Source organism: Syzygium oleosum, unplaced genomic scaffold (assembly GCF_021117445.2).
Source record: "Syzygium oleosum isolate NSW1041296 unplaced genomic scaffold, Sole_v2.1 Sole_v2.16, whole genome shotgun sequence".
Classification (NCBI taxonomy): domain Eukaryota; kingdom Viridiplantae; phylum Streptophyta; class Magnoliopsida; order Myrtales; family Myrtaceae; genus Syzygium; species Syzygium oleosum.
In genome coordinates this window covers 6,265,420-6,336,432 of record NW_026607500.1, presented here as the reverse complement: position 1 = coordinate 6,336,432, position 71,013 = coordinate 6,265,420, and the positions used below count along the sequence as shown (strand labels likewise).

The 71,013-nt window shown below is 39.7% G+C and overlaps 4 protein-coding genes across 4 annotated transcripts; all 4 read left to right on the top strand.

The window, feature by feature from the left end:
- Positions 1–8,544: 8,544 nt before the first annotated feature.
- Positions 8,545–12,847, top strand: LOC115684385 (disease resistance protein RUN1-like; the record flags this gene model as incomplete). Its single annotated transcript, XM_030609118.2, has 4 exons — positions 8,545–8,655; positions 9,765–10,866; positions 11,216–11,584; positions 11,675–12,847. Coding segments are annotated over exons 2-4 (2,475 nt in total), but the record flags the coding sequence as incomplete, so codon positions are not given.
- A 569-nt stretch (positions 12,848–13,416) lies between these two features.
- On the top strand, positions 13,417–16,495 carry LOC115684373 (disease resistance protein L6-like). The gene is made up of 4 exons (XM_030609109.2): positions 13,417–13,438; positions 14,030–14,708; positions 14,805–15,900; positions 16,129–16,495. Exons 1-4 carry the CDS (start codon positions 13,417–13,419, stop codon positions 16,363–16,365), a joined length of 2,034 nt encoding a protein of 677 aa, XP_030464969.2. The 3' UTR covers positions 16,366–16,495.
- A 20,405-nt stretch (positions 16,496–36,900) lies between these two features.
- On the top strand, positions 36,901–49,106 carry LOC115684383 (probable inactive receptor kinase At1g48480). Its single transcript, XM_030609117.2, has 3 exons — positions 36,901–38,155; positions 38,682–38,725; positions 48,420–49,106. Exons 1-3 carry the CDS (start codon positions 36,999–37,001, stop codon positions 48,602–48,604), a joined length of 1,386 nt encoding a protein of 461 aa, XP_030464977.2. The 5' UTR covers positions 36,901–36,998; the 3' UTR covers positions 48,605–49,106.
- A 27-nt stretch (positions 49,107–49,133) lies between these two features.
- On the top strand, positions 49,134–54,860 carry LOC115684382 (disease resistance protein L6-like). The gene is made up of 5 exons (XM_056318673.1): positions 49,134–49,746; positions 50,355–51,042; positions 51,136–52,228; positions 52,469–52,783; positions 52,878–54,860. Exons 1-5 carry the CDS (start codon positions 49,725–49,727, stop codon positions 54,753–54,755), a joined length of 3,996 nt encoding a protein of 1,331 aa, XP_056174648.1. The 5' UTR covers positions 49,134–49,724; the 3' UTR covers positions 54,756–54,860.
- Positions 54,861–71,013: the final 16,153 nt, after the last annotated feature.

Below are 71,013 nucleotides of genomic sequence, written 5' to 3'. Positions count from 1 at the left end.
CTATGTTCACTGAAGGTTTATTACGACATGTGTTTGGTTCAGTTTTCCGAAGAAGTTTTGGGCCTCCAAAGCTCCTCGGGGAAAAATATGAGTTGTTTGGCAATTTTTTTGGCACCCCTAAACCTTCGTTAACTTATAATGTATCCACTTTTGTCAGACTATATATTACGAGTCCTCCAAAAAGAATGCTTATTCCAATCCTTTTGCAATAGCACTGGCTCCTGATACGTGATAGTTGCCTTACATTTACCACATTTTATGATTATTCCCAATACAATGCTTCTTCCAATCTGCCTGATAATTTACCAAAAAAAATTTCAAACATATTTGATGTGTTTTGTGCCCTTTCTGTCATTAGTCAAACTTTGGTCAACCTTGGGACAACTGTTTGATTTAGAAAAGATAAGGCAAAATTTGAGGTGCCAACATGTTTTACACAAACTACAGTTGAGGTCTCTCCCTTCTAATCGCATGGCTCGGAGAAAATCACAAGTTTTCCTGCCCTCAAGAATATGACCCTTAACTGTTCTATAAATATTTTTCTCCAAAATTTCGAAAACAAATAACATTTTTATATTACAAATTATGCAATAAATTATACTTTACTCTTCATAACAATACAAAGATCGTAAGTGCTTCACAATTATTGCGGTACATGTTAGAGCTGTGTTAGAAAAACATATTCCACATCGGAGATTTGATTTGGTGTTGAGAAATTAATATGTATTAATTTGCCCATAACTCATTGATTTAAACTTTTGTATGAATGTAGGTCTAACTAAATATATTGATAGTCTCGGATTTGGGCTCCCTCTCAATGATCTCCTCTAGTGAAGGTGGTTTCTGCTGCTCATCCCAACAACAATAATGAAAAGAAAATTTCATATTGCAAAAAAAAAAAAACAATTTGTGAAAGATGGCTCATTCTCTCAATGATCTCCTAAGGCAAAGGTGACTTCTAGTGCTCGTCCCTACTAATTCGTTTCGTCCGACCTGAACTAGTATGATCTTTCACGTCCATATTCAATTACAAATTTGGGCTTGGCATGTCTCTGGACCTAGGCTTCGAAAGCTCCAAAAACCTAGTCCAACTCGTAACATATTGTAAAAACCCTCAAAGTATGCACATTTCAATATTAAAAAATAGGTTATTCATTCCTTAAAACCCCATGAAAATCCTCAAACGTGTTCTCTTTCTCTCCTGCATATATTTCTTTCTACTGAAATTAACAAATAAGAAATATCTCTAAAAAAATAATCTGGCTAGGCGCAAACTGGACCAGATGGAACCGAAATTCTTTTAGTACAAAGGCCTGTGCCGACCCCTACATGAAGCTACCTCATGCCAAGGAAGCAATTGGGGTTAAAGAAGTTATGATGCACTGTCGGTCCACCATCTCTGTTTCTCTTCCTTCTAATTCTGTATGGCAAATATGCCAAATAATTGGCCTCATCTTTCTTTTCGATTGTTGTTTTTGTGGAAGTCACTTTGATTGCTTTTGATTGTAGAATCGCAGCTTTTATTTCCATGAAAGGGTCCTCCTGAATAAAAAATATATATTATGGAACTTTCGCTACCCCAATCATCCAGTAAACCCATTGATTTTAGGAATTTACACTTTTGAAAAAGGTGTGGGAAAAGCCATGTGAGATCAATGGGAAGCAGAGCGGGAAAGTAGGAAAAATATGTGCCGGAGACTCCTAAAGTCCCCTGTCAGCGTCCAAGACACTTCCTGCTAGTGATATCGTCAACCATGAGGGAAAGAGCAAGAAGAAGACCCGAAACACACGTCAAACTGCCTTATTTTGGATACCGGCATTGGTGATGATATTCACATATCCGTACCCCTTTATCTTATCACCGAGTAATACCTTAATCTCTCCAGGCGTTTTGATGAATTTACAAGTACAAGATAGACAATTAACAATTTATGCCAGCCCGTAATGTAAATAGCTATGTTCATACACGTGCATGCGATCACAAAACGATTATTAATGAAATTTTTTTGTTAATGAAGTTTGAGTAAAATTGAAGACCCTCGTGAGCTATATAAGCATCGAATTTCAAGTAAGCATAACAAATTATATAGCTCATAAGCATACTGATATTTCATTGGATGCTCTGAATAATGTATTTTGCCTTCTAAAAACAGGAAACACAAAAAAGTTAGATCCACGGGAAAAATCGAAAGGATACAAAACAGAAAAAAGGCACAAAGTGGCTTAGTTGAACTCAATCGAAAGGAAACAGACAATTAAGAATGCTTATTCCAGTCCTTTTACGACAGCACTAGCTCTTGTTAAGCGACAGTCGCCGTACGTTTACAACTTGTGAAGACTATTCCCACATAATGCCTCTTCCAATCTACATAATACTTTCCCATTAAATTTTTCAAATACCCCTTCTGTCATTGGTCAAAATTTGGTCAATTTTTGGTGAACTCTAAGGCAATTGTTTGATTTTAGAAAACGAAAGGCAAAGTTTAAGGTGTCGACATGTTTTGCACAAATCCTTCCTACGGTTGACGTTTCTTCCTTCTAATCGCATGGCCAGGACAAAGTCACGATTTTTCTTGCCCTCAAGATTATATGACAGTTTTTCGATTTTTCAATAAATCATACTTGTACATTAGAAGTTACGAAATAAAAGTGCTCCACAATTATTGAAGTACAAGTGTGAGCCGTGTTAAAAAGAAATCTCACACTAGAGATTTGATATGGTGTGAGGAAGTTAATATATGTTAGCTCGTCAATAACTCATTGACATAAATTCTTGAGCGAAGGCAGATCCAATTTAATATATTGATGAGTTTGGATTTGTAAACCCTCTTAATAATCTCCTCAGGCAAAAGTATTGCGCTTTTGCTACATGTCCCTATAACAATAATGAAAAGCAGAATTCGCATTCCACAAAGAAAAAACCAAATTGTGAAAAGCGGCTCAATCGTTTCATCCTTGCTGATCTAGTTCCGTCCTTCCTGCCAATATTCAATTGGAAATTTGGGCTTGGGCAACTCATTATTATGTTTTGAAAACCCTAAAACCCCTTGAAAATCCTTGAAGGCATTCATCTTCGCTCTTGTATATACCGAAATTAACAAATAAGGAAAATCTCTGAAATTTTTGTTTTTTTAACAGATCTGGCTAGGCTCAAACTGGGCAAGATCGAACCAAAAATTATGGGTACAAAGGCCTGTGACAGCCCCTCCAGGGAAGCTATCTCATGCCAGAGAAACAAGTGGAGTTTGAGGTTTTTTAAAGCACTTCTGGTCCACTATCGCTGTTTATTTCCACTGAAAAAAAATATATATTATGGAACTTTCGTGACACAATCAATCAATGAACCGATTGATTGTGGGAATTTATACTTTTGAAAAAGTCGTGAGAAAAGCTATGCGAGATCAATGGGAAGCAAAGGGTAAAAGTAGAAAAAGAAACCGTGTGGTAGACTCATGAAGTGCGCTGTCAGCGTCCAAGACACTTTCCTTCATAGTGATATCGTTGACCAGGAGAGGAAGGGCAAGAAGACGAGCTGGAGCTAATGAGACTGAAGAGCCGTAGAGAAAGAAGCTGATTCCTGCTGCCATAGCACGGCATAATGACGGGAATCCTGGGTAAGCTGTGGCTATGTTTCCGTAACAGTAAAGACCATGTGAGATCAATGGGAAGTAGAAAAGAAACCACGTGGAAGACTTGTAAATTCCGCTGTCGGTGTCCAAGACGCTCCTAAAGTCCACCATTCCGGTTTTCTTCCTCCTGATTATGCACGGCAAATACGCCAAATGAACCACTTTCTTATTCGACCAAAAAAAAAAACAAACTACTTTCTTCGTTCATTTTGTTACTGTGTGAAGTCAACTTTGGCCGGTTGGTTTACTCCAAACGAAAGGGTCCCCTAAAACAGTAACATTGTGGAAATTTTGGCGGACACAATCATTCAATCAACCTATCGATTCTAGGTATTAAAAATTCCCAAAATGGTTGTGGAAAAACTGTGTGAGATTATTGGGGAGTAGAGCGGGTTACCGATTATATATCTTTTACATAATACTTCTTTAGAGGATGTACTTTCCCTTTCGTCATCCTAAACTCTCCAAGTCGTATGATTCGTAATATTTCACAAAAGAGTGTACTCTGCCTGAGTTAATAGTAAATTTCTTGTCTTATTGTATGTAAATTACCTAATGGATTCAATTATTTTTACAGAAAGTAATTATCCTCATTAATAGTAATTTACTTGTAAAATATGCTTTCGTAACTTTTCTTTGGAGGACGTACTTTTCCTTTTGTAATTGTAAGTTTTGTGGGTCTTATGATTTGTATTATTCCACAAAAATATTATCTACAAAAGTTAGTAATGAATTTCAATTATCCTATTGTTTGCAAAATATCTAATTGATCATACTTTCTATTATATATGGTAAAATTTTGCAACCTATGATTCAGTAATTTTCCTTGTAACTTTTCTTAATCAAGTGTAGGTTTGATCATCTTTAGATCTGTAACTTTCATTTAATATCAGTAAGTTACGATTTAAAACCAATTTTGCAGGTAACCAGCTGCATTTTTTAAAGTAGATTCTGACGGACCATTTTATGAACTTTCATGTGTATGCGGGTTTTTGGCCCAAAAAAAAGTATATATGTGTGTGTGTGTTTTGTGTGAGGGTGCACGTGCAATGCTCATTGATACTAATTTTTTTACGGAAAAATTGTCCAAAAAGTTTTAAACTTATTGTAAGATAATCAATTTAATCCTAAATTGTAACGACCAGAGGACCCACCTTAGTACGATATTGTCCGCTTTGGGCCGGAGTCCTCACGGATTTAAAACGCGTACAGGATAGAGGCGCAGCCTCCCCTGCCATCCCTCATCCCGCGCCCGTCGCCTTGGGTCTGGGTCGTCATATTCTCCCTCCCTTACGGGCCCTCGCTGTGGCCCCACATGCGATTGGGAGTTGGCTCTGATACCACTTGTAACGACCCGAGGACCCACTTTAGCACGATATTGTCCGCTTTGGGTCGGAGCCCTCACGGATTTGAAACGCATCGTACTAGGTTAAGGTTCCTCAAGCCTTATAAGTAAGGCTAAGGCTCTCTCCCTAGGCAATGTGGGACAAGAGACATGCGTTTAGCCTCGCCCTGCGCACGTCCAGGGTAGAGGCACAACCTCCCTTGCCATCCCTCATCCTGCGCCCGTCGCCTTGGGTCTGGGTCATCACATAAATCTTTCAATTTTGTCAACACAGTCCTAAACATTTTAACAACTTGTTAATTCAGTCATAAACCATTCAATTGTGCAAATTTAATCCTAAACCTTTTGACAATATGCAAATTTAGTCCCAAAACTTTTAACGAATTGCCAAAATAGTCCTTCTGGCTAATTTTGGCCAGAAATCGTTGATGTGACAGTCCAATCGGGATTAGTCGTCCAACGTGGTGCGGCTGGTGCTAACGTGAATAATTTTTTTTATTTAAAAAAAATTCTATTTTTTATTATTTTATCGATTATTTTATTTTTTATTCTTTTCTTTTCTTTTCTTCTTCGTTGTGTTAGCAAGGCCTTCGGCTACTAGTCGTGGCCGGTGGGTGTCACCAGCCGGCGACCACCGTCGACCCCTGGGCGAGGGTCATGGCTCTCATCGAATTTGGGCGATGGCTCATGAGCCCTTGTTGCGGCCCTCGCCCGCCCTCACTGTGGGCCTGGGCATGGGCCGCGACTCCCTCGCCTCAACATATTTGGAGAGGGCGTTGCGAGCCCTCACCCAAGGGTCAGCTGTGGTTGCCGGTGGCCTTGTTGACTCAATGAAGAAGAAACGGAAAAAAAAAAGGAAGATAATAAAAATAAAATAAAAAATTTATCTACGTCCCGTAGGATGGCCGGCACTAACTGGACCGGCACTAACTGGACCGTCACATTAGTGATTTCCGATCAAAATTAGCCAAAATGACAACTTTGGCAATTCGTTAAAAGGTTTAGGACTATAGTAGCGAGTAATCAAAATATTTATGATTTAATTGATAAATTGAAAGATTTAGACCTGAATTGTTACCGTACGATAAGTTTAGAATTTTTTTAAATAATTTTCTCAATTTTTTGCTATTCCACGCGAAGCCAATCATAAACAAATATTTTTTTTAATGGTTCTGATTCCAGGCCGTACAATAGGTTTCGCATAAGATACTGGCTGCACTGTAAGCTTTCCATTGCGCGTTCATGTACCAATAGGAGTATCGCGACATGCGGTCAAAAAGATGAAAGCAACACTTCAGAGCTATTATGTCATCCAGCTGGATTGAGTTTTCAATTATTTCCAATATTTAATTAGGTCATTAGTGGAATGCCGAAAGATATTAGTGGAAACAACGTTCCGTACTAATTAGGTCATTAGTACTATGGATGTTCCGTCCAATTCCTTCACTACATATGCTTAGTAAATTTCAATACAGAAAAGTATTAACCAAAAAGAGGGGATAAAGAATGAAGAAAGCTGTTGTGCTTGGGTGGTGAAGCCAGAGCCAAACCAAACGTGTGCATTGCAATTTGCATTCATTGCATAAGAAGTAATGCGGATGAACAACCTGTGCCGAACGATCGGCAATAAGAACAACAGCAGTAAATTGTCATCGGAGAAAAATGCGACCACGAAGAAGCCGCAACTTGTGGGCTATGCACGTACCCTTAAATTATTATCATTGTGAAGTGCGCGACACGACACATTCCCTTTCTTTATAGGAGAGGTTCTTTTTTTTTAATCAATTCCTCATTATTTTGTAATGTATCCTTACAGGTAGAGCAAGAAGGTCCATGTTCTCTATTTTTCTGTTTTCAAATTGGTTTTGAGAGGCGAAGCGAAAAAATTGTAATTAAAGAGCGCAGCATATTTAAGATTTAAGTATATAATAAAAAGAGAAATGATTGGATGATAGTTTTAATTTACTGTGAGAAAAACAGTTTGTTATGAACCACAAAAAAAATAACAAATAATTATAAATTGTTGTGGGATCTACTTCTTCGAGAATTTATGACTCACAACATGCTATTAATCTCATAGTGGCCCAAAAACTGTTATGCTAGCAAAACCCTAATAAAAACTTGCCGCATCTTTACGTAAATAAGATTTTATATTTCGGCTTTCTTATATCTCTTGTGTCATTATGATTTCATATGAATATTACTTGAATCTTCGCTTGCTACTGTACGAGATTAATTCATTTATTGACAGAAAGAAGAAGCAAAAAAAAATTTCTGGGTTGTTAACCAAATATGGGTGGGTTGTTCCTCTTCTTCTCTTTAGAACTGGACTAGTGCTTTGCTTTATTTTTTTCCTTTGTTTCTTCTGTTTTTGGTAGGCTGCACTCTGTAGCCTTTGGTGCTCTTCAAAACATCTGAAGTTACTATTACCATTTTATTTTTTTTATTTTTTTTTGGTAAAGATACTATTACCATTTTATTTATTTTTATGTTGTGTGTAAAACTTTTCAAGAATATAAATGTTAATGCGTAAAATCAGATATAACTTATTCATAATTTTATGATTTCTAAGTTAGTAAAAAAGGTAGGTGGGACCACCCTCAATATTATCATTAGAATTGAATTTTGTCTGCTATAACAACCGAGCGCACTAGTTTGACGATCAGAACATTGATTTTCGAGAGAAAAGGATCTGTGCTCGTCGTGTTAGATTGCTTTTTGCATTTGCTCTTTTGGCTGACTGCTTTTTGTTAATGAGAACGCTGTAAGCCTTTCCAGAAGACAGTGGTGAAGCTACCGGAATCTTTTCTTTTTTGACAAGGATGAGATGAGTCGTAAAAGTGGATAAAGCTTGCGCATCCAAAATGAACCGTCGGATAAAAAGAGGGAAAAAAGGGCGTCCGTTGAATGTGCTTGCCAAAGTAAAATCACTAGGACCCAGAAGTGTGAATGCAGAAGTAGGGAGTGGTCAGCCTTTCCAGACACAGGTGAAGTTCCCCGAAACTTCCTTCCTTAAGATCGGTGGTCCCGAGAAACTTTGCCTTATTTAGCGAAAAAAAAAAAACAAGAGAAACTTCGTCTTGAGATCCACTATGTAACATATTTCTACTTTCCAGTAACTTTTGGCTTCATAGAGCTTAGAAATCAGCTTTTGCAGAACCGGTGCGCCTCTGGTGTATTATTTTCTCTGCGACTTGTGGCGATGGAAGGGTGTGATTATGAAGTGTTCTTGAGCTTCAGAGGACCGGACACGCGCATGGGCATCACCGATCATCTCTACACCCGTCTCAAAGAAGCAGGAGTCCGTACGTATAGAGACGACGAAGATCTCCGCATCGGTGAAGAGATCAGCCCGGATCTCCTCGGAGCTATCGAGCAATCAAAGATCTCCGTACCCATCTTCTCTAAAAGTTATGCTTCCAGTAAATGGTGTCTTAAGGAGTTGGCCCAAATGGTGGAGTGTAGGAAACGGAAGGGACAGATAATCATGCCCATTTTCTACTATATCGAACCATCCGAGGTTCGATACCAAACCGGAGGTTACGGTGAGGCCTTCCTTTCTCACTTCCTTTCTCACGAAAACAAGAAGCGAGTGGACGATGAGACCATCCCCAAGTGGAGAGCTGCTCTCAACGAGGTTGGAGGGTTAAAGGGGTGGTACATAGACAACGTGGCTAACAGGTACTTAATTATCTTCCGCCCTTGATGAACGCCAAGTACAAGAGACCATGAGTGCAAATGCTTTTTTGTTGTAGTTGGAAAATTGTAGCTACGCTGGTTCCCTTTGTTTCAGTAACGGGTCAACATTCCAATTTGATCTCTTGTTTATTGTTCTTGACACTTAAGACGTGTGCTATCTGATAATCGTAAAGCTTTTTTGAGAAGGAGAAGCTTGTTTACACATCAGAAATACTCGTCAACATCATCAGCCTTTTTTCTTCTTAGGAAAATGAGAAAGTGACAGTCCATTAGGTTTAGACATGTGACCGGAGAATGATTTATTTGTACTTTTGGAGCAGTCAAATCAATTTTGGATTATGGGACACGAGTGACTTAATTGGATCACGTGCAAGATAATGTTCCTTGTTCGATGCAAACAAGAGTCGTAGACAATGAGAGGGTGATTAGGTTTCCTTTTGGAAAATGAGAAGGTGACTAAAATATTAAGGTTCAAAAATATCAATTTTCAAATATCACAAATCTTTTTACAGAACTAACAAAAAATTAATACGGCGTAACTATGGATGTAATTTCCTTCATATTGAAATAACTCCATATTTTTCTTTTGCGCCACTAGAAAAAAGTCCTAAGTCTAGGCGGTGATCAAAATATGTCATCCATAGTTTACATGGAAGTAGTGAAAGATGTTTGCAAATGAAAGCCAGTATATGATAGAAAGCTAATTGCACTACTTATTGTTGCCGGTTGCCCATCATTCGGTAAAAAGTGTTGGGAGATCAAAATGCACTGTTCATCTATAGGAATAACGGTGCCGTTATATTAGCATGACCCTACTTCTTATTAGCAAGATATAATGATCACCTTTTATACTTTGACGGTTGCGTAACTATTCGATTTCTGCACAAGGTTTGAGCATCTGCCTAGCATGTCCATAAATTTATTCTTCCTGCTGATTGCAAAAGTGGTATGTTCCATTTGCGGTTGCACTTCTTGTTAAACCCTGTGGCTTCCACAGACTGCTATCAATTCCTGATGTCATAGATCTCAGCTTGTCGATTCTAACTTACTTTCTACTTTGCCTTGGCCTTTCTCGTCATTTATATCGTCAGGCACGAAGGAGAACTGGTTAAACAGGTTGTTACCAAGGTTTTAAGTGAGCTGAAAAAGGCTTATTTGGTGGTTAGTGACTTCTTGGTTGGCATTGACGACAGTGTGAAAGAAGTTTTGGGGATTATAGGCACTGGCACTGATAAAGTAAGGACCGTGGGAATCCACGGAATGGGTGGCATCGGAAAGACGACTCTTGCCAAAGTAGTCTACAACCAGCTTTCTCGGGACTTTGCTAGCTGTTGTTTCCTTCCCGATGTTAGACATACTTCAAACTCGAAAGGAATTGTGTATTTGCAGAACCGACTAATTTCATATCTCTCAAAAGGGACATGCTCAAGTATTGATAGCAAGGACGAGGGACTGAGGACTATCAAAGAGAGATTTTCTAGTAAGAAAATTCTTATTCTTCTTGATGATATCGATGACGAGAGTCAACTAACTGCACTTTTGGGGTGGCAAGGTTGCTTTGGCCCTGGAAGCCAGATACTTATAACCACAAGGAATGCACTTGTTCTCCGTGCATTCCAAGTAAAATTGATTTATCGCATTGGCGTAATGGATTTTGATAGATCCCTTCAGCTATTCAGCATGCATGCTTTCAGAAGAGATAACCCTCCAATTGAAAAATTAAAACAATCTAGAGAAATTGTGGAGATCGCCCAAGGTCTTCCACTGCTGCTTGAGGTTATGGGTTCGACTTTATCATTACGTGGACAAACACAAGAGATGTGGGATGATTACCTAGAGAAGTGGAGAAAAGGTCCCATCCAGAGAATTCGAAGTAAGTTGATGATAAGTTACGAAGCGTTGGATCTCAATCAAAGGCAAATATTTCTTGACATAGCTTGTCTTTTTGTTGGATGTGATAAGAATATGGTAATATACATGTGGAAAGACTGTGATCTATTCCCAATAGAAGGTCTTGAAGTGCTTCAGTTGATGTCATTGATTAAAATTGAAGAAGATAATAAATTGTGGATGCATAATCAACTGAAAGATCTCGGCAGAGAAATTGTTTCTCAAGAAAGTGGTGAGCAATTAGAGAAGCAAAGTAGACTGTGGAATCACAAAGATGCATTCAACGTGCTATTGAGCAAGAAGGTAACTCTTGGGTCTGCTTTCCTTTTTGCACGAGAAATTGCATTATGTAATTGGGGGCTATCCTGCCTAGCGAAAACAATTACAATTTATTGAACGTTTACATTTTAAAATACTGTTTATTCAAAAAAAACATTTCTTAAATTATGAAAAATAAATTTCAAAACTCATTCTCGGTCCTCTCCATATTGGTCCATAAGAATGATGAGAGCGAATTTAAGAAACTTTAGGTACGCTCAATTATCTAAAATACTATCTTTGCCTCAAATTCAGAAAAGCGCTAGAATGTTTTTCTCTTAATTAGCTAATTGTAGCCTCCTTTCTCGTTAATTTTTCTTGTTTTCTTATTCAGAAAAATGAAAAGCTCCAAGCCCTCCGTCTGAAGTTTGAGGATTGGGCAGATTATCGTTTTACTCTTCAAGGATTTGCAGAGCTTCCAAATCTAAGGTTCCTTCATGTGGATAGTCGACATCTTACTGACAAAGTCGACCGTCTCTACTCCAAAGCTACAATTCTTATGCGTAACATGTCCTCGTTCATGTCGCCGACGAACTCTTATCTGAGCAAGAAGCAACTCCTTCCAGATTTAAGATGGTTCTCTTGGCATAATTTTCCTCAGCGGATACTGCAAATAAGCAATTTTTCATTGAGTAATTTAGTCATTCTTGATTTTTCAAGAAGTAAAATTACTCATGATTGGAGCGGATGGAGACATATCAAGGTACCCTCAGCTCTGGAGTAGTCTTCTTATCAGTGTTTACATTCTCTTGACGTAATAGATTTACTGACAATTGTCTTTTTGGTGTTACAGAGAGCAGAGAAATTAAAAGTTCTTAACCTTTCTGGGTGTGAGCTCTTGACCAGGACTCCTAATTTCTCCGGATTCTTGAAGTTGGAGAGATTGATTCTTGAAAAGTGTGAAAGATTGGCTGAAATCCACTCGTCAATCGGTCAGCTAAAGTACTTGGTTTTCTTGAACTTGAACTTCTGTAGTGATCTCCGCTATCTACCACAAGAGTTGGGTAGATTGTCAGCTCTCACAGAACTTCTCCTTGATGGAACTTCTATACGAGAAATTCCAGAATGGTGGGTCATGGAGAACCTGAAGAAGCTTTCATTGGATGCGACACCAATTACTCACTTACCCGACTCCATTCGAGCGCTAACAAACCTTGAAAGCTTATCTTTGAATTGGTGCTCGAATATGGGTAGACTTCCACACTCCATTAAGGAACTACGATCATTGACTGAGTTGGATCTATTGGAAACAGGAATCATAGAGCTCCCCGACTCTATGGAAAGTCTGGAGAATCTGAAAGAATTGAAACTTTCAGTGTGCTATGGGTCAGGGGGTATCTCTGCCCTGCCTAAACTTCCCATAAGCTTGACTTCTCTGGCAATCTCTTCTCCATCGCTGATAACAATTCCAGATTTTTCGAGCCTGATCAATCTAAAACTACTATTATTGTGCATGGGAGTGCCTGATATCTCTAGCTCATCTGAGTTGGTGCAATCACAAGAACCCATGCCATGGTGGATTGGGAGGTTATCCAAATTGGAAGTCTTGACCCTGACAATCCCACATATGACCAACCTATCTCCCGAGTTAGGTGCACTTCCTCAATTGAGATCTCTTCATCTTTATGGTTGCCATGCTTTGGAATGCATTCCGCATATTCCCTTGATGGTCTCAAAGCTTCACCTCATAGATTGCCCATCACTTACCACACTTGATATCTCAAATTTGAAGAACCTATCAGAACTATATGTCCTTGCTACACCTCTAGAGGATCTTTCCGGGGACGAACTTCTAGACAATCTGCTAGAATGCAAGATAAGTGCGGACTATGCGCACGATTTGCAAGTGCATTTGAGGTCAAAGATGTTGGAACAGCACGGACTCACAAAAAATATCTTGGGGCTCCGTACCAGAGAAATTGAGAGGGGCTATTTTTCATTTCTTGGGAAGAGAAGAAGATTTTTTTTAAGGCCTGAAGAGAATGAATTTCCAGAACTGCCAGTACAGTCCAATATCGAGTCCACATCGACTTTGCCACCAATGCCACCTTTGCTGTCACAAAGTTCGGTTCATTCAGCTCTTGAGGGATCTTTTGGAAGTTTTGAATTAGCCACAAAATCACCCTACAATTCACCAAGTTGTGAATTGGATCAACAATATGGCACGACCAAGGAAGGGAATGGTCAGTCATTCTCACTGTCCGATCTCACAGGTTCATTTTCTTCTTCCTCTGTACAATCCCAGGCATCCTTATTGGCTTAGAGGCATCATCATTGAACAATATCAAGAAAGTCCCATTTGATCCCCTTCCTCATGCCCCTAACTTTCTTGTTTCAGGAACTCCTCCATCGTCCATTGTGAATAATTCACCTCAAGCTTCTTGTATTCCACCCCCTCCTCCTCTTCCTTCTGTGGCTCGGGTGGAGCAAATGATGCCTACTTTTAAACTGTCTCAAGATGCAATTACGATGCGAAATATTGTAGATCACTCAAAATTGCAGTCCCTCAATCAGCAGCCATTTTCGTCTTCAGAAATGCCTCAAGTTGTCATCTCAGGTAATAGGTTCACAACGGAATTTTTCTGCATGCTTCTAGTCACAAAGAAATGATCCGCACTCATTTTATATTGTCAACCAAATAGTATTATGAATTATTCCAACTTTAAATGTAGGATGGTGCATGTACCTGAATTGAAGTGAACTACCTTTACTCGGTCACAACTTATTCATTTAAGTTCAGTTCCACTTGGTCCTGTCCAGCTATAGAGTCAATGAAAAACAGTTTGACCATTTGGCGAGACACGTATACAATACAAACGTGAAATAGACAGTCATACCTGAGATGAAGGGATTGTTTTGGTTAATAGTACCGTGTAATGCTCCTGTAATAACTTCCACATAATTTCCTTCTCGCTTTTCCTTTTAATTAGATGAAAATCTATGAAGTGTCCTCATAAGAGATCACTTCGGACTCAAAATTTCACAAATCGTAGCTACTGTCTGCAGGGATAGGCTGCATATCACCACGATTTATAACTTTAAGGAAATTTCTATTGAATGAAATAGATTTCCTTAAAGTTGCCTCGTGCCCTGCAATTGCCTGAATTCTTTTTATGGCCATTATTGCTTAACGTTTTTTGTAAAACAGGTCAGAACACCGAATCTGTAAGATGGGAAGGAATAGTAGCTGTGACAGAAACAAACAGGAAGGCAACTTCTGCCAGTGACTCAGCATCCTCATCGGCTGTCGACAATGGCAGTGTGGCAGCTATTGCTGCAGGTGTCCCCAACTCAGTGCAATTCCCTGAGATGACGCTGCTAAAACAGGAAAAACTGTACCAGCAAGATGCCTCACCATCATCAACCTCCATGTCATCTGGATATGACTATGATGTTTTCCTGAGTTTTAGGGGGCCAGATACTCGCTCAGGCATTACAAATTTCCTTTATACCAGGTTGTTAGGTGCTGGAATCCACACATTTAAGGACGATGAAGAGCTCCGAGTTGGCGAGGAGTTTGGTCCTGAGTTGCTCAAAGCTATTAGCCAATCAAAAATTGCAATTCCCATCTTTTCCAAGGGCTACGCCTCTAGTAAATGGTGTCTTAATGAGTTGGTCCAAATGGTGGAGTGTAGTAAAACAAGGAGACAAAAAGTTATGCCCATTTTTTATGACGTTACTCCAGCGGAGGTCCGTCATCAAATTGGGTCTTATGAGGAAGCCTTTCTTTCGCATAAGGAGAAATTTGGTGTGAACTTCAGTAAGTGGAAAGCTGCTCTCAACCATGTTGCCAATCTAAACGGATGGGACAATTCGAAGAAAAATAGGTATGTCATTTTCTGGATAATCATTTTGGCTCACTATTTCCATAATGTTACCTTGTTCTTCTAATTATGTTTTCCCTTTTCCTTCCATAATATTAGAGGTGAAGGAGAATTGGTAGGCGAGATTGTCCAGGAGGTTATAGGTGAGTTGAAAACGGCTTATCTGCTGGTGACAGACTGCTTGGTCGGAGTTGAAAATCATGTGAAGGAAATCGATACAATGATGTGTGGTGATTCAGAGGATATAAGAATTCTTGGAATCCATGGTATGGGGGGTGTCGGAAAGACTACTCTTGCCAAAATCATCTATAACCGGCTTTCACATCATTTTGAATCTTGTTGCTTCCTTTCTAACATCAAGAGAACTTCAGAGCTCAAGGGCATTGAAGGTTTGCAAAATCAACTAATCTCTGACGTTCTCAAAACAGAGTGGTCAAACCTTAGCAATGTTGAGGAAGGAATTAAGATAATAAAAGAAAGGTTATGCAGTAAAAAGGTTCTATTGCTACTTGATGATGTTGATCAAATGACTCATTGGGATGCACTGATAGGAAAACCTATATGGTTTGGTTTAGGAAGTAGGATTATCATAACTAGTAGAAACAGGGATATTGTCGATGTTCCTGAGGTTTGTTATCCATATGAGCTTATGAGCATGAACTTCAATCAATCTCTTCAACTTTTTTGCAAACATGCTTTTGGAAGAGATTACCCTTTGGACGACTATGTTGCTTTCTCCACTGAAGTGGTCAAAAGTACAGGAGGTCTTCCTCTTGCTCTTGAGGCTATAGGCAAACTACTTCCGCACAGAAGAAAAGATGTTTGGGATGTGATATTGAAGAAGTTGAAACAAGTTCCTCTCAATGAAGTAAAAAGAAATTTGAAAATAAGTTATGATGCCTTGGATGATTGTCAAAAGCATATCTATCTTGAGATAGCTTGTCTTTTCGCTGGATTTGATCATAGGATAGTGCTCCACTCGTGGAAAGATTGCAATCTCTTCCCAGAGGAAGGTCTTGAGGTCCTTCAGAGAATGTCTTTGATAAAAATCGACGAAGATAATAAGCTATGGATGCATGATCAGCTAAGAGGCCTTGGTAGAGAAATTGTTCGTCGAGAATGTGATAGGGAACGAAAAAAAAAGACTCGGTTGTGGAACCATGCGGAAGGATTGGACGTGGTGATGGAACCGAAGGTAAATTTGCATTCAATTACTTTATCCCCACCAAGCTGGCAAATTACATGCCTTTACACTATGATTGTTTACTCAATAATATTTAAGGGAAGTTATTTTTTTTATCTCATGATTACTCTTGTAACTTGCTTTTTGTTTATATTAATGCTTAGATTTATCTTTCATGCTCGGAAAGACGATTATACTTGTTCAATATAATATACTTGCCCTTTTGTTTTACTGTTGCAGGGAACAAAAAAAAGTGAAGCTCTTTGCCGAAAACTTGACCCTCAGTTGCTCTACAATTTTGCAAACGAAGAAGTTAAGAGGCTATCCAATCTAAGATACCCTGAAGTGCGGATTTTCCAGGATAATTGGCCTTCAAATGATAGGGTATATGGAAATTCGACATGTTTGATGCTGAGTAAGATAGGCATTTGTGTTTGTCAGCTAGGTAGACAGTTCTTTTTACCTTCCCTTCAATAGTGAAAATAAATAGACACAAAATGTATACTTTGTATCTAAACAAGAGTTGAATAGGTCATCCTCTCATCATGAATATATTAAAGTTTTGCCGAGTGCAATAGATCAACATCAAGGTCTCTCGTCAACATGTCAATCCTCATTGGGCACACTTGATATTGCATCTTCTGTAAAGCTGTTACACTTGATAAAACCAAACAGCATCCTGAGAGGTCGAGTCAATGGTTGTATTAGTGCTTGGCGGGTGGGTTGACAATTTCGTTGTTTCCATGTGAAAGCTCATTGATTTTCCCAAACTTAAGACATTACTCGTATTATAAGTACACTCTCTAGTTGCGTTTTTGCTATATTATGGGTGGAGGCAATTTCAATAGTCAGAAGCACTTGTTCCTTATATATATAATGGGTAAAGAAAATATAACCATGATATGAAAAGGTTATAAATGGAAAATTATGTGCCTGCGTGCTATTTCACCAAGAAAGATGAACTAAATACATATTGAATTAACATCTACCTAGCTACATTACGTAATCAAAATTCTGACTTCATACTGTTAATTTTTGTCACACGCTTGCTTTCCTAAAAAATAAAGTAAATGGTTATGTGTTTGGACTCATTGAGAGATATATGAGGCAATTTCGTTGAATTTTGTTCGAGACGATACCAATCAACAAGCTCGGTGTATCCAACAGAATGCATCAACACAACACATTATTTTAATTATGTATTGGCATTTTGGTGATTTTTTCATATTTTCAATATTTCTTGTTTAGTAGATATTACTACTTCAAAACATACATTTTTGCGATGGCAACAAATTCAAAGTATAATCTACATCACGCTTTAAGATATATATGATGGAATCTTCATTGTAAAATCACAACATTTCACGCTCTTTTTAATTTAGTATAATTTTTCCTCATTAAGATGTTAAAAGTTGTCAATATTTCTCTAGTTTGATATTAATGACGGGAAAATAATTTTAAAAGTTGAAAATTTATTATATGAATGCCAATTCAGTTCTAAACTTTTCAATTTGGCCAATGTAGTCCTTAACCTTTTGAGATTTTCCAATATAGTATGTTCGGCCAATTTAGGTCGGAAATTGCTAACGTAGTGGTCTAGTCAATACTGGCCGTTTTACATGGCATGGCTTGCGATCCGACGCGTACAGCACCACCCAAAACGACATTATTTTGAGAAATTTATAAATGTTTTTGTTCTCTTTTCTTTTCTTTTTTTCTTTTGGAATATATGCACCAAAAGTCCTAAAAATTGTCGTAAAAGTACAATTGAGTCCTAAAACTTGTCAAATTTGTGAATCAAGTCTCTCTATTAATTTTGTCCAATTTGGCTAACGGAAAATGCCCATGTGTCATGTTTTACTTTATTAAGAGACATGGCGCTAACATGGTACCAAGTTAGAAAATACTTTTTGAAAATTTCTAAAAAAATAGATATATTTTTTTTAATTCCTACACTTTTTTCATTTTTTCTTAAAGAATGGAAGACCCAGCCTCCTTGGATTGTAAGTGAGGGCTGGCAACCTGTCACGCCCCGAACTCCAACGGGTTCGCGATACCCCTTCAACGGTCGTATTGAACGCAACGTCCCAGGACGCATCGCCGACTCAAATGAACTACGCAAGCAGAAGCGAAATAAAACACCCCAGACAACTAACATGATGACAAAATGATAGCACGAAACAATAATTGTATAACGTCATAAAGCAATCACTATTACAAAACGACAACCCAGGCTATCAATTTCAAACCACAATTTTCAAAAGGGGGTGGTGATTGACAAGCTTATCTCCTCTACGAAAATGTACTCAAAAGACAGGGTAATTTGATTTATCCTTCAATCCCTGTAGTACTCTGGCGGCATCCCTGAATCGATCACGTTCGCGGATCTGAAAATGGTTATATAATAACCGTGAAAACGAGTCTCAATAAGCAACACCCTAAACCCCACCTAGGCCAATGTGTACCCAGACAAGTCTCAACATGCAATCTAACCGATAACATATATATAATTCACATCAATGGACTTACATGCCCCCACTGCACATTAGTCAAATCATGATAATGAAATAATATTCCGATAATATAACACAATCATTCGAGCGCCATCCACACTCGCACCCAACCAATCCAACCAAACATCCACACATACCATCAATCAATCCAATCAAATATCCACACGTATCATCAATCAATCCAATCAAATATCCACACGTACTTTCAGCCAATCCAACCAATCACATTTCGCACACGCTCCCAACCAACCATCTCACAACCAGCGCCACTGCGCCTCAGGTCCATTCTCACAGCCCGTGCCAATGCACCTCAGGCTCAGCCCTCCGATCAATTCGGGCTCTGTCCCTCACTGGACATCTCGCACTTTCTCACGACCCGCGGAAACACGCCTCAGGTCTGACTTTCCTTTCACGGACCACCGTCAACACGTCTCAAGTCCGTTCTCACAAGCACACAAGCCACACAATTCAATCAATTCCAATGGCCGCCGTCAACACAGCCCAAGCCAAACTTTCCTTTCACGGACCACCGTCAACACGTCTCAAATCCGTTCTCACAAGCACACAAGTCACATAATTCAATCAATTCCAATGGCCGCCGTCAACACGTCCCAAGACAAACTTTCCTTTCACGGACCACCGTCAACACGTCTCAAGTCCGTTCTCACACGTCATACTAATCAAATTCCAATCACAAGTACACCAAACAAGCCCACCCATCTGACATTCAAGTCGGCCACATTCAAACATCAAATTCATCCACAAACACCACGATAACACCGAATAATTCTCGAGAGAGAGAAAAACCGAGAATATACAAAATCGGGTCCAAACTGGGCAGTTGCGCAGTGACAGAAATCCATTTGAAATAAATAGTAAATAAACTCCAAAAATTCTGAAATTTGGATATGTTGTATAAAACATCTTGATAAACATTTTTCATCAAGGACACAAAATCCAGTTCTAACTGTAAACACCTCGTTTTGACACTCAAATCTGGACAGAATCCGGTTCGCTCGGACAGCCCCTCAGACCATCAAAATACAACTTATTCAGTACTCAAATCACTTTGGAAAGCTCTGAAATTTTTATATGTCATAGAAACAAGTGTTTTTAACAATTTTTGTGAAGGAAGTTTGTTGAAATAAGGTCTAGAAAATTTTATAAAAATTCGGAAAGACAAGAAGGTCGGGTGAACAGTAACTCCGGCAGCCCTGAGACGGTCCGAAAGCCGACCTCCGAATGACCCCAAAAAACTTCCAAAAATTATGAATTTAAAGTATGTTATACCTCAAGATGTTGGGAACAAATTCCATGAAGAACACTTTCTCATATTCGGCCCACAATGATCACCAAAAAAAATAACAAAGCGTAGAGGTACAATAACAACCAGAAATTCGAGAATCATTAAACTTGCACCATTAAGCAAATCAAGCTTATACAACCACTAAACCAACTATCCACAGCCCCTAACCCATCCCTAGACATGCCATTAGTAACCTACTAGCCTAACCAAGGATTAGGAAGTCACTTACCAAGGGTTTAAGCAAGAAAACCGGTGAACAGGCAAACTGAACTCCGGCGGTGAACAGGGCTGGACGGGAATCTCCGACGACTTTCCGGCGACCATGCTGGGATGGTTGGAACGAGCACAAGATGGTGGTGGTCGGGGTACCAGGAGTGAGGCCTAAAGAGAGAGAGAAAGATGGGAAAATTGGTGTTTTCCAGTTGGTTTCTGGGCTAGTTCAGGCTTTTGTGAACAGTGCGCACTCCGGCGGCCGAACGGGTGGCTAGCCGGCGATTCAGGCAGCGAGTCCAGTGGCGTCTGAACCGGAGAAGCAAGGTGGAGGTGATGGTGCTTGGAGCTTCGGCCGATTCCAAGGAGGGAGAGAGAGAGAGAGCTCCGGGAATAAGGAGAGAGAGAGAGAGAGCAAGTCAACCCACTCAAGTGTAATCCAAGGGTCCAAAATTGATCTTGGTGAGCAAGCCAAGATCTAAGGGCCACAAAAATTCCTAGTTTTCAATTAAAGAAAAAGATTAGAAGACACTAATTCAAATAAACACTGAGGGAGGTATATTGGTCTAGGTCCGCACCCGGTCCAAATTTCACTTTTCACATATCCCGGGCAATCTCGAGGCTGGCCACATTAATATCGACACCGTCCAATTAAATTCGTCCCGGAACTCCGAGAAATTCGACACCAAAGTTTGAACTCTAAATAACGGCCATATTCGATCGAGTGCGATTCTAGCGAAATCTCAATTTTAAAAACAATATCCGAGAGTGATCAATTCCCGGGCGAGATTTTACTATAAGCATACTGACGAATTACACGTTTTATAAATCCCAAAAATGGGTCGAAATTCGGAATGTCACATAACCCCTGTTGCGCGTTCGCGAGGGTTGGTGAGTGCTAGGGGTGTAAACGGTTCGGTTCGGTTCGGTTTTCTTGAAAAACCGAACCGAACCGAACTGTTAAGGGTGCCTCCTTGAACCGAACCAAATAGGAACCGAACCGAATTGGAACCGAACTGATAAGCCGATTTGGTTCGGTTCGGTTCGGTTCGGTTTGGTTTTCGGTTTCTTCTTCTTTTTTTTTTTTTGCTTTTTTATTCATGGCTCGGTTTTCTGTTTTTATTAAAAAAATTTCATGATAATTTTTTTATGATAATTTTTTTATAAAAATATGTATTTATGATAATTTTATGATAATTTTTATGATAATGTTATGATAAAGGACTGTACATGTTTCGCTTGATGCAGTTGAATGGTGTTGAGCCTGATGAGTCAGTGCTGGTTAGCGCACTCTCTGCTTGCGCTCACTTGGGGGCTCTGGATACTGGTATTTGGATTCACAGGTTTGTCAACCTGTGGCGGTTGACATTGAGTTCTCGACTGTGTACCGGTCTCATAGATACTGGTATTTGGATTCGCAGATGGTTGAGTTTGCAGCTGAGAGACTTGTGCAGCTGGAATGTCGCAGTGGAGCATATGTTCTACTTTCTAACTTATATGCTGTTGCCGAAAAGCAAGATGAAGTTCAAAGAATCATAAAGTTGATGACAAGCAGAGGAGTTTACAAGGCACCTGGTTGCAGCTCAATTCAACTTAATGGGGGTGTTTATGAATTCATTGCTGGAGAGAAAACACACCCACAGATGGATAGGATATATAGTACTTTGGACAAGTTGAATAAGCAGTTCGACTGCTGAAGGTTGCAACCCTTTTTCAGTATTAATTCTACCATCTGCACTTGAAAGAATGGTTTAACCCTCACCTGGTTTTAGTGTACCACTTTGAGGATAGATAGCAACAAGATGATATCCCAGTCTTTGAATGATTCCGCTACCGAGAGGAAATAATAAAGGGTGAAGGAGTTGAACTACACAGTAACAGTGTTTAAACCCTCCGACATGTTCACAAAAATGAGAAATCAAGGTCCCAAATGCTCCGACATGTTCACAAGATGAAGCATCTTCAGCAGCAAGGTTGGCCACCACCTTCACAGCATGAATCCGTACATTGGCATCATCTGACTCCAGGAGAGACAATATTTTCAGCAACCCCACTGTAGATTTGGTTTTTCAATTGATGAATTAGAAATGTGCAGTTTTTTAGCCTTCCTTTTTTAAAAATAATCGAATAATGGACTAGCTGCAAAAAAGAATACAGAATCTCCAGTACTCACTTGCTTTCTTTACACATCAAGGAGATGACTACTTCTCTTTTGTTCGTCAATCATCAAGGAAAACCAATATCGAGTTCAGCTCCGCGGTCACAGTTGACAACTCTACATTAAATTCACAATAAAAATGAGAATTGAAGTATCTATTGCAATATTAAAGGATATAAAATATTCTACGATAATTTTTTCTCACCTGACTCAAAATTTTCGAGTTCTTCTAAGTCCTCCTCAATCGAAAGTGAAAGTGGTGTGGATCGTAGCCAATCTTGCGTACATATAAGAGCCTCCACTATGCTTGGGGTTAAGGAGCTACGAAACACGTCAAGTACACGACCTCCTGTGCTGAATGCAGCCTCTGATGCTACAGTTGAAACAGGCACGACCAAAATATCTCGAGCAATGGAAGAGATGATAGGATATCTCGAAGAATTGACTTTCCACCAATTTAAGATATCAAAGTCGGCGCTATAGCGTTCACATCTTTCTTCCAAATACTTATCTAATTCGGATTTTTCTTCCAAATATTCTTGTCCCGTTTGGCTAAGATACATTGCAGTCATAATGTCCGCACCAACCACAGGAGACATTGACACGTTCATTGTCCTTGTACCCTTTGACCTCAAATTGCTTTGGGGGCATATACCGGTGCGGTATTGCTCGAACAATGACGTTAGAGATGATGTGACTTTATCTCGTAAAGTTTCTGCCCGCTTGCTTTCATAAACTTGATTAATCATCCATTTCACATACTCCCACTTATGTCGAGGGTCAAGTATGCATGCAATGAACCATGTTAGATTGATATTGTTCACATTACCAAAATACTTATTGAATTTGGTCTTCATTCTCTTGGCCATTTCCTGCAAACTCCTATCCTCATTCACACAATACCTCTCAATCATTATAAAAATCCCATAGACATCTTTCGCCATATTATTACTAGTGACATAAGAACAACCCGATACTTTTAAAGTCGTATCATAGAACAACTTCAAGAAAGGAAGAAATTGACAGGCATATTCCCAATCATCACTAGTAGGCAACCCCCTCACCTTGGAAAGCTCTTCAACAAACTTGCTATCCCGAATATCTAGTAAGATAAAAGCCTTCTGAAACTTCAAAGCTGCTTCCAACATCAGGTATGTTGAGTTCCAACGAGTCTCCACATCCAAACATACAAGACTCTTGGACTCGATGTTTTCTAGCTCAATGCACTCCTTAAACCGTTACAACCTCGCAGGAGAAGACCTCACATAACGCACAGCTGAGCGTATTCTAACAATGGAATCATCTATATCTTTCAAAGCCTCTCTCACAATCAAACTCAATATGTGAGCACAACATCTCACATGGAGTAACTCACCCGACAAAATTAGAGTGTTCCAAGAGTGGAGTCTTTTTTTCAAGTATTGAACACCCAAGTCATTTGAGCTCGCATTATTCACGGTTATAGAAAAAACGTATTTAATCCCCCAACTAGTCAAGCATTTCTCCACTGCTTTTCCTATAATTTCAGCAGAATGTCCCGGGATTTGACAAAAATTCAAGATTTTCTTTTGCAACTTCCAATCACCATCAACAAAATGAGCAGTGAGACACATGTAACTCATATTTTGACAAGAAGTCCACGTGTCCGTTGTGAGACAAACCCTTGGAGATGTATCGAAAAAATATTTTTTCAATTTGCATCTTTCCTCCAAGTAAAACTTATAACAGTCCTCCCTCAATGTGTTCCTTGAGGGGATTGAAAACTTCGGCTGGATCCTACTCACGAATTGCCGAAATGCCTCATTTTCCACAAACTTAAAGGGTAATTCACCAATGATGAACATCGCTGCTAGGTCTTTTCGACTAGTTTCTTGGTCAAATTTCCATGGACCAAATGACCTAGAACTACCAACCCCATCAAGTTGACCCGAGACACTTTTTTGCCTTTTCTCAATGTTCGCTATGGAAATTCCTTACATCTACCTAAATGATTACGCATCGCACTAGTCCCTTGAGAGGTAGAACAACCAATAATAGCCCCGCAATATAAACATTCAGCTTTGTCTGGGTTTTCTGTCCTTTTATAGTGTTCCCACGCAGAAGATCTCGTCCTCCTCCTATTTGTGCCACTAGATTCACTCATTGAAGTAGACATCTACCAATCTATGACAATTAAAACCTGAAATTATTATAATTCAAGTGGCCGTGTCAAGTTAACAAACTTTGTATGACAAGCAAATACTTAATAGAAGGGGTGGCCATTAAAGTACATAAAGAAAAGAAAAAAGATAAGGCGAAGGCAAAAACAGAAACATACAGCCTATATAACCCATTAGTGACCAGCAAAACATGATCTCAAAATATTGGGTAAGGCAAATACTGCAATTCCATTAAAAATAAGTTAGGAATTATAACTCCATTCTGAAAACCGTCATTTTAAATTTTCCCTAAAAACTTCGCTTGAAAAAACTGTACAATATTAAGAAAGAAAACCCATTGCATATGCAGTACAATCAAATTCTTAGGCACCACATATAACCATGCAATTTTCATGACAGCAAAGGCCTTGACAAAAAGACCAGGACTAGCTAAGTCATAGCTAGAATATACCTCAACCCGTGGCTGTCCAGGAAGCGATTTGCTACAGCAGTGCCTACCACTGCATGACCAGCTTCATGGCGTGCAACAACTGCCTTCTCGCTTCCGTGCAACTTCACAGTTTTCTTCTCGATGCCCTGGTACAGGTTAACAAAGAGACCATTTATCTTACCAAACAACATGAACTTAGCCAAATGCTCTTATTCATTCTGGCCATATTTTTCTTCTTGCATAAAGTGACTTGGCCAAACTTAAAAGACATTCATAAAAGAAAATGCGCAGGAGAATTCCAACAGCAAAACTACAGAGTTGTTCTTAGCAAGAAAATAGGAAAGCCATCTATCTAACCAAAGTAGGATGAACTTTGTCAGTGTTTTTAATCAATCACAAAGTCATGGAGGGAACAAGCCAAGGCCAATTCAAGTAATAAATGATCACACTGATCTCAATAGACACTTGTCATAAATGGCTACAGCCATCCCAAGACAAGGCCTAAAGCCAAAAAGACACAAACAAATGAGTAATCAATAAGCACCATGAACAGAAGGTGATCCAGAATGAGGTGGTTCCATGTAATGAATCAATATCAGATCGCTTGAAGCAGACACTCACCTTTACATAAAGCTTGCACTTAACTTCATGGACAATCACGATTCCCTTTTCCTCGGATTTTTATCATCAGAAGCACCAGCATTTGCAGAAGCAGAACTTTGGAAACCTGACACAAATAAAAACCAAGGATGAATATAACAATGTGCTTACAAGAGATAAATAAGGATGTACAGTTGGGTTAAATCCTAGAGTTTGTTTCTATCATACATCTAAAATTTCTTTAGCGCCATACTAGCGGGTTAGTCCCAAGAATAGCCTTCCTCATAAGTTGGGGGAAGCAATGCACCTTGCATTCAAAGGATCAAATCAGATGCAGTACATTGCCAAGTATTGTGGGAGAAACCATCAAATGTAGAAAATCATTGTAACAGCAATTTCTCTTAGTCATCAAATTCTAGAAGACAGAAAATTGCGTACATAATCCCCTAATAAAGCAATAAATCTAATAAAAAACATCTATGATCAAAAGCATCTACAGTGCGCTCCCCATAAGCAAAGCCCGTTATGATCGCATTCCATGAAACTACATTCTTCTCAATCATCTCGTCAAAGAAATGCCTCGAAGCCACTGCATTCCCACACTTTGCATATGCATCCACCAGACCGTTCCCAACAGTCACATTTGTAACCAACCCAACCTTGACCAGACCTCGAATTCATGTTGTTAAAAAACACAAACGCCTCCTCATACAAACCATTCACCAAAAAGACTCCAATAACAGTATTCCACGAAATGACGTCCCTCTCGGCCATTTCGACAAACACCTTCTCCACGGAATTCAAAAGCGAAAAAGGGAAGAGCAATTACAGTCAAAGGCCGATAATAGCCGAATTACTACTACACGAGGGAACGGCCCCGCCTCGAACGCGCCGGAAATCAAATCGTACAGCACAACCCCAAAACTCCACCGCGCTCCCGGAGCTCAAGAATCCAAAAAACAAGATTCCGACGGGAAAAAAACGCGAGCAGAAACGGAGAACGACCCAAAACCCCACTCCTGGAAACAATGAGAGTTCACAGAGATGCGAGCGATGGGGTGGAGGGGGGCGGGGGGCGAATCGATCGGATACCTCGGCGGAACAGCCACGGACTTCTCGGAGGACAACCTTCTCGAGGCCATTGACGCCCTTGCAGTGCTCGACGTACACGGTTCGGTTCGGTTCGGTTGGGTTCACTGCTCTGTGGTCGGCTGCGTGATGCTCCGGGTGCCCCGCGCCAGCGGCGACAAGCTCGACGCTCTCGAGGGCCGGCGGTTGTGATCCTCGCGGTTCCAATTTGGAGTGGGGGCGGTGGGGGCGATGGGGTTCCTGGGCCTCCCCGTGGGGTTTGATGAGTGTCGTCATCGGCAACGGCGGCGGGGGCGGGGGCGGGGGCGGGGGCGGGGGCGGTGAGTCGATGGGGAGGAAGAAGAAGAAGAGTAGGGACGGCGGCGAGAGGAAGAGTGTGGAGGGCCGTGAGGAATGAGGATGGTTTCGGCGAGAGGAAGAGTGTTTATTTCAGTTCGGTTCGATCCGAACTGATCCGAACCGAACTAAAATAAACCGAACCGAAAAAAAAAATGGTTATTTTTGATGATCCGAACCGAAACCGAAATCGAACCGAAATACACGAAATTTTCGGTTCGGTTCGGTTCGATTCGGTTCATATCTCGGTTCGGTTTTCCAGTTCGGTTCTGACACCCCTATTGTGCCCCTTTATTTCGTCCTTTTGTGGAAGTCAACAATTCCACTTTTGACCGGGAACCACCAAATATTCAAGTTCTCTTTCTTTTGTGGCTTTTAGACGTCCACGGTACGCCTTCTCAAGGACATTAAATAAAGTCAATCAATAGAGAAACAAACCTATGATCAAAGCAAATATTCTCTGTTGATACTCCATTATCTATATCCAACAAAACCACCCGCCCAACAAAATCCAAACTTGAATTGGATTAATGGGCACATCGAATTTGAATAAATCAAGATCCTACTCAAATTTCGTACACGGATTAAAACTCGAGACACAATATTAACAATCTCCACCTTGGCTCGACGTTTGAAGCCAAGTGATAGTGCTCATCATCCACGCCGACTCTCCAAACGCCCCGACAGGCGTTCAATCATAACGGACGTCTATCAAGCCTAAGCAAATCTTGAACTTGTCTAGAGGAATAAAGTCGATCCACATGTCCATAGGATTCTTCGCCACAATAAGCTTCTTTATGATCACATCTTCTTCTGACATATAAATTCTGACGCAGAAATTTCGATCACCAATTAACTCGATTCTCCAGTGATATCTCTAACCTCTATCGAACATCACATCTACCGGATGTCGTTTGCCAAAATCACTAGCCAAGTAATTAGACCACACCACCTCTTCAACTCCTTCTGTTGTTACCATGTTTCCTGTCTCAATCGTCAACAAAACTATCACACCTCGATCCCATTCGAGAGCGCAACATCCCACCTTGGTCGATAAGCTGCGACGTCCCAGGACTCGTCGCCAACCATTCATTTTATCTTTTAATTACGCATGCGGAAGCTACAACAACATTCACCCAGACAACAACAATAAACAGGGATAGATAGGAAAACAGTTCACAACAGTCAACCAAAACACCATTTTAGTTATTTACTTGATTAACAACCCCTGGGAAACAATTTTACAAGCCCACTTCGAGCATTTCCACGCAAGCCTACAAAAAGATACCAGGCTGGGGGTCAATCTACTTCGTCAACAGCGAGTAAGTCAAAAAGTTATCTTCCAGACAGGTCTATCATGCGCTATCCATGTAGAGGGTCGGTGAGTCAAAGTAGGGCGAGTAGGGCGAGTCGGGGTCGTGCTCCGACTGCTCATAATCCGGCAGGTACTTAGGAATAGGATCGGGCTCGGGTTCGAGATCCTCTACTGACCCGTCAGGTGGCTCAACATCTATAGGGTCCCATATCTCGTACCCAGGACCCTCGTCCGGAGGATCGTCAAAACTCCTGAGAAGCCCGTACAGATCCTCACCAGCCCTAATAAACTATGCTTGGAACCGATGGGGGGTCCACCAAGCTAGTCCCTCATCCACCCACACTATAGTCCAATGGCGTTAAAAAACATACGGCTTATCGGGGAACACATGCAGGGAAATAACAGTGTCCATATCCTGCGGTACCCCGAACCGCACTGGATGCATTGACATGCTAAGGTCCTGTAAAAAGTTTAACTACAACAAATGAGATAAAAATCTCAATAAGTTAACGGCCTAAGCCTCGTTTAGAAGGCCAACTCACCTCGGGCTACCTAGTCACGCGATCACACATCATAAACTGAACACTAACAAGCCGATAAGCAACCACATGCATCCTTACCTCGTCTTGGCACACACATCATGCCTAGCCTAAGTCCTCACATGCCACAACAATGAAATAATTATATCACGTAATCGGAACACTTATCGAGATTTCCCATGCATCATGCATCCACACTCGCGCGTGTCTCGATTATAAGGTAAAACCCTCTTGGGCACTTCCCATACCATGCCTAGCAGTTTTCACCCCATAATCAAGCACTATGCAAACATGTGTGTTTCATTTATTACGACCCCTCTTGGCCACTACACATCAAGCGATCTGCAGCAAGATGGCAGTCTTTCGGCATGATCGGGCATTGTCCTACTCCATCGGGCACGGCAACGTCAAACAATCTACAATAAGATGGCATTCCAATGCGGCAACATCAAACAATCTATAGTAAGATGATATCCCGTAAGGAGCATCGAATCCGGCCTTGGGCCGCGACTCGGCATCCGGAGTATCGGCAATCCAGATAATCTTCAGGCATCCGATAAATCGGGTATTGTCAAGCGATCTACAATAAGACCTCGATAAATCGGGCAACGTCAAGCGATCTACAGCAAGACGACTCCGACATGTGATCACACAAGCACTCAAGCATTCAAGCCAATTCTCATCTTTTCAATTAGTCAATGCAAACATGGATCGTACTCATAACAATGTCACATCACAATTCCACGGGATCACACATGCAAATAGTCGCTTGACCTTGAAAAGACATTATTTCAAGACATGCTTTTCTTCCCAAAGCATTGAATTCATTTCTTAAACATAGCGATAAAATAATCTATTTCCAAAAGTTCGTAATCTTTCCTTGAAAATAATCATTCAAATCATTGAGCTAAACAAGCTAATTTATACGGCGATTTCGAACCTCGGAATCACAATTTAAGCATAAAACAATCACAATTCTGCATATAAATATAAAAAAATATTCGAAAATATTAATATTTAATTTTCGGGAATTAATTAATTTAATAATAAAATATTAATATTAAATTCCGAAATTTAATTTATTTAATTAAGAAAATATAAATTATAAAATAATTTCATAACTTATTATCAAAATAGCGATAACTTATCGCCCAACAACCGATAGCTTATCATTTGAATAGGGATAGCCTATCACCCAAATAATAATGACTTATCAATCAATTACCGAAAACCTATCGCCAATTCACCAATAACTTATCATCCATTTCATTGATCACTTATCATCTCATCATCGATAATCTATCACCGTTTCCATTAATAACTTATCATCCGACGATAACTTATCACCAAAGGTTATCCAATAATCCACTGATAACTTATCCCCTAATCGCACTTAAATAACCACTAATCACCGTTAACTAAATCTAAACTATCCTAAGTAAGTTTAACAACCTAAACAATGGATTAGGGGTTAACTTGCTCATCTAACGACGATGACGACTGTCCGCGGTGGCTTCGGTTGGCGGATGGCAAGCAACGGACGGGTGGAGGATGGGCGCACTGGCTAGACGGCGACCAGAGGCAGTTCGGTGATGGCTCGGGGGTTGAGTCAAGGACGGAATGGTGGATGGCGGTGGTGTCTTGGCGGCCTAGACAGCGGCTCAACTGGCGGGCGTGCACGGCGAACAGCGCAACTCGCGCGCGGCTTAGACTGACCGGCTACGGGCGACTGTAGTGCGGCTAGGGCGGAGCTACTCGGCCAGAAGTGGAGCTAAGGTGGTGGTGGTTCGACGACGAGGAAGAGCAGCGCACAGCGATGGTCGGTTCCGGCGAAAATCGGTTTGGCGGTGGGCGGAAAATGAAGAAGCCGAGAAGAAGAAAAAGAAGAAGATGGGGTTGGTGGGGGAGTCGGTGGTGGTCGGGCTACCAAATGGAGGAGAGAGAGAGTCAAATAATTGGCCCCAAAAAAAATATCTCCCATTAAATCTTCTTTGCTTGACACTTGTCCCACTAAGGGCATTTTTTGTAATTTCTCACCTTTGCCCCTTGAAATTACCACTTTGCCCTTGGCCCATGTACCAATTATGGGCTAACTTATCCTTATTGGGCCTTGATGGCCGACCCCCTTGGGCATGAGGCCCAATGGGCTCTTGCCCGGCCCACTTCCGTTTCTCGCGTCCAATCCCCGATTCTTTAATCCTTATCCGAGGTTATAATTTCAATGGCAAACTCGTAGAATTGTGAGGCGACATCCTATAGTTCGGTTGTGAAATCCTTGAACATTCGATACTTAAAATTGGATCATAATTCATGACCGAAATCAATTAATCGCAGTTATAGTACATCTCAAACTAACGGGTAGCTTTTAGGAATAAATCCTCAATAGCCTTTCCCATTTGATTAGTATTCCCCGAGTGATCAGGTCAGGGCGAGAATTAATTAATAGATCATCGATGAAATCACAATTTCATATAACACCAAATTAGGTCGAATTTTCAGGATATCACAGAAACCATAGTGTCTCGCATCGATGCCTTCCAACTCATAGCACAACTAACATAAGTAAAGGCATAACTGCTTAGTAATCGACCATCTTTCAGGCTCCCTGCATGACCCGGATTCACAAACCCAGTTACTGCCATACTACCTGAACTACATCCTCTAAAACATACCTCAACGTCTGTCGTCCCCAATAAAATCAGGAGGATCCACTTCACAGCATCATAATGTATACTTGGATTAATCGTATACATTCTCCTGATTGCATGTGATAGATCAAGCCTAGCACTATCCATGTCATAATTCAAGTAACCAACAGTACTAGCATGTAAAGCATGGGACAAGTGCTCCACCTCCATCCAAGTACATAGTGACAGACTAGATAATTTATAATATGCATCAAGTGAGATACTTACAGAATTTCTCAACTGCATGTTGAAGCATTTTGACGCTTTTCCGATATAACTCCTCCGAGTTATTCGCAACATTCCAGCAGTCTCTCTCTGCGTCCCCATACCTAAAACTATCTCTACTGCACCCAAATTATCTATTTTATTATTTGCATATAACTGTTGCTCTATCCCATCCACCTCTGCTAACCACCTTGAAGCTATAACAACTGCGACCTCGGAACAACTGTCAACTGCTATGGAATCTAGGGACTCTGCGGACTTTGTCACATCAACTGTACTTTGAATATCTCTAGGCTCTCCTTGAAGCTCCACCTACTTATGAACACCGTCCAGATTTTTCTCCTCAATTGATCCCTTACTCCTCTTCTGAAATAGAGCAGATTCGTCAAAGGTAACATCTCCACTAAACATAAAACCGGATGAATCTCTCTCTATGCACCACAGCTTGTATCCCTTCACCCCATGTGTATAGCCTAGGAATATGCACTTCCTCGCCCTCGGCTCCGACGCGCCATCACTCACACAAGCATAAGTAGGGCAACCGAACACTTTTAGTCCAGTGTAATCAGCATACTTACCCGTCCACATTTCCTTAGGAGTTTTCCAATTAATTGTTGGTGATGGTGATCTATTCACTAACCAACAAGCGGTATTCGCGGCTTCAGCCCAAAAATCTTCATTTAATCTAGCATTGGAGAGTAAAGAACGAGTTCTCTCCAATAAATTTATGTTCATCAGTTCTGCAACTCCATTCAACTGTGGTGAAATGGCAATAGTGCGATGTCTCACTATGCCTTCATCTATACAAAACCGGCTAAGCTCTTTTGAACAGAATTCTAACCCTTTATCAGTTCTCAGGCTCATGATCTTTCTTCCGATCTACTTTTCGATCATCACGTTCCATGACTTGAATTGACCAAGCACCTCACTCTTGTGCTTAAGAAGACAAATCCAGACTTTTCTCGAAACGTCATCAACAAAGGACAACACATACCTAGCACCTCCCTTTGACAGAACTTGAGAAGGTCCCCATAAGTCTGAGTGTATGCAGCCTAAAATCTCCAAGGTCTGATGAACTGTCATACTGAATTTCACTGTCCATTGACTATGCATGTCGCAGTGATCACATAAATTCAACTTCTCAATTCGATGTCCTCCTAGTAGACCCCTCTGACTCATAATAATTATCTCACTCCCACTCATGTGTCCAAGTCTCATATGCCACAATCATGTCATGTCCTCTCCTGAACCTCAGAGAATCTAGCAGATAAGCCAATCATTGTTTTTCCTAGGAGGAAATACAACCCGCAATCTATCTTCCCCTACATCATAGTAAGCACATCTCGAGAGACCTTTAAAACTCCACCTTCAACGGAAATTCGGTATCCGAACCTATCAAGAGCACTCAACGAGACAAGATTCTTTCGCAATTCCGGTACATGTCTTACACTTGTCAATGTTTGCATGACCCCATTGTGCATCTTAATTTGAACTGTTTTGATCCCTACTACTTCACAAGCAGCATTGTTTCCCATAAGCACCTTAACACCCTCCATGCATTGATAGGTAGTAAACCAATGTCTAAGTCACATAATAAGAACATCCAGAGTCAAAGCACCCAATCATCACCTGATGAACTCGTGGTGACTATTAACACATCATCGGCATCACTAGAACTATTATCCATTATGATAACAATATTACCATTGCCTACAGACTCTACCTTAACTCCTTTACCCTTGTGCTTCAGACAATCTCTCCTGTAGTGCCCCTACCTCATTGCAGTGATAATGTCGACGGTTCCGAACATTAGACCTCAATTTAGAGCGACTCTTCGATCTGCTCCCTCTGGAATCTTTGCGTTCATCTCGACCTCTAATAATCAAACTTGCGGCATATTTTGCGCTAAGTTATCTTCTTGTAACTTCTTTTGCCAATCCTTAGAAAATAAGGCGGATTTTACCTCTTCAAAAGTAATTGTAGTGCACCCCTATAGCAGTGAATCCATGAAGTGCTCAAAAGAATCCGGTAGAGATGCCAACAACATCATACCTTGTTTCTCATCAGGCAAGGCTTCATTGACGTTCTTCAAGTCCATCGTGAGTTTGCTCATCTAAGTGGGCTCTAATGGACATGCCTTCAACCATCCGAAACTGAAACATCATTTTCAACATATACATGTAATTATTCAAACCCTTCATCAGATAAAGTGCCTCAAGTTTTGCCCACAGCGTTGCGGCATCCTTCTCTTCGGCCACTTTAATTAATACCTCATTCATAAGATTCAACAGGATTATACTCTTTGCTCTCTCCATCATCTCTACCTTATCAGCGGCTTTCATTATAATTGGCAAATTATTTTCGCCATCCAATGCCTTGGCCAAACCTTGGGTTGTCAATAACACATGCATCTTGACTTTTCATAACTCAAAGTTATTCCTCCCGTTAAACTTCTTAATCTCAAATTTTGTTCCAGACGTAATTGCAATAATAGAATTTCCAGACAGTGATCAGACAAGCAAAAGCCCCAAATCAACTCTAGAAACCCTAATTTGGCTCTGATACCAATTGTTGCGAATGTAATGCGAAAAACGTTAACGGATCTTGCAAATTATATCAATGCGAAATCACCAGAGAAATAAAAGAAGAACAATAATGACACCATAGATTTACGTGGTTCAGTCTGAGTATTGGTACCTACGTCCACGGGGAGGGCCAGCGGCAAATAATTCACTATCAAATCGGAGAATTACAGAATTTCAATCGCTCACACGCTCGAGTGAGCGATTGAAATTCCACTTTTGTGCCCCTTTTGTGGATGTCAACAATTCCACTTTTGACCGGGACCCACCAAATATTCAAGTTCTCTTTCTTTTGTGGCTTTTAGACGTCCACTGTACGCCTTCTCAAGGACATTAGATAAAGTCAATCAACAGAGAAACAAACCTGCGATCAAAGCAAATATACTCTGTTGATACTTCATTATCTATATCCAACAAAACCACCCGCCCAACAAAATCCATACTTGAATTGGACTAATGGGCACATCGAATTTGAATAAATCAAGATTCTGCTCGAATTTCATACACGGATTAAAACTCGAGACACAAAATTGACAAACTCATTCCTAAAGTTCCCCGTGACTTTCCCATGCAGTCGCAACTTTCGCAACTTTGCTAATGCAATTCCAGTTCACCATTGCTGCTTCTCTTCCTTCTGATTCTGTACGGCAAATATTACAAATAATTGGCCTCATCTTTCTTTTAGAGTGCGGTCCACCATTGCAGAATGTTTGCCTTTATTTTCACGAAAGGGTCCCCCTGAAAAAAACAAATTATGGATATTTCGCAACAAAATCATGGCTTTTCCCTAACTTTCTAAAAAGTTGTGGGAGAAGCCATGCGAGATCAATGGGAACGTAGAAAAGAAGCCGCATGGGAGACTCCTCAGCGTTCAAGACACTTCCTTGTAGTGACATCGTCGACCATGAGTAAAAAGAGCAAGAAGACGACCTAAAGAGACTGAAGAAGAGGAAGAAGCCGTATCATGCTGCCATAGCGGGGCATAATGTGCGGAACTCTTCACATCATGGTCAATGGTTCTAGAAGTTGTGTGGTCTTTGAAAAGAAGGGGGTGGGAGTAAAAGAAAATTAAAAGATAAAGACTGAGAAGCTGTCTGGTGCGGTGCAACTATTGATGTTTGAATGAAATTTTGTCCTTGCTTCCACTTGAAATCATGCGTCTGGCCAATAACATCATATTGGATAGGTTCACCTCGCATTATTGATCATTGGTGAATGAAAATAGCTTTCATCATAAATTGCTTGTGAAAATTTCATAAACTTCTTCAAATCAATATGATGAGCAAAAGTTACTTTACTTATGGTAGAAGGGGGGAAAAAGAGTACATAGCACAAAAAACATATATAGTGCTATAGTAGGCCAACTAAGAGCGAAAGGCTTAACATGTTCTCATGCTCTAAAGCAGAATTAATGCTCCTAACATATTCCATGCAAAACCAATCATAAACAATCATTGTTTTTCTATAATTCCAACTGTCTCTGCTGTTATACACATTATATATGGCATAAGATACTAGCTGCATTCTAAGCTGCATTTTTTGTGATTATGTACCAATTGGAGTATCACGATATGCAGCCAAAAATATGAAAACAGAAATAGAGAGCCATTACAAGTTGATTCAATCTCTTATTGGGTATTATTTTAGTTCCAAGAGAATCCAATGCGCCAAATTCCCTAAGCTTCCAGCTGGGTTGAGTTTTCATCTGTTTCTAACAATTGATTAGGTAATTATAGTTATATCAATTGGATTATATACAATATTAGGAAAATGACAAAATATAGTCGTATGGATGTTTTGTACAATTTCCGTACTACGACATTTTTCGTAAATTTCAATACAGAAAAAAATTAAGATTAATTTGATTAGTAATGTTACACTTACAAATAACATTCATAAGTGATTAATAAATCTCGTGTATATTCAATTAACTTGGTGTATATATATGTCAATAGATTTATTGTGGATGAAGTAAGTTTTCTAATCATTCAAATAAGAATTCTAAGGGTCACGGATCATACAAATGCGCAAAGAATTCTAAGTGTCCATTTGTTTGAAGGAAAATTATTTCCGAAAAAATATTTTTCAATTTTTCAATTTTCGGATTGCAAAAAATTAATTGATTAACGTAAAACAACAAGCTTAGATGAGGGGAAAACGATTTCCCCATTTGGACCTAAACAACCAAACAAATGAAAACTAAAAATTTTCCTTAAAAATGAATTTTATAAAGGGTTAGTACCACGAAAAACCTCAATCTGGTACACCTGTAACAATTTTACCCCTAATTAATTTTTTGACCACCAAAAACCCCAAACTCGTACACATGTGACAAATTTACCCAAAACTTATTTTTTGACTAACAAAAACTTCAAACTGGTATATTTGTGACAAATTTACTCTCCGTTAAATTGGTTCAGTACCACGAAAAATCATAAATTGGTAAACTTGTAATAAACAGAGGAGTAAAACCCCAAATTGGTACATCCGTCAACTGTCACGTGTCATCAAACTCAGTAATTTGACGGTAAAATTTAACGGAAACCAACAGGGATTAAATTTGTCACAGGTGTACTAGTTTGGGGTTTTTTGTGATTAACAAATTAATTTGGGGTAAAATTATTACAAGTGTACAAATTTGAGATTTTTCGTAATATTAATTTTTTTATAAAATGTATTTTTTTTTGTCATCAAGTTTGCATTGAAGCAAAGTATCCTAAATTTTGTTTTCACATTACTCCTCTATCTTCGTGCCCAAGTAATGGACGTTGACTTGTTGTAGCGCTTTGTCGTTGACCTCCTGATAATAGACGAAGAAAATGGGATGAGCAAATGACAAGAAAAACCAAACCAAAAAGAGGAGAAGAAGAATGAAGAAAGCTATTGCGCTTGGGTGGTGAAGCCAGAGCCAAATCAAACGTGTGCATTTCAATTCGCTCTCATTGGATAAGAAGTTACGCCATGAACAACCTGTGGCGAAGGATTGGCAACAGGAAGAGCAGCAGTAAATCAACATCGGAGAAAAATGAGACCCTGAACAAGCCGCAAGAGCCTGAGCCGGAAAAAAATGCGACACAGAACAAGCCGCAAGAGCCTGAGCCAGAAAGAAAAGACCTGGTGTTGTTGGGGAACCCCGCGAAGAGGTTCGATCTTGAGGATCTTTTTAGGGCCAGTGTGGAGGTATTGGGGAAAGGGACGGTCGGGACGACTTACAAGGCACACCTGGACGATGGGACCACGGTGGTGGTCGTGAAGAGGCTCAACCATGTGGTCTTGTCGGCCGAGGATTTCGGGGACAAGGTCGTAGCTCTCGGAGTGATGGACCATAAGAACCTGCTCCCTCTGAGGGGTTATTACGACAGCAAAGACGTGAAGATCCTCTTGTACGATTACATGACCTTGGGAAGCTTGTCGGACCAGTTGCACGGATTCAGAGAGATTCTCCTGAGCTGGCAAGTCAGGCTTTCGATTGCCCTGGGAGCTGCCCGAGCCATCGAGCACCTGCACTCCCAGGCTAGTCACCATGGGAACATTAAGTCGTCCAACGTCCTCCTCACGCCGTCCTACGAGGCCCGGGTCTCCGATTACAGTCTCCCCCACCTCACAAGGCCTGCCTCCATGGCTGGGGCAGACCCGTCAAAGGCGGATGTGTATGACTTCGGGATGTTGCTTCTGGAGCTCTTGACTGGGAAGCCGCCCACCCAGACTCTCCTCAATGTGGAAGGTCAAAGTGTAGATCTTCCTACTTGGGTTGAGTCCGTTGTTTGCGAGAGCCGGCCTACTTGGGTTGAAGTATTCGATGTGGACCCCCAGGACATTGAAGTGGCGATGTTCGAGCTGTTGGGGTTGGCGACCCGTTGTGTAACCTCGAATTCACCTATGCGCCCTCGGATGTCTGAAGTACGGAGGATGATCGAGGAGTTGTGTGGCCCCGGGGAACAGTGGGATTTGGACTCACAGCCCGATGACGTCTATGAAGAGACCGAATATGCAGATTCTTGGCTTATTGGTAATACACAGGCCGAGAATGCACTTTCCTGGCCGATTGATAATGCACAGGTAGATAGGGGCTCACAGCTCAACCAATTCAGCGAAGTGAACGGTGATATGTATACTCGGTGAGTTGATTTAGAGACTGGCAGAAAAGCTTCGTTGCCTTAATACATCACCACTGCGTTTAGCAAAATAAGATCAATTTAATCTTTTCCACGTTTGCCATAGACAAGTTAATTACTGAGGAAGTCAATGTCAAACTAAAGAAGAGGAGCGGGAAGGAGTAATAGAAACATGCGAGTTTCGCATCTTTGATGCAATTAAGAACAGTAAGGAGTTTCAGGCCATTGGTTACTTGTATAGTAGGAAGAACTAGCGAGGGTAACTACCTACGAACAATCTTTCATGCAATAAGAGAAGGCTCCACCCAAAATAAATGAATCAATGACACAAAGCTTCCCCTAGCCCAAAGTTACGTGTAAAAATCCATAAAAAAATTTGTCAATCGTCTTGGATATATCGAACTGGGATGACTTCTTGATTTCCCTTCATAATGTGGGTGCTTCTCTGGCTCCTTTAAGATGCTTGACTTGAAGAAATTTGATTTAATCTTGGTGAACGATGTCCTTACCCAGTAGATACTTTTCGCAGGAAACCACCAGATGGGGTTATGGAAGTTTCTGAAAGAGTTTATGGTAAGTTTTTTAAATGTTCAATATTGGTCTCTTGATAATTTGAAAGTGCAACATTGGCAGGGTACCGTTTTCTACCTACTTTCTTTTGCTTTAGTGTTCTGGATTCATTGAGCTGGCATTAATTGCCTCTACTTTTGTATTCTACGATTTACCTTCTCTTGGGACAAAGGTACTTCAACAATGGGAGAATTAACAGGAAGCCTGTTTGGTTTGGCAACAAACAGTTTACGTTACTGATATGCTTCTGCTAAAGCATTGGTGGCATACTATTACCATAGTAATTTTGCAGAATCAATAGTTATTTTTTGGGAGGGTGTGAAATGGGGTTCTAGGGCCACAAAAATCAAGGATGGATTCCATAGACTAGTGTCACGGGCCGACTGTTCCTTGGCCGTGGAATAACCCGCGCAGCGCCTGCCGCGTCGACCGCGCTAGGCCAACCTTCGTCCACTAGCTGTTCCCAAGAGCAACATGGCGAATATCTTCTTCATATTGGATCGTACCACGCCCAGCTTGACTCGGGCGTCTAGTCCATCAAGCGAGGCACAGATTTCGTTTAGGTACGACAACTAGTTTCGGCTTGTCATGGCCTCATCAGGAGAGCGATATCACCTCCCGATTAGTTTGTATACGGGAGGCCAACCCCGCTTTCAGAACTCTTAAGGATATATTCTTTCTATCCTAGAACTCCTAACACCAACCGTCCTGATACCACTCTCGCAACCCAGTTGTATTCACCCTTTCTGCATCCTCACTCTTCACTAGATAACCCCAAGCACCACTCACAAGGCTCATGAGTACAAGAGAATCACGATCTGTGACATTCTCCCCCACTCAATTCCGCAATGCCCTTGTTGCGGGCTAGTCTGTTGCTTCCCTACGTCAATTCTCACCATCAATGCCGCTTCCTTTGGGACTTACATGAGTGGTGGACGCTCGCCCAACAAAACAACTTCTCTCCACTGGTTGCTTCGGCAGACCAATGGAGGTTTCTCTTTGTTGATAACGTGATAGTAGACCCATCTTGAGATTCGCCAGATCAATCCAGGAATGTTTTCCCTATTCAGTGAGGAATTAGTTCTTTTCCAGTGCCCCTGTTCATCCTAGGAGCAAGTCGAGAGCCGCACTTTGTCCGAGCATTCTTTTGGCCCCGGTGATTCACTCTCCGCCCTTGTAGGACCGCGTAGACCACAGGTTTTCTGCGACTGACTCACCTACTGGAGAGATCCTGCTCTAATACCACTTGTCACGGGCCGACTATTCCTTAGTCGCGGAATAACCCATGCGGCACCTGGTCGTCGATCACACCAGGCCAGCCTTTGTCCACTAGCTGTTCCCAAGAGCAACACGGCGAATATCTTCTTCGTATCGGATCGTACCACATCCAGCTTGGCTCATGCGTCTAGTCCATCAAGCGAGGCACAAATTTCGTTTAGGTGCGACAACTGGTTTCGGCTTGATGTGGCCTCATCAGGAGAGTGGCATTAGCTCCCGACCAGTTTGTGAACGGGAGGTCAATCCCGCCTTCAGAGCTCCTAAGGGTATATTCTTTCTATCCTAGAACTCCTAACACCAACCGTCCTGATACCACTTCCACGACCCAGTTGTATTTATTGGGATTTTGGCATCTAAATCCCATAGAATTGAATGAAAAATGTGTGGTTGAAAGTGTCCCACATTGAATAGAAGAGAGATGGGAGATGGGTTCAAATAGTTGAGCCTCACAAATGGGTTTGGGCCCCAAGGGATACTCCACTTTTGTGGAAGAGAGAGGACCTACGCCAAGCTAGGTCGGTCCCCCAGCGCGCGCGCCGCCGCCGTCCGTCCGGTTCGGTTTCGGGTCCACTCTCTATCGATTTTTATTTTTTCCGAACAGACACATTGTTTAGAAATTATTTATTTATTTATTTTTGGACAAACAAACATGTCTGTTCGTGAGGTTCGGTTCGCCCGAACGAAAATCGAAGCCCTTCGCTGCTGTTCACGAACCCTTGTAACTCTTCATTTTCGCCACTAAGATATGACAGAACAGTTAGTTCGAAAAGTGACTCTTCGTGGCATTTTATATATTCCCGCGAGACATTTTCTCGACGCACTCTAGACATTTTTCACTTCATCATTTTGTGCGATTGTTCTGCAAAATTGCGTTCGAATGAGTCCTCCGGATACGTACCGCTTCGGAGGAATGAGATCCGTTCTATCCTGGGAGATGATTGTCCAATATCTTCGGGTACTGATTGAGGGGCAAAATTCGTCTTAAGGACACGACGTTATTTCGTTGGGCTCGGATCAACATTTTACTTATTTGTTTGCACTGCTTTCAGGTTAGTTTCCTTGACTTTTGATTTCAATTTCTAGTATACGAACTTAGCCGACAACAATCTTAAGACGAATTTGCTTCGGTTCTGTTCGTATATTCTTATGCGTTGTTCATTGAGTTTTTCTATCGAATATCATATTGCCGTTTCTTTAATTCGAACTTTTGTAGAGTTCGTATGTTCCTTGTCATAGTCGTATAGAATACGATTATGTTTGTACATTCTGGTCACACATTCTGTTCGTTAACAAATTTTTCGTTTCTGTTCATATTAGAAATTTTCAATTCTGTTCGTGAACAAATTTTTCATTTCTGTTCGTATTGAAATTCTCAATTCTGTTCATGACCAATCGACTCTGTTCGTAGTCATATATTTCCGATTCTGTTCGTGAATATGTTCTGTGTTTATATTTCAGAAATGGCTTCGGCTTCGACTCCAGTTAATCCTATTTCGAATCACGGAGAAAAGCCAGAAAAGTTCAATGGTACGGATTTCAAAAGATGGCAACAAAAGATGTTCTATCTCACGACCTTGAACTTGGCTAGATTCCTCAATGAGGATGGTCCTAAATTGGACGTTGGAGGGACAAATAAAGAAAAGCTTGCTGCTGTGGATGCATGGAATCATTCTGACTTCCTGTGTCGCAATTATGTCCTCAACGGTCTGGACAATACTCTCTATAACGTATATAGTCCGCTAAAAACGGCTAAAGAGTTATGGGATAGTCTGGACAAGAAATACAAAATCGAAGATGCCGGATTGAAGAAATTCATTGTCGGTAAATTTCTGGACTTCAAGATGGTTGATTCAAAGACCGTCTTAAGTCAGGTTCAAGAGCTTCAAGTGATTATGCATGATATTCATGCTAAAGGAATGACTCTAAGTGAGACATTTCAAGTGGCTGCATTCATTGAAAAATTGCCACCATCCTGGAGAGATTTCAAAAATTATCTCAAACACAAGAGAAAGGAGTTGTCACTTGAAGACTTGATTGTTCGGTTGAGGATTGAGGAAGACAATAGGAATTCCGAGAAGAAAGTTGGCAGCAATCTGGCGGTCTCAAGGGCCAATGTTGTTGAAGAAGGATCAAAACCCAACAAGAAGAGGAAAATGCCTAGCAAGTCTGGAGAGGGATTCACCCAAGGCCTGAAGAAGTTCGTTGGCAAGTGCTTCAACTGTGGTAAGTCTGGACATCGAGCCAAAGACTGCAGAGCCAAGAAAAGACAGAAAACTCAGGCTAATGTGGTGGAAGAAATTTCCAATGGTGTTGATGATATCAATTTAACTGCTATGATATCCGAGTGTAATATGGTGGGAAACCCCAAGGAGTGGTGGATTGATACTGGAGCAACTCGTCATATCTATGCAAATAGATCGATGTTCTCGACCTACACAACTGTAGGGGGTGATGAAAAACTTTATATGGGTAATTCATCAACTTCTAAGGTTGAAGGTGTCGGAAAGATTGCTCTAAAGATGACATCTGGAAAGATTGTGACACTAAATAATGTTCTGCATGTGCCACATGTTCGTAAGAATTTAGTGTCTGGATCTCTCCTTAGCAAGAATGGCTTCAAGTTGGTGTTTGTGTCTGATAAGTTTGTACTCTCCAAGAATGAGATGTATGTAGGAAAGGGTTATCTTAGTGATGGTCTTTTCAAGTTGAATGTAATGACTGTTGTACCCAATGATGTTATGAATAAAGTTGTTTCTGCTTATGTGCTTGAGTCTCCTAATTTATGGCATGCTAGATTAGGACACGTTAACTATAAGTCGATAAAGAAATTAATGAATATGGGACTGTTGCCGAAATTTGATTGTTCAAGTGAGAAATGCCAAGTGTGTGTTGAATCTAAATTTTCTAAGCCTCCTTTTCATTCTGTAGACAATAGAGTCTCAGAACCTTTAGATTTGATATACACAGATATATGTGATATGAAATCAATACCGTCAAGAGGTGGTAATAAGTATTTTATCACATTTATAGATGACTGCTCGAGGTATTGTTATGTTTATTTGCTTAGTAGCAAAGATGAGGCTGTGAATGCTTTTAGAATTTATAAGTCCGAAGTTGAAACTCAGTTGAATAAGAAAGTTAAAATGATAAGAAGTGACAGAGGAGGTGAATATGAATTTCCTTTTGAGGAAATTTGTACTGAGTTTGGTATCGTTCACCAAATGACTCCTCCTTATACGCCGCAATCTAATGGAGTAGCGGAAAGGAAAAACCGGTCTTTAAAGGAAACAATGAATGCATTGTTGAATAGTTCCGGTTTACCACAGAATTTGTGGGGGGAAGCTGTTTTGACGGCGAATTTTATTTTAAATAGAGTACCCCACAGAAAGACACAACAAACTCCCTATGAGAAATGGAAAGGCAGAATGCCTAACTTGAATTATCTCAAAGTGTGGGGGTGTTTGGCTAAAGTTGCGGTTCCTAAGCCTAAAAAGGTTAAGATAGGACCAAAGACTGTTGACTGTGTCTTTATTGGATATGCACAGAATAGCAATGCATATCGTTTTCTTGTTCACAAGTCAGAGATCCCAGATATACATGTTAATACGATCATTGAATCAAGAGACGCTTCGTTCTTTGAAAATATATTTCCGTATAACATAGTATATGAGCCAATTGATAATAACAAGAGGCCTCGAGATACTATATCTAGAAGTGATCCAATGGAGGATGAACCTAGACGTAGTAAAAGACAAAGGACTTCCACGTCTTTTGGACCTGATTTCTTAATGTATCTGTTAGAGAATGAGCCTCGGACATTCAAAGAAGCTGTGACTTCGCCAGAAGCCCCGTTCTGGAAAGAAGCTATCAATAGTGAAGTTGAATCCATATTGTCAAACCATACATGGGAATTGGTTGACCTTCCTCCTGGTAATAAACCACTACAATGTAAGTGGATTTTCAAGAGGAAAATGAAAGCGGATGGTGCTATTGATAAATATAAGGCTAGGCTTGTAGTAAAATGATACAAGCAACGAGAAGGTCTTGATTATTTTGATACTTATTCACCTGTTACTAGAATTACATCTATAAGGATGCTAATTGCCATAGCAGCGGTGTATAAGCTTGAAATCCATCAAATGGATGTTAAGACGGCCTTCTTAAACGGGGATTTGGAAGAAGAAATATATTTGGAACAACCCGAAGGGTTCATTGTTTCAGGACAAGAGAAGAAAGTATGTCGGCTTATCAAGTCACTCTATGGATTGAAACAAGCACCGAAACAATGGCATGCTAAATTCGACCAAGTTATGTTGTCGAATGGTTTTAAGATTAACAGTGTGATAAATGTGTATATATTAAGAACACTCATAATGGTTTTGCCATTTTGTGCTTATATGTAGACGACATGCTTATAATGGGCAGCAATAGTGAGGTTGTTAATGCGACCAAACGCATGCTCACAAGTAAATTTGATATGAAAGATATGGGGGTTGCAGATGTTATTTTAGGAGTTAAAATCCATAAGACATCTGGAGGATTAGCTCTATCACAATCCCATTATATCGAGACGATTCTTGGAAAGTACAAGAATCTAGATATTGTACCAGTAAAGACTCCGATAGATGTTAATTTACATCTTTCAAAGAATACTGGTGAAAGTAAGGCTCAAAATGAGTATGCTAGTATACTAGGCAGTTTAATGTATGTCATGAACTGTACTAGGCCGGACATAGCTTGTGCAGTTAGCAAGCTAAGTCGATTTACAGTTAGTCCAAATGAAAATCATTGGAAAGCTATGAAACGTTTATTGGACTACTTAAAGCATACTCAAGATTATGCTTTGCATTACACAGAATATCCAGCGGTACTTGAAGGATATTGTGATACAAATTGGATAACCGGCACTAAAGACACAAAATCGACAAGTGGATATGTATTCACACTTGGGGGAGCGGCAGTGTCTTGGAAATCATCCAAACAAACTTGTATTGCTATATCCACTATGGAATCAGAATTTATTGCTTTGGATAAAGCCGGTGAAGAAGCAGAGTGGCTTCGAAATTTCTTGGAAGATATTCCTAATTGGCCTAAACCAGTGCTCGTTGTTTGTATACATTGTGATAGTTAAGCGGCAATAGGAAGGGCAAGGAATGTCACGTATAACGGTAAGTCTCGACACATACGTCGAAGACATGACACAATAAGACAACTTCTTTCTAGTGGAATTATCACCATTGACTATGTGAAGTCAAAAGATAATGTTGCGGATCCATTGACAAAAGGCCTAACTAGAGAGATGGTTGCGAAAACATCAAGGGGAATGGGTTTAAGGCCTATAAACAAGTCATCATAGCGGAAACCCTACCTAGTTGACTGGAGATCCCAAGATCTAGGTTCAAAGGGACAACTAAGTTATGAAGACAGTGTAGAGTACTGTCAAATTTTTTACTCATTCCCGGATGAAGACAGTACTAATATGTAAAGGTTAAGCAAAAGCTTTTAATGATTCTGACTTGAGTATGTGATATATTATATGTTCAGAAATCACCTATGTTAGTGTGAAGTGAGGGCCGCTTCTGTGAGAATTGAAAAGGCCGAATTCTCTAAAACACTCATGAGACCAGGCGGTGTTCATGGCCAAAACGAACACAGCAGTGAGAACCAATTTTGTTCGAGAAACAGTTGTGTGATTTCTATTGTCTAGGCTTACACCAAAGGTCGACAGTTCAAAGACATCAAGTCTACTGATTGACTGAGTAAGTCCGATAGATTTCACTAAGGAAAGTTCAAAGTCTCAGACTACTTATCCTGATGCAACATTTTCTCATGGAATAATCGCACTTTGCATCTCATGCATACACAAAGAGTCATGATATCATAACTTTTCATTCATGTGGGGGATTGTTGGGATTTTGGCATCTAAATCCCATAGAATTGAATGAAAAGTGTGTGGTTGAAAGTGTTCCACATTGAATAGAAGAGAGATGGGAGATGGGTTCAAATAGTTGAGCCTCACAAATGGGTTTGGGCCCCAAGGGGTACCCCACTTTTGTGGAAGAGAGAGGACCTACGCCAAGCTAGGTCGGTCCCCCCGCTCGCCGCCGTCCGTCCAGCCGGTTCGGTTCCGTTCCATTCCGGATCCACCCTCTATCGGTTTTTATTTTTTCCGAACAGATACATTGTTTAGAAATTATTTATTTATTTATTTTTGGACAAACAAACATGTCTGTTCGTGAGGTTCGGTTCGCCCGAACGAAAACCGAAGCCCTTCGCTGCTGTTCACGAACCCTTGTAACTCTTCATTTTCGCCACTAAGATATGACAGAACAGTTAGTTCGAAAAGTGACTCTTCGTGGCATTTTATATATTCCCGCGAGACATTTTCCCGACGCACTCTAGACATTTTTCACTTCATCATTTTGTGCGATTGTTCTGCAAAATTGCGTTCGAAGGAGTCCTCCGGATACGTACCGCTTCGGAGGAACGAGATCCGTTCTATCCTGGGAGACGATTGTCCAATATCCTCGGGTACTGATTGAGGGGCCAAATTCGTCTTAAGGACACGACGTTATTTCGTTGGGCTCGGATCAACATTTTACTTATTTGTTTGCACTGCTTTCAGGTTAGTTTCCTTGACATTTGATTTCAATTTCTAGTATACGAACTTAGCCGACAACAGTATTCACCCCTTCTGCATCCTCACTCTTCACTCGATAACCCCAAGCACCACTCACAAGGCTCAGGAGTACGAGAGAATCACGATCCATGACACTAGAATAAGAAACAGCCGGCTTCATGCAGAAGCAGAGTAATATCTGACTGGAGGTTACTGAGCTGAACTCATTGCCTCCTATCAAGAAACGCTGATTAGCAAGCCACCTTGCATAAGCATTACAGGCCTAATAAATTGTTTCATGTACCCTTGCAATCGCTTTTGATTAACTTTGTCTGCCAATTATTAGTCCACTTCTAGTATCACTCAGCGGAAACTCATGTACCAGGCAACGATTAAATTGTACCACAGGCCACAACTTCTGTGGCCGCTGGGAGTTACCTATTGAAAAGGAGAGCTCATTCAAAAAGTCAACACATGCATTACTTAACACTCCGGAGCTGGTGAAAAGTATTCTAACCAGGATTGCCGACTCCCACTTGACAGAATCTTTAACCTACATTGCTTGTGAATAATATTCTGGTTTGCAGTCAAAAGCAATGTTCAATGATGGAGAACACCTCTGTACAAGTTTAGAAATTCTACTGAGTCCTCTTAAAATGGGTTTAGGCGTAGGCGATTCTTGTCCTGATTCTTGATCAGAGTCTACAACAAACAATTTCATAATCCCTAAGCAAAATGTTCTTAGAAACCCCCTCCAATTGAATCTCTCTAGTCTCCTCTGTTTGTTTCCTCATACTAGATTCTACCACAGATTTGTCATTGTACATCATGTTCTCACTGAATGTAACATCATCAGTTCTTATCGTTTTCCTATTTTGTTCCTCCAAATATCGATAGCCAAAATAATCAGATTCATATCCAACGATAAACATTTTCTAACCTTTGCATCAAGCTTGTTTATACTTTCAAAATAAATGTGCACTTAACATAACCAAAATGTTTCGGATGCTACAGATTTAATTTCTTTCCAGTCCATTCGTTTTTTTTTTGGTAGTTTGAAATCAAGTGAAACTGAATGTCCAATGTTGATCAAGATGTTGCTTCGTTAACTACATCTGCTCAAAATCAATCCAAGCTTATTTCTCAGTGGGCCCACTTCACTTGGTTAAGAAGGCGCATGAACAATTCACCAAGACTTTTTAAGATACAAATGGATGCTGTTTGTCTTAAAAGGCTGGAAAGCCTAGAAGTAGAAAGAAATATTCTTCGATGGAGCTAATTAGCTACAAGCACTTTCTGTGATTGCTTCCTTGTTAATCTCAAAAGCTCTCGCGGGTGCTACTGTCTTGTCATAAATGCATATTTCACCATTCCCAAATGAACTTGCCGGTGAAAGGTCATAAGCATTCAATAGGTTTATCTGCAGAATGGTGCTTATCCTTCACCACTTCTCTGGAAATATCAATCACGCTGCATGGAAATGATTTGCAGTACATGGGTTTGGTACTTTACAAGAACCTTTCCTAGTCACTCTTTTCTGGAAGTTTATGAGCTTATTTCTTCGGTTTAGTTTCTAAACAACTTTTGACAGCGTAGCAAGTCATCATACACGATTTGGAAGCTATCTTGCATGAGTACTTCATTTTACTTCAAGAAGTAAATTCATTTCATAGTCTATCAAGTTTATACTGAGCCCAAAGGAAGGACACACTTGATGTTAGATGTCTTCTGTTAGCTTCATCTATATTTGTACGGAAATCTTATGCACATAATGATTTACATATGTGGATGTGGATGCAGTGTTTGAATACTGTCTTACCACGGATTGGTCCTTTTTCGGCCAAATTACCACAGACTGGTTGAAGAATGATGAATATGAGAATTACATGAGAGGCGTAGTTGCAAGACTCCAAGACCAATTTCCTGCTGCCCCTTTCATGGTGCTCAATTTTGGAGAGCAAGAAAACCAAAGCCAAATAGCTTAAGTATTGTTTGAATATGCTATACCCGTCGTGGAATTCCCTCAAAATTATGGAGATTGCCCTATACTGAGAGTGGAGATTATCCACAACTTCTTGAAATCTGCCAATGAATGGCTGTCATCTGATACAAAACAGAACATGCTGTTGATGCATTGTGAAAGGGGTGCATGGCCGGTTTTGGCGTTCATGTTGGCTTCTCTTTTGTTATATAGGAAGAAGCAGGATGGGGAGCAGAAAACACTTGACATGATTTACAAGAAAGCGCCGCGTCAACTCTTGCAGCTGACATCGACACTGGATCCGTTGCCTTCCCAGCTGAGATACCTCCACTATGTTTCCACACAGAATGCTGATTCAGATTGGCCTCCACCAGATCAGGCACTTGTGATAAAAAGTGTTATACTAAGTTTCATTCCTCATTTTGATGCTGAAGGGGGATGTCGTCCTATTGTTAAGATAATTGGACGGGACCCATTTGTGGTTGCTGATCAAAATCCCACAGTTCTGTTCTTGAGGCTTTGTAATTGAACTGCCAGTACAGTCCAAAACTCAGTCCACCTCAACTCTGCCGCCAATGCCACCTTCGCTGTCAGAAACTTCGATTCTTTCAGCTCTTGAGGCTTTTGGAAGTTTTGAACTAGCCACAAAATCACCCTACAATTCACCAAGTTTTGAGTTGGATCAACAATATGGCACCACAGTAGAAGGGAATGATCAGTCATTCTCACTGTTTGATCTCACAGGTTCATTATCTTCTTCCTCTGTACATTCCCAGGCATCCTTATTGGCTTCCCCTCCTCCACCTCCTCCTCCTCCACCACCACCGCCACCTCCTTCCCGATCAAAGGGGGCATCATCATTGAACAGTATTAAAAAAGTCCCGTTTGATCCCCTTCCTCAAGCTTCTTCTCCTCACTCACTTGTTTCAGGAACTCCTCCATCGTCCATTATGAATAATTCACCTCAAGCTTCTTCTATTCCTCCCCCTCCTTTTCCTTCTGTGGGTCAGGTGGAGCAAATGATGCCTTCTTTTGAAATGTCTTGAGATGCAATTACGACACAAAATATTGTTGAACCCCCAAGAATTCTAGCCCTCAAACAGAAACCGTCTTCATCTTTGGGAATGCCTCAAGTTGTCATCTCAGGTAATATGTTCGGAAAGGAATTTTTTTTTTTTTGCATGCTTCTAGTCACAGCGAAATGTTCGACACTCATTTTATATTGTTGACCAAAGAGTGTTATAAGTTTTTCCAACTTAAAACGTAGTCTGGCACAAGTACCTGAATTGAAATGAACAGCCTTTACTCATTTTTCCCAACTTATTCAATATTCATTTAGAGTTGAGTTTCACTATGTCCAGTCCAGCAACGGAGTCGATGAAAAACAGTGTGACCAATTGGTGAGACGCATTATAAAACACAAACGTGAAATAGACGGTCATCCCTCAGATGAATTATTGTTTTGGCTAATGTTACCATGTAATAATGCTCCTATACTACCACATTATTAACTTCTTGATTTTCCTTTAATTAGCTGAAAGTCTGGAAAATGTACTCATAAAAGAGCACTTTGGGCTCAAAATTTCACAAGTTGAAGCTACTATCTGTAGGAATAGGCTGCATATTAAGACAATTTATGACTTTTATGGAAAATCCTGTTTGAACAGAATATATTTCCGTCAACTTGCCTTGCGTGCTGCAATAGCTTGAATTTTCTTAATGGCCATTATTGCTTAAAATTTCTCATAAAACAGGTGAGAACACAGAATCTCTCAAGTGGAAAGAAGGACTAGCAGCTGTGACAGGGACAAACATGGAGGTAACTTCTGTCAGTGACTCGGCATCCTCATCCGCTGTCAATAGTGGCAGTGTAGAAGCTACTGCTGCAGCTGTCTCCAATTCAGTGCAAATCCCTAATGTGATGCTGCCGAAACAGGAAAAACTATACCTGCAGGATGGCTCACCATCATCAACCTCCATGTCATCTGGATATGACTACGATATTTTCCTGAGTTTTAGAGGGCTAGAAACTCGCTCAGGCATTACAGATTTCCTCTACACCAGCTTGTTAGCTGCTGGAATGCACACATTTAAAGATGACGAAGAGCTCCAAGTTGGAGAGGAGTTTGGTCCGAAGTTGCTTGAAGCTATCAGCCATTCAAAAATTGCAATTCCCATTTTTTCCAAGGGCTATGCCTTCAGTAAATGGTGTCTTAATGAGTTGCTCCAAATGGTGGAGTGTAGTAGAACAAGGAGACAGAAGGTTATGCCCATTTTCTATGATGTTACTCCAGCAGAGGTCCGTCATCAAGCTGGGTCTTATGGGGAAGCCTTTCTTTTGCATGAGAAGAAATTTGATGAGAACACTATCAGTAAGTGGAAAGCTGCTCTCAAACACGTTGCCAATCTAAATGGATGGGACACTAATTCGATGATCATTAGGTGTGTCAGTTTCTGGGTTGTAATTTTGGTGCAGTGTTTCTATAATATTTCATTCTTCTAATTTTGTTTACCTTTTTCCTTCCATGATATTAGACGTGAAGGAGAGCTGGTTAAGACAATTGTACGTACAGTTATAGATGAGTTGAAAACAGCTTATCTGATGGTGACCGGCTGCTTGGTTGGAGTTGAAAATCATGTGAAGGAAATCAATAAAATAATGTGTGGCGATTCAGAGGATATTAAAATACTCGGAATCCATGGTATGGGGGGTGTTGGACAGACTACTCTCGCCAAAATCATCTACAACCAGTTTTCACATCATTTTGAACATTGTTGCTTCCTTTCTAACATAAGGGAAACTTCAGAGCTAAAGGGCATCGAACATTTGCAGAATCAGCTAATGTCCAATGTTCTCAAAAGGAAGTGGTCAAGCATTAGCAACGTTGACGAAGGAATTAAGACAATAAAAGAAAGGTTAGGCGATAAAAAGGCTCTGGTGCTACTTGATGATGTTGACAGGAGGACTCATTTAAATGCACTCGTAGGAAACCCTGCATGGTTCGATTTAGGAAGTAGGATTATCATAACTAGTAGAAACAGGGATATCATGACTGTTCCTGAGGTTTGTTATGGTTATGAGCTTAAGGGCATGAACTTCAACCAATCTCTTCAACTATTTTGCAAACATGCTTTCGGAAGAAATTACCCTTTGGATGACCATGTTGCTTTCTCCACAGAAGTGGTCAAAAGTACAGGAGGTCTTCCTCTTGCTCTTGAGGCTATAGGTTCACATCTCTCAGGCAAAAGCAAAGACGTTTGGGATGTTACATTGAAGAAGTTGAAACAAGTTCCTCACGGTGAAGTAAAAAGAAAGTTGAAAATAAGTTATGATGCCTTGGATGATTGGCAAAAGCATATCTTTCTTGATATAGCTTGCCTTTTCACTGGATTTGACAAAAGGATAGTGCTCCACATGTGGAACGATTCCAATCTCTTCCCAGAGGAAGGTCTTGAAGTCCTTCAAAAGATGTCTTTGATAAAAATCGGTGAAGACAATAAGCTATGGGTGCATGATCAGCTAAGAGACCTTGGTAGAGATATCGTTCGTCAAGAGTGTAACATGGAACTAGAAAAACAGACTCGATTGTGGAATCATGAGGAAGCTTTGGACGTGCTGATGAAGAAGGTAAAGTTGCATTTCAATTACTTTATCCCCATCAAGCTGACAAATTTCATGCCTTTTCACTGTGATTGTGTGCTTAATAATAGTCAAGGGAAGTTATTTCTTATCCCATGATAGCTGTTATCACTTGTTAATTGGCTATACTAATGCTTAGTTTTTCTATACGGAAAGAAGATTATACTTGTTCAATATATTAATTTGGATAGATATCATGTGCTTGCCCTTTTGCTTTTTCTTTTGCAGAAAACAAAAAAAGTGGAAACTCTTTGCCTAAAGTTGGACCATCAGTTGCAATACTGCTTTGCAAACAAGGAGTTTGAAAGGTTATCTAATCTAAAATACCTTGAAGTGAGGGCTGTCCAGGATAACTGGCCTTCAAATGATTTTCCAGACAACTTACAAAACAGTACGCCAATGCTTTCAGAGTTGAGATGGCTTTCGTGGCATCATTTTCCCCTGGAACTTAAAATCACCAATTTCTCCATGATGAACATGGTCATTCTCGATCTGTCTTGGAGTAAACTGTCAGAAAGTTGGGATGGTTGGAGTCACATCAAGGTAAGATTCTTTTGGGTTGAAACTAAAATTATTTTTCGTAGCTGCCTCCTCTTTATTTGATCCATAGTTTCACATAATTTCGTTTCTGTTACAGATGGCAGAGAATTTAAAAGTCTTGAACTTGACTGGTTGTGTACACTTGCATACAACTCCCGATTTCTCCACAAATGTTAAGTTACAGCACTTAATCCTCGAGAACTGTGGAAGATTAGCTCAGATTGACAAATCTATCAGGCATTTGAAGCAGTTGGTAATTTTGAACTTGAGGTTTTGCCTTAAACTCCGCAAGTTACCAGAAGAGATGAATAACCTGGAATCATTAAAGGAACTTCTCCTTGACGGGACTTCTGTAAGAGAAATTCCAGAATGGAAAGGGATGAAAAAGCTGGAGACTCTCAGTGCTTGCGAATGTCCATCATTAAAAAATTGCAGATCAATTGGAAATTTGACATCTCTACTGACGCTATCTTTGGAGCATGCTTCAATTAGTCAAATCCCCCAAGAGATTGGAGTGCTCCAAAAGCTTGAACACTTGTCTCTAAGCAAGTGTAAGTTGCTGAGGGGACTTCCAGACTCGATTGGGAAATTGGAATCACTACTTACGTTGAACCTTTCCCACACGCATATTGCAGAGCTGCCTAACTCAGTTGGAAACTTGAAGAACTTGAAAGTACTAAGGATGTCTGGTAGTTCCATAAGAATTTTGCCTGGTATAATTGTGATGTTGGAGAAGCTGGAAGAGATAAATGCTGAGTTCTGTCAGCGTTTGGAGGGGGCAATTCCTCATGGTATCGAGAGCTTGTCAAATTTGAGGATCTTGAAACTAACAAACACTATAATATGTCAAGTGCCAAGACTTCCTGAAAGCCTGATTGGTCTGCATATTTCTACTCATTCAATGAAGACACTTCCAGATCTCTCAAACCTGGTAAATTTAATAGATTTGGATTTGGACATTGGAGAAGTTCCATTGGCCAGCAAGAATTCTGTTTTTGCAGGATCTTCTCAGCTCGTACAGCATCCATCACCATGGTATATAGGAAAGTTCTGCAATCTTGAGTCTTTGAAGTTGTCCGGTGAAATCATATTTGCCATCCATAGAGATATTTGTCTTCTTTCTCAGCTTAAGAAACTTGAACTTGTTTGTTCTAACCTGCAGTTCCTGCCTAGGCTTCCATCCAGTTTAACATGCTTGGTTATTAAATCATCCCAATCATTGGAAACGCTGATAGATCTATCGAACTTGAAGGAACTATCAGAGCTGAGGATTGATTCTTCGGCAATAATTGGTGTTCAAGGCCTTGAAGGTTTGGAGAATCTTGAAATTTTGGACCTCAAAGCACTGCATACACTTGAGGAATTACCTGATCTATCAAACTTGAAGAAGCTCGGTGAACTGCATTTGGGGCACTGCCATAATCTTATCGACGTTCAAAGCATTGAAGGCTTAGGAAATCTCAAAACTTTGAAGCTCATAGAAATTCCGCTACTGGAGAGATTACCCAATCTGTCAAACTTGAAGAATCTCACTGAACTTCAGTTGTGGTACTGTCATGGTCTAACTGAAATAGAAAGCTTGGAGGGTTCGGAGAATTTGATGATGTTGGAGCTAGGTGAACTTCCTCTACTTGAGAGACTGCCCAATTTATCAAACTTGAAGAAGCTTACAAAACTGGATGTACAACAGTGTCATAATCTTGTTAAGATTCGAGGAAGATTGGAGTCATTGGAAGACTTGCATTTAGAAGGATGTAGATCTTTAGATGAGGTGTTGGATCCGGCTTCGAGCTTCAAGAAACTAAAATCTTTGCGAATACATGATTGCGAGAAGTTGCATGTTGACAGGACGTGGGTCTCGAAATTCGAAATATCTAATAGGGCATATGAAAATTCGGCATGTTCGATACAATGTAAGGTGGGCATTTGTGTTTGTCAGCTAGGTAAACAGTTCTTTTTGCCGTCCCCTCCATAGTGAAAATAAACAGATACACGATGTACTCCCTTTGCTCAGATACTCTCTATGGCAGCAAATTAACTAGCAAAGCCGTTACAATCTGTGCGGAATTAGATTTTCTACAAATAAGTCAATTCATTTTGTCTAAACAGGAGTTGATCAGGCTGTCCTCCTGTCGTGAATTAATTGAAATTTTACCCAGTACAATAGATCAACATCAAAATCTCTCGTCAACATGTCAGTCCTCATTTGTGCGCCCTTGATATTGTTTACTTCTGAAAAGCTATCACACCTGAGAAAACGAGCAACGGGGAGAGAGGAGAGGAGGCGAGGGAGAAACGGCATGTGCACTGCAGGCATCATGTGGGATTATACTAATGATATTTTTGACATTCTAACTCCTTTAGGTATGGATGGAGCCAAAATGATAGTGAATTTAACGCCATCCTTTCAATAGTCATTGGCACTAGTTCCTTTTGGTAACAGGTAAGACTATATTTTAGCAACAAAAAAAAAAAGTATATACAATGCATAGTGGATTGAGCCGAGGCATGCTCAAGCGTGAGCTTTGCCCAGCGATTTGTTTTTTATGGACACTTTAACAAATCTCTAATTCTCCTTTGCAATATCTATGAATAAATAGATGACGGTTTTAAAATAATTGTTTATATATAAAAAGAAAAAATAAATTAAATGTTAATAACACTTTCATGCATCTAAGTTATCAAAAGAAAGAAATTAAACATTAAGAAAAAAGAAAAATAAAATGTTTAGCAAATGTTTTATATGTAGATCATTTCATATATTTCAGAGGATTTCTATGCATCTGTAACTCTTATCAAATTGTTATGTATATATAGATTCTATTTTGAAGTACCTAAATGAAAATAAGGATGAGTTATATTCCATTGTTGCGCATAATTTACAATTTGAACATTATAAAATTAATGATCAATTGCTCACTAACACGAATGTTTTATGGAAGAAAACAACCACTTTATAAGGTCTCTATGACATTATAGTGCATATTTCACCAACATATGACATTAAAGGATCATAAAAAACGTTATATAGCACGACACCCATATTTGATAAATAATTAGCAACTTACTTGTGAAATTGACCAATCTTACCTCAATGATGGATACATAATACAGATTGGTTTGATTCAAGTGAAATCATATCCATTATAATTGTATGTCTATGCATTGCTTGGCTAATAGAATAGATATCACAATGTTCACTTTACTTTATTCGATACATCAATTCAGATACACCACTTGTTCGTATATGAACTTATAATCTACTCAATCCTTGCCTCAATCCTAATAATGTTGAAATCGTTAGTTAGAAAATTTGTGAAGTCCAAAATACACACAGGTGAAGTCATATGTACCTTGGAAACTTTATAAGCCGATAAAGATTATTGATGAATAGAGGAGCGCAAGTGCTTTGGAGGCTTTGCTAATTGCATTGGCATTTGCTCTGCTATCAAAGTTCGACTCTGAGCTGTTGGTCAGGGGCTTCAATTAGCTTGCAATCTGAACTTCCTTAGAGTCATACTCGAGAAGGATTCTACTTCGGTTATGTCCTTAATATTTTGACAAGCGACTCCTCTGGGTCATCCACGGTGTCTTTGGTTAAGCAAATTCACTTGCAAGTTTCTTATAGAGAGGGGAATACTTGTGCTGATTGGATTGCAAACTATGCTGTTAGATCTCGAGAATGCGTGGCTTTTCATCATATTCCTCCATTCTAGTTCTTTGATTGGAGAATATTTCACTGGGCACCTTGATGCATTGTTCATGTACAGTTGCGCCTTACTAATGTAATGGTCTCTAAGCCCCCTTTTCTCAAAACTATGGAAATTACTTATGAAATGAGTTTTGTTGTAGATATGGGTTTTGATATGTACAATTCCATCGAAATTGACTGATGGGTTCTATCAGGAAATTTTCAAAGTGGAAACAGTTAAAAGTATGATAAAATGGTATAAATACATGGGGAATGTTCAGAATCCTTCCATGGAAAAGCTATGCGCATCACCAAAATCATGGGGCAATTGCCAAATCGTCAAATTTCCAATAACAATGTGGGGTTATTGCTTGTTTGACTCCTACTTATCATTGTTATAGATAACCCTTTAGAACTCTGTTATTGCCTATTTATATGTATATGTAACGTATTTCATATTCAAATGGAAGGGCAATACAAACAAGAAAAAAAGGAATAGTACTACAGTCAAATGGGAAAAATCAATTTTCGCAGCTATAGAAGACAGCATTATAAGAGTATGCTGACGATTAAAAACCTGAAACAAAAATGAAATAAAATGAAGGGAAACTTCCAAAAAGGGACCCGAAGTGGAATCATTTTCTCAAATAAGGATTCGAAGTGAACATTGTCTCAAATAAGGACATAAAGTAGCCAAATCGTCTCAAATAAGGGCCTAAAGTGGCCAAATCGTATCAAAAAAGGACCTTTGGCCGGCTAGTGACTATTCCGTCGCTGAAGCAAGGGTATTTTAGTCAAAAACATTATATATATACTTTCTTTTTCTTTTTTCTTTTTCTTTTTTTCTTCTTTCCTCCCAGTCTTCACTGCGCCGCTGGCCTCAAGCGAAGCCGCCTTTGCTAGCGTCGGGTGAGGGCCACCCCCGCCTAGGCTAGCGAGGGTCGCCTTTGCCGGCATCGGGCGAGGGTTGCCTCGCCTAGGCCGGGCGGGTGAGGGGGACCATTGCCAGATCCAACAAGGGCAACCCTCGCCCGCCCAACCCAGACGATGGCGACCCTCGCCAGATCCAGCGAGGGCGAGGGTGGCCATCGCAGGCGTCGGGCGAGGGTCACCTCGCCTAAGCTAGCCTCGCCCTCGCCAGCCCAGGCGAGGGCGGCCTTCGCTTGATGCCGGCGAGAGTGAGCCTCGCGAACCTAGGCGAGGGCGACCTCCGCCGGCCCCGGCGATAGTCGGCGAAAGGAAGAGAGGGAAAAAAATAAAGAAAAGGAAAAGGAAAAGGAAAAGAAAAAATAGAAAAAGGGAAAAAGAGAAAAAAAGAAGAAGTAAAAGACGACAATACCCTTTGGCCGGTGAGGTTAGGTCATTATTTGAGACTGATATGACCACTTTAGGCTCTTATTTGAGATAAGATTCACTTCAGGCTCTTATTTGAGAAAATGAGGACACTTCAGGCCCTTATTTGAGAAAATGACTCCACTTCGGATTCCTTTTTGGAATTTTCCCTAAAATGAAGGAGAAGAGATCAGTTGTGGTGGCGATAGACTCCTCCCTCGGCTTCGTCCTGCCTCTATGTGTGCGCTCTGGATCGTAGGGGTTGCTGAAGAAGCGATCAAGAAGGAATTGAGCCCGAGCCAATTAACCAATTGAAATGTTGAGGTGATGGGCTTAGGGGTAATGAAGTGTTAATGGACTGGGCTGAAGTGTGCGAATTAGAGTTAACACATAGGCTAAGGAAAATAAGTTTGGGTTCTTCTTTCTTTTATCTATTACTATTTTTTATTAGATCACGCTTTTTTCACTCCTAGTTTGGCTAAAATACTCCCCAACAAAGTGTTTGGACTATTTCACCCATTGTAGGTCCCACCTTTCAACATCTTAAACCTTCTCTCAGTGTCTTTTTTTGGTTTTTTTTTTTGTGGGTCCCACTTTCCTTCCTCTTCATCCCATCTTTCAGCATCTTTCTCTCTTTGATATTTTCTTGGTCTAATTAGTGGTTGTGTAGCATATGGAAGCCCTTCTCTATTCAAAACTAACCCAAATATAATACAGAGGAGGGATTCAACTAGATTTTGCACCGGCACCAATAGACTTTACTAGCTAATATGCGAAAATGCATTTGGTGTGCCCACTTGTTTTTATCAAGAACCGCAAATAAAATGGTAAAAAGTTTCAATAAACCTACTCAAATGAGAAGAAAATTGAAATTTATTGGATAAAAACCCTTCATCCTTTACTGAGTCCGAACCATAACTAGACTAATGTGAGCATCTTGAAATCATTCTACTAAATAGATTGCAAAAAAGAAAGAGGCCAATGGAAACCAATTCAGGAAAATTTTCGATGAAAAGAACACTCAAAATTCACTCAAAAAATCAAATGCATGCTCTATTCGTACAGAATCAAAGAAATCACTAGGTTCAACCGTTAGAAGTTAATGGGATGATAAACCTTTTTTCACTTGGTGAAAGCAAAACTCCTTAAGTTCAGAAAAGACCCGCTTTTCTCTTTCCACTCTTCCCCATTAAATTTCAAAGACTTCAACTAATAGAATCCCCGGAATGAGAGAAACTTAGCAATACCAAAAGGCCTCACTAAAGATCATCCTTAATCTTTAATCAGATTCAACAGTAAATGAGGAATGAATCAATACCTACTTTTCCCAGACATAAAAAAAAAAAAGATCAAAGAAGAAAAAGAAGAAAAAACACCTTCAAACTATATTAATCTGAACCCATCACTAGGAAAATTATCACATTACTCAACATTAACCAACACTTCGAATTTAATCAATTTATCTAGCACCCATCGTGAAAAACGACGCAAAAATCATCTCAAACATCAAAGAGATAGAGAGAAGGGTGAAGATAAATGAAAATGGGATCCGCAAAAAAAGATTCCAAGAAAAAAGGCACTAAGAGAATGCAGAGGATGCTGAAAGATGGGATCCACAATGGATAAAATGGTCACAATAGTTTATTGGGGAGTGTTTTAGCCAAATTAGGAGTGGAAAAAGTGAGGCCCTTTTTTTATTTTGTCTTTTAACTATTTTTACAATAATGTATGCTTGGCTTGTCGACAAGTGCCACATACTCTCCCACTAAAATCACTGACGTCTAGGTCACTGTTGGACCATATGACCAGCAATACTCCTCCTACTTGATATGTGGTTTGGTCCATTTCTATCCCCTCTATTGCCTTAAAAGTCTACCAGTAGCCACACCTTATTCGAGCATTCTTGCCCAAAGGCAATTCTTTGCCCTTGTCGGATGGCTATGAGCTTAGTCTTCTCATAAACCACATGTTCATTAGAGAGATCCTGCTTTGATACCATATATAACAACCCAACCCATTCCAATTGGGCCAAGCCAATAAAAGGAACACTATGAGTTTCTATATGGTGTGGTGACTATTTTGTGGATCTTACTTATGAATAATATGACATAGCCTCAACTACCCAATGTGGGATTTGGGATGTCGCCAGAGAAGCACAATAAAACAACTTTAGGACACCCTAACCCTATAGAACGAAAATGCCCGACGTTTGGAATTCGTGAATTTGATGGTTGGTAGCTTACTTTAACCGAAAATTTCAAGATTTTCTAGTTTTTTCAAGTTTGCTTTCAACCCTCTGTTCTGTCTTCACTGGCAATGGTCCAGCGAATTTCTGATGACACAAAATAATTTCTGATGGTTAATTCACGCTTTAACAAGATAAGTAACATTTATCGGTTTTATGTATTTCGTAAAAGTTGCATTGCATGGTCTAATCGAAAGGAAAAGTTCATAAGTCATGGCATGGCATGCATTTTGGGGACTAATGAAAGCTTAAATTATTTTGTGGTGTCTCATTTTATATAATTTGATCAAGCATGGGATAAATTTTTGAGTCTGTTGTCATTTTGGTTGGACATGCATCACAAATGTTTAAACGGGTAAATTATTTCTAATCGCATTTCGACATGTGGGGTTCTAATATATATGTATGAGATTAGTGCTCATGGTCAACCTATATATTAATATATAGTGTATATTCACAGACCAGTTCTGTTCTAGGGATCAATCACAACCGATGTGAGTTATGGAGCTTAGCTAGTGTCGATGTATTTTCTGGGCCTTGTCCTCTAGTGAAACATGACTCCAAGATGAGCAATGGATATGATGGTAAATAGATGATACAAAAATGAGATATTGCAATTATGAGATTCGAATGTGATACTTACTGCTTGTGTAATGTATTGCATAAAAATTGATGAAATTTTACATCGACTGCTTGATCCTGAGGAAGTGGTGATCTATCACATACAGAGTTTACTGTTTCGGGGTTCGAACACGAGGAAGTTTGATAGAATGCATGTGAAAAGCAATTCGGAGGTGACATGAGACTTTACTTTAGACTATTTGAATAAATTTTATTAAATTGGGATTTATAAATTTCAATTTTTTATTTCATATATGATGTACAGGATGATGTAATTTTCATTCAATGAAGGGTTTTGTTTTGCCTTTATATTTTTGTAAAATTATTTATTTTAGCTGAAGGTTTCGTTCTTTATATTGTAAATGATGACCGATCATTCCATAATCTCGCAAATCCTGTTAAGGTTTCGTCCACTTCTCTTTCGTTTCATTCCAGTTTGCACGCGCATGGCTATACTGCTTCTCTACAATTTGGAACTAAAGAAAACTATCACAACCTGGGATTTATGAGTACTCATTTTTTTGATTAATTCAATAGACACTGGATTTTTGTTATGATTTCCATTCAATGAAAGGTTTTGTTTCGCCAATATTTTTTTGTAAAATCATTTATTTTAGTGTATATTTACCTTGCCTAAACTTCCAGTAAGCTGGACTTCTCTAGCAATCATGTCGATGTCCCTGGTAGCTATTCCTGATCTTTCGAACCTGGTCAACTTGAAAGTGCTGATGTTGTTCATGGGAGGGCCAACCATCTCTAGCCCGTTTGAGTTGGAGCAAGTTCCCATGCCTTGGTGGCTTGGGAGGATATCCAAACTACAATCCTTGGCATTGCGCATCCCACACATCACTAACCTGTCTACTGAGCTTGGTGCCCTTTCTCACTTGAAGTTTCTTCATCTCGTAGATCGTGAAAGTCTCCAATGCATTCCGCCGATCTCCTTGAGTGTCTCGAAGCTTCATATCATGAGTTGCCGGTCACTAACCACACTTGATATTTCAAATTTGAAGATCTTATCTGAGCTTTTTATTCTAGGTACACCGGTAGAGGATCTTTCTGGGCCTGAACTGCTAGGCGATTTGCTAGAGTGGAAGATAGGAAAATATGAAAATGATTACGTTAAGAGAATTATGCTGGAGAATTTGATGCAAATGGTGTTTGACTTGCACAGCTTCACAAATATTGAGGCGATAAGCTTCGACTAGATTCGCCTCTGTCAGGCCACAAAGTTCTGTGCGAGTGAGGAACACGACGAGGATGCATTTGAAGATTGCACCTGCAATGTCACTGCAGTTATCTGCAAATTCAAAAGTGTAGTAGAATGAGGATTTTATTATGTTCTGCATTTTCGAATCCCTAGAAGCTTCTTCAGTGAAGACTGCACTTGTTGTTGATGTAAAATTTTCGTTGCTACTTTTGTCTGCAAAAACAAGTCGAAGAGGACATTGTCTGTTGTTGGAGTAATGAAATAAGATGTTGTCTCAGAGATGAAAGGGACAACCACGCAATATTCACAGTCAAGTATATCAGGTACAGAAGCATCGATGGCACATATTGTCATTGATGATGTCATTGGTGCTTTTGATGGGGAACTCGAGTTTAATGAAGCTGTATTCTGATCGACAGAGTTGATTTCTTTTTTTAGTTTTTCTTTTTTGGGAAACCTCATCATACTAGAAATTATATCTACACCACTTGAGCACATGATGCCCGACAGAAAGTAATGTTTTAGCTTATTTTTTATCTATTTATTTTATGATTAAAACAATCAAATGGTAAAAACTTCCACTAACATACTGATTTGGATGTAATCACTTTGTCAATAATGATCATTTTCTTATTGATACATCATATTGAATAGTATTTTCCAAAAAGAGTAAAACAATTTTTTACTTTAAATTTGCAAGCAAAGACCATGGGAGTACTATGACGGGTGCACATCAAGGGTTGAGTGCTAGCTCTTAGTATGTAGATTGAAAAGCAACAGATTAACTATACCTAAGTTTTATTAATATAAACTTAGCATGTTAACAAAAAGCTCATGATCCCTAAGAGATAATATATTATAATTTACATTTTAAGGAGTCCGATATTTATTTAATGTTCACCATTACTTTCAGTATTCACATCAAGCAAATTGAAAAATAAGAAACAAAGTCACGTAACTATAAATAAGTTATATTTAAATAGATAGATCTGGCTTTAATATATTATAATAAGATTTTTACAGCGATATTCCTATTAAATAGTATATAACGCCCAAACCGACCTATTGCCGTGTCAGACCGAGTCAGCGGCCCGATTTCGCTGGAATGGGCCAACCTGATCCATCCAAGCCCAATTTTTCCGCTTCCCAGCCCATCTTTACTCTTTCCCAAGTTGTTTCGGCCCATTTCTAGAAATAGCGTTGTGGTTTCCGTGCCCAAGCGTAGAGTTTGGAGTCCAAGTACTGATACTTAGTCATATTTTAGAAATCGCTTTCCGATATTTTAATGAAGAAATCATTTTCTTGAATTTAAGTATAAGTTTTCCGTGGATTCATTGTTTTAAGCAAATAAAATGCCAGTAAATTAGAAAAAATATTTTTCGCAAAATAAAGAGAGCCTAAGTTTCGGAAATCGAGTTTCCTGTTGTGTCTTGGAGTCTTGGGCGTGATATTAGAAAGTCCAACAGACTTTGATTTGGAAAGTTGACCCAGATTCGGTCGACCTGGACAAGTCGTGCCTTGATTTCTGTAATGGGTGTACGTACCATGAAGTTGGCCTCGTTGGACCGCTAAATTAGAAATGGTCCCTGCACTTGTAAACTCATTAGGCCCTTCATCATTGGAGCTTTCTAGGGGTTGTTTAATATAGCAACGATAATTGCAGTCCAACAAGGAGAGCTCCAATAATTTCCATGCTTAAAAGAGAGAGAGACAACGTAATATCTTTATATGGATTCGCTGTTCAAAATACATATCCCTTCTTTTTTGATAATTCAAGAGAGACGATCATAATTAGCTAGCCACCTGAAAGAAAATCAGCAAAATAACCTGCCGGCGCTATGGCCCCTAACTTAAATATGGGCTCTTCCGAGCAGGAATCGAACCCACAACCCTCCAGTTCTTCTAAGTCAACGGTACCAAAACACCCTTATCACTGGTCAATCCCCAGGGTAATCAGCAGCAAGTATTTTGGCCTTCTTGAAATTTCCCCTCTAACACGAGCTTGTCCATTAAGAAAAGAATGTGACTTTCGTCGCACGCATCGAATGGTTAAAGAAAAATTTCAATCATAACATGGATTTTAGAGTAGGTTGTCATTTTGGTTGGACATGCATCGACAATGCTTCAACGGATGAAATGTTTCTAATATTATATCAACATGCGAGCTTATGATATATGGATATTGAATTAGTGCTCACAGCAGACCTATGCAACAACATATGATATATCTTCACGAGCCGGGGCTTAACCACAACCGATATGATTTCTGGAGCTTAGCTATTGCTGCTGTAGTTTTTGGGCCCTGTGATCTAGTGAAGCATGATTCCAACATGAGCAGAGGATTTAATATTCGTATCTTTCCTGGTAATAAGCTGATACATATATATATATATATATATATATATATATATATATATATATATAAAACAAGGGATGTTGAATTAGACATGTGATGCTTGCTGCTTGGGTGATGTACCGTGGAAAAGTTGTGAAATTTTGCACCATTCACTGTTTAATCCCATAGAAGTAGTGATTGACAGAGCCGTGAATTTGCCCACTCCCTGATTAACATAGTTTTGAGTTTCAGACACGAGGAAGTTTCATAGAGTTCATGTGAAGAGCGACTTGGGAGTGGCATGGGACTTTCCTTTAGACTATTTGAATAAATTCTATCAAATTGGGATTTATGAGTATTCAATTTTTTGATTAATCCAATGATGCACTGGATTTTGCCATGATTTTCATTCGATGAAAGGTTTTGTTTTGTTGATATGTTTTCGTAAAATCATTTATTTTAGCCGAACGCTTTCGTCCTTCGCATTGTAAACGATGACCGGTCATTCCGTAAATTTTGGGTAGGAATTTGAAGTCTCACGAATCCGGTTAAGCAATAAGTGCTTAAGCATCCCTCGTCGACTACTCTTCCTATGTCGTTCTTGTTTGCGCACGCATGTCTATACTAGTTTATCTTAAAAAGCCCCACTTATTTATGATAAATGCCATGTGGACTCTATTTAACATTTTCCCTAGCATTTTTGTTTTCAGAAGTTGGGCTAATCAATTAAACCTAATTAAATCAATCTCTTTTCTTACGCACGACATACGGAACTTTTTTTTTTTGTTTACTGCAAATCAAGGGCCAAGGTCCACAAGATGGCGAAGAGTATTCTAAGCATGTGATTACTACTGCTCTCAGTGATTTAGTTATTTATTAAAGAGAGAAAACTCTCTGGTTACCAATAGCTTATGAGTTAGAATACGGAGGGAGGATCGCCACTCATTGAAATTGCACGAAGTAGTTGCCAAGACTTAATACAAAAGATTGTTGCGTGTACTCAGAATATGTGACCTCACTTCGTCTGGGCAATTAAATAATATGGACATCAACGTGATCTAACTGTCGAGGTGGGGTAAACCCGGATGCACCGGAAGCATACAAGATTTGCTCCTTCTTGATGCGCATACTCCCAACGGTAACGCGTAGAAGGCAACGACTAAGTGCGCGCAGACGAGGACCACTAGAAGCGAAAAGGGAAGCCCACTTGCAGAAATGAATGGAATGCTCATTCAATGGATAATGTCTAGAAGGCAATGGCTAAGAACTTTGATAAGTCCAGGTCAATTCAGCAGCTTATTTTTCCAATTCCATCAATTATACCAGTTCGACCGAGGAATTAGGACCGCAAGAAGGCAACGACTAGGGAATGAATTGGAGTCAATTAACCTACGCGTACGTGAGATATTCAAGATTGGAAGGCTCTCCATATTTTCAATATTGACTCAATCAAAGCCTATATCGCCCTTCATCTTCCTGCCTTGCCTCCTGCTTTCCCTACTTTTCAACCATTGGGTGTCCCAGCACGTGCTACTATCCCTTACAATCCCGGCTTGCGTTCTCTATATAGATGATATTATATATTACATTTTTATGACGAGCGACTAGACCATTATTAACCCGAATTTTCTGTTTACTTGTGAAGCGCCAACGTCAATCTTTGGATCTAAAGATCGAGAGAATCAAGCCCACCCGTTTGATTTAACATGGAAAGAAAGTGGGTTCGTTGGTGGTATCTTGACAGTAATTCCTCGAATTCTCAATACCGATTGCGGTATTGATGCTTTTCGGCCTTACCAATGTATTGAATTTACTAACTTTTACACAAAAATTAGCAACTGTAATTTTAGTACTGAAATTTTAAGTGTTTCACAAACTTATCTCCGATTGAATAATGAACTAGTTTTGGTTATACGAACTCGTATTTGAGTCGCATATGAACTAGTATATAGTTGTTTCGGAAACTATTATGATCATTTACCATTTTGTATTCGCCAATATTAACCTATATGTTCAATTAACTAATCTTATTACAAATTAAGTATTCAAATAATCTATCAAGGACTTATGTTCCAACAAGTAAGTTTTCCGCTAACTTTATTTTTAGCGAAAATAACACAAATGATCCATAAACTTTATCCTAATGTGCAATGTGATCCCTGAACTTTTAATTTATTCAATGTGGTCCCTAAACTTTAGCCCAATGTGCAATGTCATCTCTTAACTTTTAAATTGTTCAATGTGGTCCTTGAACTTTTGGTACATGTTCAATTTAGTCGCTGGACTCTATGAAAATTTTAATGTTGCCATGAACTTAAATTAATGGAAGGATAATATTGAACATTTTTCATATAATTTAGGGACTCAGTTCAGAGATCAAATTGAACAAATTAAAAGTTCAAGGACCACATTGCATATTAGGCTAAAGTTCAAGGACCACATTATACATTGAGCTAAAATTTAGGGACCATTTATGTCATTATCCCTTATTTTTATCAACGAGACTTAACAGTAACCAACACTTTCACGAACTTACCAGCGCGAAATAATTCCAATTTTTACCCTCACAAACTCACTCTTTCGTATGAAGAGACTCCATCGCGCGTTTGTTAATGTAACCCTGACTATCTTGGAGTTGCTGTTGAATTGAAAATAATATGGAATTCTGACAACATCAATTTGACTCTTGGTTTTCTTAAGAAACAATGTATTCACTGAACGCATATTGACGTTCCAGCACAGGAAGCCACAGATTTCTCGAATTATAAAACGAAAGACGTGAAGTTGTCTTATGAAATTCAGTTGAAATCATGTTTCTGGCCAATAACATCGCATTGGATAGATTCACATCGCATTGTTGATCGTTGGTAAATAAAAATAGCTCTCATCATAAATTGCTTGGGAAAATTTCATGAACTTCTTCAAATCAACCTGATGAGCACAAGCTACATTACTTACAGTAAAAGAGGGGGGGAAGAATATAGTACTGTATTTAATAGGGAAGATGATAGATGGGTAGAGTGGATCTCAACCGTTTGATCAAGGGTGATCAACGATAGTAATTGTAATGCCTCAAGTATAGATAGGGGTGCTCTTCCCCTCATTCGTATCATCCAACACTAGAGCAATACATTCTCTCCTAGAACTTCTCTCTCTAAATACCTTCTCTTTATACGATCCGAGTGGGGCTAGTAAACGAGTGAGTGATTCATTGGGGAAGGCTGAGCTTAGGTGTCCAAACAAGAGCCAAAGGGAGTCTAAGGACCGCATGGTTCACAATCTCAAATGTCAGTCCATGACAAGTGATATCAGAGTGAGTTGTAGAGAGCGTGATTAAGAGAAGTTCATGGTGCACATCAAGTGTAGAGAATGTCGGAACAAGAGATTGCTGTTATTGTTACGGTTGGTGAGAAGGCCAAAGAAAAGGTTGTCCATGAGGACAACCGTGTGAAGGCTAAGAGAGCTTCTTTCAGGGATGTCATGTCCTCCTTCGAAGAGAGACTTGCCAGGATGAAATTGATGATGGAAGATTTCTATGAGGAGGTGAAAGAGTAATTGACGAGGTCAAAGAGTCACTCCGTGGAGAATTCTCGGGCGCCTTGAATGTAGTCATCAGGTCGGTGAACAAGAGAGGTGATGCCCTTGAAACCTTGACCGGTGGCCTTCAAGAGGAGCTCGAGATCGTCAATGATTATTTCAAAGCTCAAAAGTTAGTCATAGCAAGTGAGCTAGAGATGGTTAAAGATGAACTCAAGACTTGCAAGACGGCCATTGTTGGTTGTACACCCTAAAGCAACCATGTAATAGTTACATGTTAGGGATTTCAGTTGTCCTTTCAATCATTTCAATTGTTTAATGGTAAAGACGTATTCATTTATTGTCTCATTTATATGAATAATTCCATAAGATCAGTTGTGACCGAACCTATTCTTAAGATGTTAAAAATATGCGTGACAGGTTTACAATTAGATCGAGTTTTTAAACTATTCCTAGTCGATGGATTATTGAGAGGATATTAATGATCCTGTTGAGACTGGTGTGTTCTCATACTTCACCATTAAGTATTAGATACATAAGGGAATGACGAGTCACAAGTCATTGGGTATTGTGATACCCAAGCTAGAACACAGGTGCTTGTGTTTGACAAGTTGACTGAACATGATATGTATAGAACGATTAGCAATATGGAAGCTTTTAGCAGGGTCAATAACTAATTATTCTTGCTCTAATTTTGTGAAAATAATCTTTAGACTTGAGGCATGGTGTTGACTTGTATGTTGGATGACTATGGTTCACAAGTGCGCATACTGATGCTTCGTCGAACCCTCTCTATACTTGATGATCATAATTTGTTCATATACGAAGGCACATGCGTGCGCAATATAAAATCTGTCTTCTTGTTATATACAAGATACAATAATCATGTCTTATACGATCTAATTGTGACATTGTATTGAAATCCTCGGCCAGGATTGTAACCGAAAATGAAAAGTTCATGTCTAGTTGAAATACATGTCAATTAGGTTTATACATATGATCGAATTGGTGGCTTGACAAATAAGTCCATGGCCTTTGTTTAATCGGGACATAATAAGATATAATGATTGAATTACATGAACCTAGGGATGTCACACCCTATAACTAATTCAAAATGTCATTTGAATGGGACAGACAATATTGCAAATGTGTTTGCAAATGCAGCAATCAGATTGAGTCGAGCTGAAAATTAATGATCTGAAATGGTTTCAGAATCAATGATCATATTCAAAATATGAAATGAGTTCAGAATCAATGTTCAGACTCTGAATCTTAAACGGGTTCAGACTTAATGACTGAATTAATACTCTATAACGGTTACTGAGTTAATGCCCAGAATCATATAATATAACGGTCACAAAATTAATGCCCAGATTATTGCTTTGAAATGGTTTTAGAATCAATGCTCAGATTCAGACTCTAAAATGGGTTCAGACTCAATGGCCGAATTAATGCTCTAAAACGGTTTCAAAGTTAATGACCGAATTGATTCAAATAAATTGGATTTGAGACTAATAATGAGTGATGATTGAGATCAATCAAATATTTTACACACAAGAACAATTGCTAGCATAATTGGTGTGACTCATTTGAATTTTTCTCTACCGTTCGACGCTTGATTAGTAGTGTGTCTGAACTAGAGTTCCGAAATTTGTGGAGCTGGAACTGAAAAGCATCAAAACCATATTACTTTAGACATGCTACGAGGAAATCGGACATTTATGGTCCAGAACTGTAGAATATCATAACCAAATTGCTTTAGGCACAGTACAAGGGTAATGCGATTAGCCCTCTTTTTCGTTTCTTCATATTGAAATTAAATTGCACGAACAATGCTTTGGCAATACATGTATGAGTTTTTACTTCTGATGCAATTTTTTAATTATCTTTACTTTTGTATATTTTCGCTAAAAACTCAACAGTGGTATCAAAGCCAATCCTTAGACATTTTCATGCTTTTAAGGATGTTAGTTTGAATTGCATATTAAATGGTTAATATGCAATGTGAGATAATTGATAACAATGCAAACTTGCTTACTTATGAAATTAAGTTGAAAAGGGTTTTCAAACTCGTGGCCTTCCATCATCGTGGTTTGATCCAATAACCTAGTGGTTGATTGATCGGCTATAGATACACGGGGGTGAATTGCCATTCAGAATACATAACCACTCTATTACACATAGGATGATGTGGAGTTTAAGCCCAATGATTTCCTATAACTATCAATTGAGGGATCATTTGTGTTCTAAATACTTGCATGAGATGATGAGTTAGACTTAACTATGATCATGTGGTTAATAACTGTTAGGTAAGACTTTTGTGATATAGAGATCGAAGGTATGATTGGAACTCACATATGATGCGTTGGATAAATTGATCCACTCACTAAGTTCATAGAACACCAATAGCTGCCAGGTGAGGTGGGCTATGAGCTAGTGGGACTCTAATCCTCACTAGTAATTTTTACCCAACGGAGATTGTTGTTTCCCATATTAAGGAGTATGGGATCTAAATAAATTTAGTAGGAGGTTTTCATTCAAAAGCTAAAATGAAATAGTTGTAGAAAAACAATGGTTAACAATTTATTTTTCTATACAGATTTATTATTACTCTGAAAATGGTTACTACAAATCCACTTGCTTCTATACTTGACAAGAATTGTCTAACGAGACCCAATTTCACTGACTAGGTAAGGAATTTGAGAATTGTTCTCAATTTTGAGAAAATTGGGTATGTGCTTGATTAAAACTTGCCAGAATTTGGATGGGACCCAAGAAGAGCACGAAACTTATCATAAGTGGTGTGAAGATGACTTAAAAGTTAGGTCATATATGCTTGCTTAGATGAATCAATTACAGAAGAAGTGTGAGACTATGCAAAGTGCTTGGTCCATCATTTATGCACTTAAAGGAATTCTTTTATGAAAATGTTCGAATCTTTAGATATGAGATATCTAAGGGATTGTATGGTATGCGGATGGCTGAGGGATCATCGGTGAATGATCATGTTTTGCAAATGATTTGGTACATTGAGGAGTTGGTCAGGCTAAATCTTTTTATGGATAACGAATTAGCTATGGATCTGATACTCCATTATTTGCCTGATTCTTTCTCTGGTTTTATCCATAACTTTCCCATGCATAAAATGGAGAAAACTCTTGTTGAGTTACACGGTATGCTGGTGGTTAACAAGAAAGAAATTCACAACACAAAGTCCAATATAATGGCTATGGTTGAGACTTTCTCTTCAAAGAGTAAGACTACT

What these genes read in the sequence shown, in the direction of transcription:
- LOC115684383 (XM_030609117.2), top strand. Translation starts at nt 36,999, where the DNA reads ATGAACAACCTGTGGCGAAGGATTGGCAACAGGAAGAGCAGCAGTAAA. An exon ending in AACGGTGATATGTATACTCG is followed by an intron (nt 38,156 to 38,681) that starts GTGAGTTGATTT and finishes TACTTTTCGCAG; the next exon opens with GAAACCACCAGATGGGGTTA. An exon ending in AGTTTCTGAAAGAGTTTATG is followed by an intron (nt 38,726 to 48,419) that starts GTAAGTTTTTTA and finishes ATGTGGATGCAG; the next exon opens with TGTTTGAATACTGTCTTACC.
- LOC115684382 (XM_056318673.1), top strand. Translation starts at nt 49,725, where the DNA reads ATGCCTCAAGTTGTCATCTCAG. An exon ending in GCCTCAAGTTGTCATCTCAG is followed by an intron (nt 49,747 to 50,354) that starts GTAATATGTTCG and finishes CTCATAAAACAG; the next exon opens with GTGAGAACACAGAATCTCTC. An exon ending in ATGGTTGGAGTCACATCAAG is followed by an intron (nt 52,784 to 52,877) that starts GTAAGATTCTTT and finishes TTTCTGTTACAG; the next exon opens with ATGGCAGAGAATTTAAAAGT.
- LOC115684373 (XM_030609109.2), top strand. Translation starts at nt 13,417, where the DNA reads ATGCCTCAAGTTGTCATCTCAG. An exon ending in GCCTCAAGTTGTCATCTCAG is followed by an intron (nt 13,439 to 14,029) that starts GTAATAGGTTCA and finishes TTTGTAAAACAG; the next exon opens with GTCAGAACACCGAATCTGTA. An exon ending in ACGTGGTGATGGAACCGAAG is followed by an intron (nt 15,901 to 16,128) that starts GTAAATTTGCAT and finishes TTACTGTTGCAG; the next exon opens with GGAACAAAAAAAAGTGAAGC.